A 68,541-nucleotide genomic window follows, 5' to 3' on the forward strand; every position below is an offset into this window, starting at 1 on the left:
TAAAGTAGGTAAAATAAAACAGAACAAATCAAATCACACAGCGGTTTAAATGTATTGTATAATTATGTGCTACAACATGATAAAAGTTAATCCAGGAAAATGACAAACAAAAAGTTCATTTACTGAAATGTTTTCAGTGGATTTTATTTTAAGTCTTTTATTTTGAAATCCACCACCGGAAGTTTAATACGACAATGTCAACATTCCTGTCCATTGAGAGGCGGAGGCAGCATCTGGACGGGCCTCGCTCTTTCTGTCAGCTGTGTGTACACATCACTCTACATTCACTTACTTTACTAAACTAATGCGTGGAGCTTAAACAGACTGAACTATCACAGTATCTGCTGACAGCTTTATTACATTCACTCATGATGAAGTGATGGATGACTTCAGGTAAGAGTAATACAAAAAAACAATGTGCTCAACTCGTTGTAGGTTTTATTTCTGTATGCATTTTTGTTATTATCATGTCTGTGAGCGCTTCGAGATCCGTGTAAATTTAAAAGTAACTTATTTGTTTATTTTATCGATAGACCCTCATTAACAATTGTTTGGCGCTGTTTATAACATTAACGATCGTTTGTGTGCGTTTAACTTTACTTTCTGTTCTGTTGGTCACCAGTGAAGGTGACACGATCATTGTATGAGAGAATGACAACTCAGCTTCATTTGCCTCCATGACTTTTGTACAGCCATGACCAACAGTATTATAGTCATTGTTTTCACAATAATAAAATCTGTCATTTCAATAGTTTTCATAGGGAAGTGGGTTTTATGCCACGCGAGATACCAATGGCTCTAGTGTTCTAAGAACTACGACAGCTTTAAGCACAGTAAAATACATTTAAATAATTGATGTCCTTCAAACTCTGTTCAAAGCTTTTATAATCTTTTTGTCTCTTGTCATTGTGTAGTGTAAATGGCCGTTCACATTATAATGATAACTATTAAAAATATAGTTTTAAAAATCGTTTTACATTAAAGCGAATAACGGAGTTCAATCTATTCTTCAAGTGCACGCGCATTTATACAACGGTATACTTTTGAGAGACATTGTATAAAATAACCCAAACTTTTTGTTTTCAACAATTTAAACATTTTATTTGAAAAACTTTCATTTTAAAAATTCTAATGCATTCTGAGTCCCTTTTTTAGGGCCCCTTGATTGAGAAGCAGTGTTTTCGTGCAGTGCTTCCCAATACTGGTCCTAGAGTCCCCCCTGACAGAGGGTTTTGGATTTCTCCTTATTTAAAAAAACAGATTAGACTTATCAGCCTACTTCAAAAATGGTAAACGTGTCTACCAAAAAAGCTGATGAGTTAAATCAGGTGTGTTAAATAAGGAGACATCTAAAACTTTCTGGGAGGGGGCCTCGAGGATCAGGATTGGGAAGCACTGTTTTAGTGCATGGGTTTTCAAACTCCATGATGGCAGGGACCCCCACATATGATAAACCTTTAGCCTTAACCTTAACCCTTTCCTAAAATATATATACATTTATCCATGTTATGTAGAAAGAAACATTTAAACTGTGTTAGATAAATAGTTATAAGGGTGGTTTTCCAGGCAGGGTTTAGATTTAGCCAGGACTAGGCTTTAGTTAAAGGGTATTTAAAGGGACAGTAAGTAGGGTTTTAAGTGTTTTATTAATCAAAATCAATGTCTTTATTTATAAATTTGTCCTCGTTTGTGTCAAATCAGATCCGACTTTTCTTTGTAAGCTTAGAATTTCTTCTCTTTACTTACATTAAACGGGTAAATCCAAGGAGGCTTCCATGTCGTTCCGCCATACCGATAAACTATAATAGCAGAGAGGGACAAAAAGCACTAGCCCACCAACGCGTTATCATTCCGAACACGCGAACTAGCTGAAACGGACAAGGAGATCAGTGAGTACATAACGGCTACTGTAGTTGCAACACGCATTTGGAAAAGCGAGGCGCTAGAGAGCACTATTCGTTTGAATGCAAAATACAATTTCAGCATTTTAGATGGGGGGAAAATCCTACTTATTGTCCCTTTGAAGCGTAACTAACCCCTAAACCAACTTTTTTTAGTTAATGATCTGTAAGAATGGGGCTTTTATAGTGCTGTTCATTGATTTTAGTAACTTTTTTGACATTTGGATATAAAGTGTTTTAATACTACAATATATGGTGTAATAAATGGAGTGCTGCCCTCTTTAAGTTGAATGGTGGCTACTGCAATTGAATTTTCCTATTGGATGTTGGGTCCAAAAAATACCTTGTGACGTAAGCAGGTTCAAGCGCACCACGCTCCTTGTTACGATCTCACCACACACTTTGTACGAGCGAAGTTGTCCCCTCTATCTCCGTTGGGATCTGCCCACTTTTCTTGCATTTTTCAAATATTAATAAAGAATATTTTGAATGATTTTTATTTAACGAGTGTTGCTTTTTTAATGCAATTTATAATTGACTCCGACTAATGATTTTAGATTGATAAGGACTTCCTACTGACCAAATGCCGTAGTACACGCACAAGCTGTGCACGAAACAAAGAACCGCAGCCTTGCGATTCAAAATCGAATTCAGACACCATTTTTAATGGGACACGCGATTTAATCGTTACACCCCTAGTTAAGACACCAATACTAGTCTGGTACTAGGTTTAAGCCATGTCGGGGAAACCTCATAGTGATATATATAAATACAGCAAATTTTTTATAAACTTTAATAATTGGCTGCACAGTTGCCTTTAACTGTTTTTGCTTTGTCTTTTTTATTTTAGAACCTTCCTAGATCCCAGTTTGAAAACCCTTGTTTTAGTGGATATACACTATGGACAAAAGTATCATGATGCACCAACAGGGACTTTAATGACATTTTCTACAAGATTTTGCAGCATTTCTGTTGAAATCTGTGCCTATTTATTCTCTAACACATTTATACACACCAACACCCTCCACCAAACTTCACAGTTGGCACAGTGCAGTCAGGTAATGTTCCCCTGGCATCCGCCAGACCCAGACTCTTCCATCTAACTGCCAGAGAGAGAAGCGTGATTTGTCACTTTACAGTCTAGTGATGGTGTGCTTTACACCGCTCCATCCGACACTTGGCATTAGACTTGGGGATGTTTGGCTTGTATGCAGCTGCTCTGCCATAGAAACCCATTCTATTAAGCTCCCGCCGCACAACTCTTGTGCTTACATTAATGCCAGTGGAAGTCTTTAACTGAGGAATTTTTATGATTTTTACCCACCATGTGCCTTAGCAGTCTTTGACCCCATTTAGTCACTTAACGTGGTCTTCTGCTTCATGGCTGTTGTCCCTAAATGCTTCCACTTTCCAAAAATACCTCTTATAGTTTAGCAGTAAATATACAGCTGGGATGAAATTTTACGAACTTATTGCAAAAGTGGCACCCTATTACAGTAACTGATTGACCTTTTATTACAGTTTAACCTTTTAAGAGAAAAAAAACAGCTTATTCAATAATGGAAACATACATAACCAAGAGAGCACTATTCAGGGTTCCCACGGGTCCTTGAAATCCTTGAACGTTTGTGCATCTGTGGAAAAAAATTTAAGGCCCTAAGAAGTTTTTGAAAATATACATAGAAACAGGTCATCCAAAGTGCTTGAATCTATTTTATGCAAGAAGTTTTCTGGAAAAAAATCCATATCATTCCCTGTGTAGTTTAGGATAATATCATAAAAATTCTAGACTCTTTAAGCACACATGCTAAACTGTTCGCTTTAAATGCTTATATCTTCTGTATGCGAATGTTGATTCATACCAAAATGCTTTTTTGCATAGTTGTGTTTGACACATGAAAACTTCTCGGGTTACGTATGTAACTGTTCTTCCCTTAGAAAGGAATGAAACGCTGCGTCTCCCCTGCCATACTTCCTGCGTCCCTAAAACGCCGTCTTTGGCAATATTTCAGATAGCAATATACTTCCTGGCTCTAGCGTCACCCTGTCTTTGTCGTTAAGCCTCACCATTGGTTGAATTTGATATTCACAATCACATTCAGACACACTTACGCCTGGAGCCGTCCCCAAAGTGTCACCGCAGTGACGCAGCGCGAGTTTCCTCGAAAGAGAACTGTAACAATGTATCTTAAAAGGTAACACGATGTAACCTTGCTCTCACTTGAAGTGTGTCTCCACATTTAGTCCTTGATATTGAGGGTATTGGACCTGGAAAGTCCTTGAAAGGTCCTTCAATTTTAAGTTAACTAAGGTGTGGGAACCCTGACCATTGTTTTTGTTACATTATATCTGTTTTTTTTCTTTATTCATTACTTAGAAATGGACACTCCCCTTGAATCTCCAGTGTCCCAAGCATCTTCTGTTCCTGCGGCTTTCTCTGCATCCGGGCACGCGGTTCATCCCTCTACTTCTTCAGGGGTTAGTCCCGCCCCTTCAGTAATGACTCCGCCCCCACACCTTGCTTCTCAAACGGGTCGATCCCAGCTGAATGCAGCCAGCAATTCCCATAATGTCTTCTCAGGACAGTCATCTTTTACCCCTCAAGGTAAATATAAAATCAACTAATGCTGATCCTGAGGGTATGAGACACAAAATATTAAACTCAGTGATTCTTTCACCTGGTTATGGAAAGCTAGACACTGGTATTCCCTCAGTTCTGATGAGTCATTGTTTTGACTTAGTTCAGATCTCCTATTACACCGGCACAAACACATGGCTTTGTAGTAAATAATTAAATACAAAAACTATCAGAGATCTTACTATCAGAGAGTATTTATATGTGACCCTGTCTTTGAAATCCTGGCTAAAGTCTCAATCTATATTTTTTAAGATTAGGAGCCTCATAGTTTGATTATAATCTTTGACATGATGACCTTAATAATCAATTTTTAAAGATTTCAGGGTTATATTTTCACAGAATGGTCTTTACATTATGTAGGGTGATTATTAGGGGTGACCCCGAATGGTCGAAGATTCGATGCATCGATAGGAGAAGCCTGATTCGACTACCAATATCACAGTCGAATCGTCGCAGATGTGTTATGAAATGAGGATCATTCAATTTTGTTCGTATATGGGTGCACACATTATCTGATTTCACATATAACAGCTTTCAACCAGAATATTAATATACAGCATATTATTATAATGCTGCAAATAATATGTAAAGTAGCAGCTTTTAATAAATATTTTTAAAATCAGTTATCCAACAACCCCTGTGACGGGGCTACACGTCCATAAGAGGTTCCTATGTTAATAAACCATTGCCTCTTTGTTTCTACATTTAAAAGACAAAGCTGGCAATTCTGGCTATACTTTCATTCTTTTAAAAATTTCTTTATTTTATTTTATTTATAAATCACTCAGGGTTATCTGATTTATCTATTTGGCTTGTGTTTTGTTTCCGTGCTCTTCATGCATTTTGCACATATTTGTTCTGCACTTTGTTACTTCTGACCTTATTTTAGTAAAAAAAGTATTTATTACAAACGTAAATTCTGATCTAATTTAAGTCTGTACATTTTGGATTATTTTTCGTTGTATCGATGTTGCGTTATTGCGTGCTGGTCATGCTTCCGCATGCAATTTAGCCGAACGGACTAGGTGTTCTGCGTCTCATATTTAGGAGTTCATCAAACTAAACATTAAAAAACTGATGTTTTTCGACGGGTATAAGTTTTAAAATTTATTTAAAGCAGAGTGTTTATCTTGTCAAAAGTGAAACTACAAAACAAGTATAAGCCGTTTCTTTAAGTTTCGGTGATGACACGTCTGTCTTTCTTGTGATTTAATATTATGGTCGCTGTTCACTTTAAAATGATAGCAAAGAGATTCCTGAAATAAATAATATAAGAATCATCCGGTCTTTCTGTATCTAAAATGAATACAGAGAGGATCGAAGTCAAAGCAAGCAAGCAGGTGTTTTTGTGCTAAATAAGAACGCGTAGTGTCTATAAAATCATTAATTTCACTGTTTTTCTTGTTATAAATTAACGTTTAATGAATTGTATATAAAGCTTAGTTTTTATCATTTACAGAAACAATCACAAATTATTTGTCATTTCTCATTTGTCGTTTTTTTTGTCATGACGGCTTTGACGCGCTAAATCTCCAAATTAAATAAAAACACTGAATTGTAGCCGAGGTTTCCAAGGCAGGATCACCTTTGTTGTTTTTTTTAGGTTTAGTTTTCAAAATGTTTTTGTGTGTGATGTTCTGTAGATCGTGGCTTTAAAATGTTATGAGGAAAAATTAAACAAATGTTGCCATACATTTAACCTTAAAATATATATATATATATAAATGCATCGTCAGTTTTGTCTTTGGTCATCACTTGAAAGACAGTTTTGGTCACTTTATCAGAAAGTTGTTTGAGTGTGCTGCTTGTGAAAGAAAATTAAAGTTACTCATTTGTACCTGGTCTGACCCCCTCCCAACCCATGCAGACAAACGATTCGACTATCGGTCGACTATGGAAAGATTCGACAATTCTGATTCGAATATGTAAATCCTTAGTCGAGGACACCCCTAGTGATTATAATGTAATGGGTTTTCACTGGCAGTGTCACATTTTTCAATGATTTTTTGTTTTTCATTTAGGTATCAGTATCTGATTAAAATCCAGTTTAGATTACTGGTGCTTGCTAATAGGGTGCCGCATGGATGACGTATTTTTATAGGCCAACCCGGAAGTTAGTGGGAAAGACCAAAAATATACCAAAAATATAATAAATTTTCCAATAGACTTTTGGATTATTACAAAAAATCAGCTCTGTGTTTAACAAAAGTTTATGACACTGTCTTAAAAGATAATCTTGACAGATGAACACAACTTTTATGAATTTTAAAGTCTAAAAATGCGTTTACCAGTAATGAGAGGCTAACCTTAGGCTACAAGCAAACTACACCACAGTCTCTCGACATCAACGTCATCAACGCCAAGCTTCCGACAGCTCTTTCAAGCTTTATTAAACACATTTAAAAACATGTTTCTTTATAAGGAAATGGATGAATGTGGATGAATGTTTGTTGAAAATTGTGCCCATATTGCATTGTTTTTGAGATCTTCATGCGTGATGATGATTAAAGTCCCTGGCAAAGTTTAACCAAAACCCCATTTAAAAAAACTATTTTGCTTCCAGTTTGGGCCTACAAAAATGCATCATCCCTGTGGCACTCTATGAAGCTTTACTATAGCTTATACTTCGGTTAAAGGTGCAGTGTGTAAATTTTATGGGCATCTAGTGGTGAGGTTATAAATTGCACCCCTCCCTTTAGAAGCACATAGAGAAGCTACGGTGAGATATATCCAGCTGCAGCCCCGCAGCGTCACGATTCAGTGCACACGATCCAGGGCGCTCGTTTCAAGGCGGAAGTTTTAAAATTTTTAATGTAGATAATTAAGTAATGTCACTACATACTTTTTCATATGATATAAAGAAATTACATTTACTTCATGTTCATCATCAGTATCTACTTAAGTATTTGCCACAAAATAAATAAATATTTGCTACTGACAATAAATTGACACAGATTTAAAATTTCCTAAGTAAATGTTTCTGCACCACAAAAAAAAAGAACAGAACGCCATGCCGTTATGTTTTTGCAACTGTCCCTCACTTCCGCGTTTGTCCTTTTTTAATTATTATTATTATTAATGCAATATTCTGAACAGTGAACAGAGTATCAAATTCATATAACAAATATAATGATAGACAAACCACGTTTGTCCTGAAGCGCGTGCTTCGGTGCCGCATCCACTTCCACCTTGAAACGAGCGCAATGGATCATGTGCCCTGAATCGTGCCGCTGCGGGGCTGCAGCTGGATAATATTGGCTACTGAGCCGTCACAGGACAAACATGTCATCTTCTGAGACAACGTAGTGACAAACGTGCTCTATAGAGCAGTATATCCCTTTATACCTTCTGTAGAAATATGATGGCTCAAAATGGCGACTTTCATGTAAGGAGACCTGCAGTGTATGTAGATTAAAACAGCTTATTCTAAGGTAATAAAACAATACCGTTCATTTTGTAAGGTCTTTATACACCACTGATAATATAGTTATGTATATTATATTGCATTGGTGTTAAAATATCCTTCTAAAATTTACACACTGCACCTTTAAGTGATTTGAATAAACCCCTATTCCTAAATTTTAAACTTTGATGGCTCACTGTGGTTACTATAGGCATGCATCATATTTTAAGCTGAAAAGAGGTGTGCTATTAGTTTTTTAAGTGATTACACTTTGTCCCTGTGGTGAAAGAGTAGAAACAAAAACCAAATGATCTTTGGAAATTGGCTGAAATTGGTCTGATTTGGATCAGATACTTACCATCTATCCAGAACATCCTAGTAACTGCAAACATTTTCATTACAATCCCCTGAAAACTACATTATTATTATTTAAATGTGTTTGTTGTCTAAACAGCAAGTACAATTAATTTATCCTTATTAATTTGATTCGTATGTTGTTTGCATGTTCGCAGGCGAGTTAACTTTGTCCAGTAGTTAAAGAGGATATGCCCGAACTTAAGAACATGCAAATAAGGTGGTTCTGGAGATCTGATTTGAAAAACAAATTTTTGTGCAAAGCTTGCAGTGTGACCTACAAACAGGCCCGCTTTGCTTTACCATGATTTATTGTTGTGATAACATACAATGTACAGTAATATGTATTTGTGTGACTGTTTATCTGTTTGATTATTTCATTTCGCCAGGGGAAATCCCGGAGGAGCTGAGCATTGATGAGCTTAAACAGAGAGCTAAAAATGGAGATGCCCGAGCACAGACAGAGGTCTGAATGACACAAATGAAAAGATGTGATTGCTTCGCTCTTTACACCCATTTAAACACTCAAACTCTATTGTTGTTTAGATTGGTAGGTATTACCTGAGACTAGCAGAACATGAAGACGAGGAGATAAACTGTGTCAATGCGGTAACATGGCTGATTCATGCGGCCAAAAACGGCCGAAGAGATGCAGTGAAGCTTTTACAGCGCTGCCTGCATGATAAGAGGGGTAATGCAGATACAAATGCTTATTATATGCTTCTATATACTTGCATTAAGACTGATTGATCTAATAGATTGTGTTGTGAACAGGTATCACCGCTGAGAACAGAGAGGAAGTGCGTTCGCTGGCGTGTGAATCTCGCTTTGAGCGCAGTGTCAGGAAAGCAGCTCTGTTGATGTACTGGAAACTTAATCCAGAGCGCAAGAAAACAATCACTGCTTCTGAACTGCTGGAAAACTTGAGCCAACTCAACAATGAGACTGGTAAAACAACACAAGTTTATTTTTGTCATCTTCTGGTATCAGTAATGTTGATGGACACCGTAGTTCACTCCAAATTGAAAATTATACTCAAAGTTATCCTATAGGTGTATATGACTTCCTTCTTTAAGCTGAACACAATCAATTATATTAAATAATATTGTGGCTTTTCCTATTTGTTTATGGCATTGAATAGTGGCCTGGTTTTATTTTTAAGTCCATCCATAATCAAAGAAAGGAAACCATACAACTCTGGTGGGTTTATATATGTATTTTGAAGCAGAACGAAACAAAAAAAGATTAATAGTTTGACTTTTTGAGTGTATTTAGCGATCAATACATCATGTTTGAATGTAAACATACATATACATCTATAATAGCGAAACACCTGCTCCGCAAACTTGAGAACTGATGTTAACCGTGCTTGCTGGTATGAAGTATTTGTTAATGATTTGTCAGAAATATGGACATATTCTGTGTGCCATTTCATAAATAATCACTTACTACACTTTTAGACAAATCATTTAAAGGGACACTCTACTTTTTTTTGAAGGTAGGCTCATTTTCCGGCTCCCCTGGAGTTGAACGTTTGATTTTTACCGTTTTGGAATCTATTCAGCTAATCTCTGGGTTTTTTAGCACGATGCTAATGGTCTAATCAGATTCAATGGATTGTGCTAAGCTATGCTAAATGTGGTACCGCCAGACCCGGAGATCAGCTGAATGTATTCAAAAACGTTAAAAATCAAACATTTAACTCTAGAGGAGCTAGAAAATTAGCACATTTTCAAAAAAGGTGGCGTGTCCCTTTAAGAGTTCTAAATATCTCCAGAACATTTATTATTCATATGTGTCTTTGACCTCTAGATGGCGCTCCCATCAGCCCTCTCCCAAGCCCAGTACAAAAACAAAGAAAAGTTTTGGAGAGGCTGGTCTCAAGAGATGGTGAGTGCAAATTTTTTTTTATATGTATTTAAAATGTTTCTGAATTTATCATCAACTGAAACTGTGTGTTTATGCTTTGACAGGAACAGATTATGTAGGTGTAGAAGAGTTTGTTGAGAATACTAAGCAGTATGCTCAGGGTATCTCACCAACACTTGCCATGGATGGGGTGTCAGGGGATGATGATGATGACGATGATGATGAAGAGCCAATAAAGAACCCACATGAACTGCCTTTGCATCAGAAGGTATTAATAATTATAAAGGACCAGTCCACTAATATTAACTTGTTTTGTTTTCTTTCATTCATATTTGTAAAGGTATTATAAAGTTAATAGTAAAAGTTTCTGTCCTTACTACATATGGATGTAAATCAAAAGCTAAAGGCTGTCAACATTTAAGTTAATAAATGACTCATGATGAGGCAATTGTTATCATTATCATCATAGTTTCACATTTACATGCGCATTGCGTGCTTTTCCTCACATGAGAGGGTTGTGGGTTTCAATTTGCGCGAGAGAGCTTGTAACACATCTTGGACTCTTGCTCGGACCTGAAGCATGGACTCCTTCTATAATGCGCATGATTCGGAGTCTACCTCGCACATGAGCTTGTAATATGCGCGGCTCTGACATTTCCTTGTACTAGAGAGGTTGTTAGTGTGCAGAGGGTTAAAACCAGCTAGTGTGTTGTTCCCGCTCCCTGGCACGCAGGAAATTTTAGAGCGCCTGGGCTTTTCTGTGCTCGGATTAATGGCATCAGTTTTAAGAAGGTTGCGGACATGACAGTGTTGCCCTTGCTTCTTTTTTTCCCATCAATCGACTTCGTAAATTAGTAAAAAATTAACAAATAAATAAACAAGTAAACTACTGCCCCGCCCCCCGATATTATCATGTATCGCGATTTCACAGGCTGACGATAGGACGATCTTAAAATGGGGCATACCGCCCAACACTAGTCTGCTCTGGACAGTTTGTGTCTCCATTATTTAACACACCTGATTCAAATCATCAGCTCAGTCAAGATCTCCATGAACTAAACAGAGTCTGTCAGATAAGAGAGACATACAAACGGTGCAAAGCAGCGGCACTCCAGGACTGGATTTGAGAACCACCAGCTTAATGGGACTGCTACAGATACAAGTGTTTTAGGAAGCAATAAAAGACAGCTATCGCATCGAGAGCACAATAATAAAGTTTCTAGTTAAAATAAAACAAACAGACTTTGAAACATAATCTATTATATAGTTAAATAAGTAAATTCTGACTAACTAAATACTTTTCTCTTTGCCTACAGGTGTTGAAGTTTCCTCTTCATGCAGTGCTGGAGATTAAAGAAGTCTTGATCGACTGGGCGTCGCGTGCGGGCATGCAGTGGATTAGCGCCCTCATCCCTACTCATCACGTCAACACCCTGATCTTCTTCTTCATCATCTCCAACCTCACCCTGGAGTTCTTCGTCCTTGTCATCCCTCTCATAGTATTCTACCTCTCCTTTGTCTCGATGGTAATCTGTACGCTCAGAGTCTTTCAAAACAGCAAGGCGTGGGAGAACTTTCGAGCATTAACCTCCATGTTGGCTCATTTCGAACCAGGGATAGACCTGGAGCAGGCCGAGTCCAATTTCACGTGGAACCACTTAGAGCCGTACCTCTACTTCCTCATGTCTGCGCTATTTCTCATCGTGTCATTTCCTCTAGCGGACAAGTCCTGGCTGCCATGTTCTGAACTGGCCACAGTTGCAGTCTTCTTCACAGTAAGCAGCTACTTAAGTCTGCGACCGGCGGCGCAGCAGCATGCCAAACTTGCCCTGCTCTCCCAGGTCGCCTCCGCCATTTGCACCTTCACGAATCTTCTGGTGGGAGGCTGGTCGGGTCGTATAGTTGGTGGTGCTTGGTTAAGCATACGCCTTGGTGACTTCTTTGTACTGCACTTGGGAGTGCCTTGCATTTTATATCTATACCTCCTTTACCTTTGCACTCAAATGGCCACAGCAGGTGGCGTCCGTGGCTTCTACTGCGTCCTGCTGCCCTACCTGGTGTGCTTCATCTGGTGCGAGTTGTCCGTCACACTGTTGCAAGAGTCCACAGCGTTGGGATTGATGCGCACGGCTGTGGGTTACCTCCTTTTCTTCTTCGCTTTGCCAGTGTTGTCATTGGCACTAGCAGCTGTATTATTTGTGCAGCTGGTGCAATGGTTCCTCTCCCTGGAACTGACTAAAATGGTCGTAACCGTGTGCGTTTGCGTGCTGCCCGTCCTGCTGCGCTGGTGGACGCGTTTTAGCGTCTCCCCTCTGGCAGTGTTGCGCTCCTTGCGGCGTAGCAGCGTCGTCAAGTTGATCTTTGTGTGGATTTCGGCTCTGGTGCTCTTCAGCTGGTTTTACGTCTACCGTTCGGAGGGAATGAAGGTTTACAACTCCACTCTTACTTGGCAGCAGTACAGCGACCTGTGCGGCCCTCGTGCCTGGAAGGAGCGCAACATGGCGCACGCCCAGATCCTTTGCAGCCACCTCGAGGGCCATCGGGTCACGTGGGAAGGTCGATTTAAGTACGTTCGCGTCACCGAGATCGAGAACGGAGCGCAAGCCGTCATCAACCTACTGCCGGTCTTTATAGCAGACTGGGTCCGCTGTCTGTACGGCGAGGAGTACCCGGCCTGCGACGCAACCCAGACGGGCCCCGCTGAACCACTGTGTCAGCTCAAGGCATTTGCAAATCACAAGTGCCACGTCAAACATTTCGATCATTACAAGTTTGAAGTGACTTTGGGGATGCCGCAGGAAAAAAAGGGGCGTAATGGGACACATGATTTTGACGATGGAACCAAAGACATTGTGCTGCGGGCCAGTCACGAATTTCGGCGCGTTTTACTGGCACTCAGCTCGGGCAGCGTGGTGGAGTTCAGTACGGTACTCGAAGGCAGACTGGGTAGCAAATGGCCGGTGTTCGAGCTCAAAGCGTTGGATTGCAAGACTTGCGCTTCACCGCTTGTACGAATACAGCGGCAGGTCAAGATAGAGCAAGACTGGAGGGTCAGCGCTAGAAGTGCCATGGCGTTTGCCTTCAATTTTCTGTTTCACCCCCTGCTCTCGATTGAGGTGGAGGTCGCCGAAGCTTCTACAGAAGTGTCTGTATGAAACAAAGTACTTTGGCATACACTGCAGTATTAATCTCAATTTTGAAATGCAGAGAGACGGAGCGAGCACATTTACTTAGTTGCTTGATGAAAGCACCATAAAAAGCCAAAGGCGCTGTCGTTTTGTTTTCTGTGTTTCATCCATAACAGTGAACAAATAACTAAGATGGATGTTCAGTAGCTGCTTGAGGAAGCAAACAAAGAGATATCACTACAATCCCAGAACTTTTTCACAAAACTGATTAAATTGTTAATGAATTATATGTCATTTTATGTATATTTTATTAGCATAAAAATGCAAAATCTGATCAATTAGTCTGACTTAAATGCAGTTTCATACACTGGATTTATCAATGATACAGCTGTTATTCGTTTTTTCAAATTTAGTTTATTTTTTTGGATGATAATGTTGACTAGTGCGTGCGTGTGTGTGTGTGTGTTTTATTTGTGCCTTAGATTAACAGATGCGGTTTTCAAAATACAAAATTTAAAGCGTATAGAACAATTTTGCAAGTGCTTTTTTCTGTGAAAATAGAGGTTTTGCTTAGACAAGTCTATAACTAGAAGTTTATATTAAAAAAAATATTTGGGCTGTCAAACATACTGTAATGGTCTATCTAGGCCTAACTAAGGTCTATCTGGCAATAAGATCTATTTGATGAAACTGTGATCTTTGATTGGAAATGATATAATAACTACATTGCACAATATTAAAGATATACTTTATGTACAGATTGAATTTGTCCTGTGTGAAACCAGCTCTACATAATGGGAATTTACCATCATTACATTAGATAATAGTCAATATTGAAGTACCACTTATATTTGATCAGTCCTGTAATGGCAAAGAGAAGCCACCCACATATGACTGCATTTTCTCCATTTACACACATATACTGCCTGTTTTATACACATTTGTCTTTCTGTCCTGCACCAATTTCAGTCTTTATCCTCCCTTATCAGATTTCACTGTCACAACACAACAATATGCAATATATACAGCAGATTGAATACAAGATTTACACAACATTTAAATGCATTTGTATGTGTTCATCTGTGTTGTTCAATTATTCTACTTTTGTAGTAAGTGAAGCTTGCCTTACGCATATATCACTATTATTGTTGTTGCTCATTTTTAGGAGTTTACAAAAGATTGGCATACCGGATATACAATACTGTTTGCAGTGACTGTGATAAGCTGTGGTTGGGAAGATTTGCACATACAGTAGACAAACTTCAATTCAAGAATTGCTAAATACTTTGTTTAACCTTTTTTTTTTAAATATTGGTTTTAGGTCAGTTTGAAAGCATTCAGATGTCTAATTTCACCTGAAGGAGAATAAAACAGATCCTTAAAAGAAACTACTAATTTAGGGACTAAATATATCAAGAATATTATAGAAACACTTTTAAAACATCTAGCAATTGCACAACAAAAACACTTCGTGATCACATGGTGGCATGTTTTCCACAGAGAAAAGTTAAATGGGAAAGTGGATATTTTATGTCTATGGGTTAAACTGTCTACTGTCCATTAGATGGCAGTATAAGTATAAATGTAAGTACTGTACTTGTACTGGTGCATAAAAAGTACATATTAGTACTTTAAGCAGTGGTTCTCAAACTTTTCTGGCGTGCAGCCCCCCCCTGTGTACGGAGCACCTCTTCGTGACCCCCCCCCCCCAAAAAAAAAATGATGACATAAAACTAAACTGTCTAATGTAAACTGAAACAATGTAGTTCTGTTGGTTAGTAGTCGTATTTTTCTGAGATTTAATTACACTGAATTTATGATAAATGAATGTGTTTAATTGACTGGCACTCAGTTTGATAACTGCCTTAAAGGAACACATTGGTAGCAATTTATACATACATGCGTCTAAATGGTACATGTAAGGACCTTTTTAAAGGGTACTGTCACAGTGACAGCTTGGGACATTTTTTGACAGTGTGCATAACCTGCTCCAAAACAAAATATGACAAATGTTGCTTTAGATGAAAACAATTAAATGCTTAACCAAACTTATAAAAGGTTTGCTACTATTATTAAATTCGACATGAAACAGAAGGATCTGTAATGAAAGAAAAGTAGGGCTGGCATTGATTTTGTCCATTGAGAACTGATTGGATCGTTTGAAATTGGGTCATACTTGCTAATCGCTGCAATCTTTTTGTGGACCTCACCCACCTGCCATTCCAGATCATTTCAAGGAGGGGAGCAGATTTGTGTTTTTGAAGCTTTGATTGTGTTTACAGTGCACATATATAACATGTGTTTCACGTGTAAAAAACGCGGTATTTTTCCACACAATTTACTTATCTGTATAGCGCTGTTTTCACTGACCTAAAAACGGGCTGATGTCTTCCTTGTTCTATGAAGTTCCTCCTTCAGAAATACATATTGAGTTCTGATTGTGTAGCTTGTTTAGGGTGGTGTGATTTGATAGGAGCTTAGCTTGCCGTTAGCTTAGCTGGCGACTGAAGTATTCCTGTGGGCGGAGTTTAGTCCAAAAACTGTTCTAGTGACGTCATTAAAGCAGTAAGTAGAGGGCTGTAGTCCAAACCGGCCATTCGCTGTAGGCTTTAAAAGGAGACTTCTGTTAAAGAAAATATATCGCCCGGCAGTGAACTTTGAGCTTTATCATTTTACAGCTATTATTTATGCTCTAACAGCAACATTACACAATAACTCCAGTTTGAAACATGGGATCAGGAAGAACGTGACCTTTAAAGGGCCGATGAACCGGTTGTTTATATTGTTATATACTGTTGTCTAAGGTCTACTTATGATGTTCATGTGGTTTTTACATTCAAAAACATCAAAAGCAATAAGTAATAAGTTATTTTGTTCCCTGGTTTTAAGGCTGGCTCGAGAAATGCTCGGTTTTGATGGGCGGGCCGCATTGAAGACCTGGAAGTAAACGCCCCCCCTGCTATGATTGGATAGCTTTTTTTGAAAACCTTAATGTGTAAAAATAGCAGCCGAACACATACTATATGCTCGAGCCACAAAAGATTCTGGGTGCTAAAGATGATACACATAAATGACAAGGCGTATGGTAAAGTAGAAACAAAACTTTCAACTCGAGATGACTAAATTACCGTAAACAACACAGTAAGTGGGCAACAGAATCTAAATCGCAGCTGGTAAGTCCTTATCACAAAAGGTACATTCACATTATAAGTGACTCTGTCGCTGTGTGTCGCTCGTCTCTTTCAAAAGAGGCGTTTCTATGTCTGATTGTCATGAGTAACGATTACTCCTGTAACTGACGAGAGACGGATGATGTGAACTTCCCTGCTTCGTTCTCGCGGTAGTCGCTCACGAATGACGCTCATAATTTGCATAAACTTAAACATTTCTCAACTTTGTCACGCTACTGGACACACCCATCCAGCCGTCAACGGTCATTGACGCTCTGATAAAAAATGTCTACCATGCAATGGACTGTAAGTTGCTTTGGATAAAATCATCTGCCAAATGCATGAATGTAAATGTAATTTAAATGACATCTCATACGCTTCTCTCTAAACTGTGTAAGTGTCTGATTTTCCGAGATTTAATGAGTCAAGTAATGATTCAGAATAGAGTTCCCTTTCAGTCGGTCACCACGTAGTCACATTGTGACCGAATTGTGAACCCTTCCGCGGTAACCTATCTACTTTGAGAAGCTAACAAAATGGCAATGAACTTGGCATGCAACCTCGGACGCCGATCCGGACCTGCTCCCTCCTTCGTGTAGGGTTGGGGAGCCCGCGTTCGACCCTGAGATGGCAGCCATGCTTGCTCGGGTGGTGGTCGGCTTGGAGTGGACTCAACCTCCCCCAACTGAACTGTCGCGCCTAGATGATTGGTACTTCGTGGGGGCTTCGGCTTCTTAGTCCTCACCCCCATGCCCTTCTTCCCCGAGGTGCATGAAGAGCTGACGTGGTCGTGAAAAACCCTGTTTTCTGCCAGGAACCGGCCATTACAGCCTTCACCCCTCGCCTCTCTCAATGGTGGGTTTGCCAGGGGGTATACTGGTATCCCGTCGGTGGAGCGGCCGGTCACAAAGCAACTGTGTCTTCCTCCTGGCGGGACAAGCCTACTCTCCCCTCGCGGGCCTGGAAGCTGTCTTCTGGTTTGACCGGTGCTACTTACCGAGCTTGTGGGTTGAGGAGTTTGCAAAGCAGTTCTCTGCGGCCCAAAAACAGACTGAGGCCATCGCTCACATCCTGCCGCATCGGAAGCAATAAGTTCCTGCCGCATCGGCGTTGGTCGCCCCGCCCGCTTCCAAGGGTTGAAAACTAAAGTTGAAGTGGCCCTGAGACGGGCCCCCAGAAGAGGGCCGGGTGGGGAATCCTTGGTTTCATTTTGTTTCCTTTCTGCTGGCTTTTCAACCGGCACCCACTCAGTCACAAAAAGAGCGAATTCCTCCTTCCTCCCCAGGTCTTCAAAAGATTTCTGGAGTTTCGAGGAGTTCTCGAGACGCACACAGGCTCATAACCCATCCTCCGTCTCCAGCTCTCCACAGGAGTTGCAGAGCTACAAACGGGCTCATAACCCTTCGTCCTCCCACTCAACCATTGCCAGCAAGTGCTTCGATCAGCTTGAGACCCTCAAAAAGTCTTCCCTTTCAGCGGACTCTGGTGAGTGTTACTTTACACAACACTATTGTTGATGTGGCCAAAATGCAAACACCTCCGCTCCGCTCGCTGTAGGTATACCAATCATGCTCTTAGACCCTCTCGCACAGTATCTGGGGACTTAAAAACAGCTTCCCAGCCCATCGCGTTGGCTTTAACACACGATTCGTCTCGTCTATGCGATGCAATTTTTCCGGCATCCCCAAAATTCTCTGGCGTTCGTTTCACTGCAGTGAGAGCTGCCGATGCGCATGTACTATGTGCGGAGATTGCCGTCCTACTGGCGAAGGATGCAATCGAACCCTTCCCTCCAGCCGAGATGAGGTCAGAGTTTTACAGCCCTTACTTTACTGTACCCAAGAAAAGCGGCGGCTTGCGACCAATCTTGGACCTGCATACGCTGAACCGTGCACTTCACAGATGCTGACACCCAAACGCATTTTCCATGCATTCGTCCAAACGATTGGTTCGCATCCATCGACCTGGAGGACACGTACTTTCACCTATCGATTCTCCCCCAACACAGGTCATTTCTCCGGTTTGCGTTCAAGGGGCGAGCATACCAGTACAAAGTCCTCCCATTCAGGCTCTCTCTCTCGCCTCGTGTATTCACCAAAGTAGTTGAGGGGGCTTTAAAACCTCAGAGAGAGAAAAGTGTGCGCATTCTCATGTATCTAGACAATTGGCTCATAATAGTTCAATCATGTCAGACGCTGTGCGATCACAGAGACTTAACTCTCAAACACTTCGCTCGTTTGGGTCTTCAGTTCAACCGGGAAAAGAGCAAACTTTGCCCTGTGCAGAGGATCTCTTTTCTCGGGATGGAACTGGACTCGGTCGATTTGACAGAACGTCCAACAGATACGCATGTACAGTCAATACTGACCTGCCTGAATACATTCAAGAGCAAGAGCGCGGTCTCGCTGAAACAATTTCAGAAGCTCCTTGGGCATATAGCTGCAGCATCGGCTGTTATACCGCTCGGGCTGCTCCATATGAGACCGCTTCAGCATTGACTTCATGACCAAGTCCCGATGAGAGTGTGGCTTTGTGGCGTTCACTGTGTTATCATTACACCTGCGTGCCGTCACACTTTCAATCTGTGGTTAGACCGTTCATTTCTCCGGGCCGATGTGCCTCTGAGACAGGTCTCCAGGCATGCAATAGTATGCACAGAGGCCTCCAACACGTGGTGGGGGGCCACGTACCACAGGCTTGTGGCTTTAGGGGTCTGGACGACACCCCAGCTCCATTGGCACATAAACTGCCGAGAAATGTAGGCTGTATATCTTGCGCTCATCTGTTTCAGCAACGAGTTACGAGGCAAAGACGTATTAGTTTGCACAAACAACACTGCGACACTTGCATATATCAATCGCCAAGGTGGTTTACGCACTCGTCACCTGTCGCATCTCGCCCGTCATCTCCTCTTATGGAGTCAGAAGCATCTGAGGTCCCTTTGTGTGATTTACATTCCGGGCTCGCTCAACAGAACAGCAGACGCGCTCTCTCGAGCTGCGTGCCCCAGCGAATGAAGACTTCATCCCCAGTCGGTGCAGATAGATCGGTTTGCATATCCAGAGACTTCCCATTGTCGCCTGTTTTATTCATTAACCGAAGGCACACTCAGTGTGGATGCACTGGCACACACCTGTTTGTCGACTAGTGTTCTACCAAATGTGAAAACCTCAGAGAATGCCTGATCAGTGTCGTGCTTTCATATCTCCAGCACCGTTTGGAGAATAGGCTGTCACCATCCACTATTAAAGTCAGTATCGCTGGTATATCCGCTCACCATTCACCCGTGAAAGACAGAACTGTGGGTCGGCACGATCTGGTCATTAGATTTCTCATAGGGCGCACAAAGGCTAAATCCTTCACGCCCTCCCTCTATTTCTCCTTGGGATCTGTCGTTGGTGCTGAAGTCACTCGAGGACGCTCCCTTTGAGTCTCTGAATACTGTGAGTTTTAAATTTCTCACAATGAAAACTCTAACTCTCCTCGCATTGGCTTCTGTTAAGAGGATAGGGGATCTTCATGCATTTTCGGTCGATGATTCGTGCCTTCAGTTCGGGCCCGCTGTATCCAGTGTAAAACTGAGACCCAGGCCTGACAACGTGCCCAAAGTTCCCACCACTCCTTTTAGAGATCAGGTGGTGAACTTGCAAGCACTGCCTTTGGAGGAGGCAGACCCATCCATGGCTTTGTTGTGCTCTGTTCGTGCACTACATGTGTATATGACAGAAGGCAAACCTTAAGGCCCTCAGATCACCTCTTTGTCTGTTACGGTGGTCAGCAAAAAGGGAAAGCTGTTACCAAGCAGAGGATGTCCCATTGGATTGTGGATACTATAGCTCTTGCATACCAAAAGCAAGAAGTGCCTTGCCCATTTGATTTATGTGCTCACTCTACAAGTAGTGTGGCATCATCTTGGGCATTTGGCAAGTGGTTCCTCGCTAACAGACATTTTTAGAGCTGCTGGCTGGGCGACACCTAATACTTTCACCAGATTCTACCATGTTCGTAACGAGCCGGTATCCTCTCAGGTTCTTTCTTCAAACCAGTGAGAACACTGTAGGTCAGCTCATATGTCGGCTTGCAGGCTCTAGTTTGGTGCTGCAAATTTGCACCATTATGGATGGCCTTTAGTGCAAAAACATCGCAAAAACTGTTTTTGTTCTCCTCCACCGCCCTGATGGCTGATGTTGCAGAGCATTGGCGGTCAGCCTCTCACTAGATGTATTCTCTGTAAACCTGTGTTAGGCTAGGCATCCACATTTGGTCCCCTATGTGGGGTTCCTAAATATGTGTGTTTATTCCGTGGGGTTAAATTCCTCCACGTTTTCCCTTAGCAGAGCTCTGTCATACCATGTACTGTTCAGAGACCTCTATACTGTATGAGCAACCTGTCGTTGTTCCATATTCCTATGTCATCCTGTTAACCGTATTAGGGGATGGCTTCCGCAGTGTTCGTAGATCCGCCAGTCTAGGTCGCTTTCCCAGTTCGCTGGTTCACTATTCTGGGTAAAGGAACAGGTAGGGACCGGCCTTATGCACTAGACCTTAGGATCCGCCCCCTAGGTGGAGGGCGGAGGGCTTTTGCAGACACTATAAGGGTCCAGCTTCAGTGGCGCTTTGGTAGGGATTCCCAATTTGTCGGTCACGATGTGACGTCGTAGTGACTGACTGAAAGGGAACGTCTCGGTTATGTATGTAACCCTCGTTTCCTGAAGAAAGGAAACGGAGACTTCACGTCCCGTCCCCACAGTTTGATGTTCCATTGCTGTTACCAGGCCGGGCACTGATGCTCGGCTTCCTCAACAATAATATAGCCGATTTGATATTGTGCACCTGCTGCTTATATATGCAACTGGCGAGGTGGCGCCAACATTATGCAAATACCTGCATGCCAAGTATGCGTATTGTTAGTTTCTTCAAGTAGATAGGTCGCTGTGGAGCGGTTCCCAATTTGTCGTTCACGGCGTGACATCTCCGTTCCTTTCCTTTAGGGAATGAGGGTTACATACGTAACCGAGACATTTTCAAAGTCATGATGATTTTTATCTTTACAAAGCAATCAAAGATAAGAAGACGTCGAGGGTTAAAGAAAACATAAACATCTCAATATTAACAGGCATCTGTTTTAATATTCCTCTAAGAAGAGGCTGCTGTCTAGAGAGGAAATAGGACTGAACAAGAAATAATAAAATAAACCAGAAATAATGTCTGGAAACCTGTGGCTTTGTAATTAAATATCATCAATGTATGTAAAAAGTCCAGGATCTGCTGAAACAGTTCTGGATGCTTGGGTTTGTCAGTCATGCCTAAAGCCAAACTCTTTACAGACTTCCTTTTTTCCAAGTAACTAACAGAGCTACAGCGGCTGGGAGGCATGTGGCTTACTTCAGTTGAAGCCAGTGAAATCAGATCAGTTTCTGAGTTTAGCAGAAACACATTGACATCTAGAAATCAAAACAAAGCGATGGCACCAGCTCAAGCAAAGGATTACCTGCTTCAACCACAAACGTGTCTACGCTCACCCCCATTTCATACTGAGCTGCTAATATAGTTTTAATGAATATGTATGGTGATATTGAATTCATTATTGGTATGAAATAATATACAGAGAATCAAACAAGGTGCCAGAATGGAAAATATCATTTTTATTCAGAGAAAATGTAAATGAATAAGCCATACGGCACAGCGCCAGACAAACAATGATTTCATTTTCATTCCCCGGGAAAGCAGTGGTCTGTTTAAACATCTGAGATCAACTAGTGGGTCCGAAAAAAAAGTTTTGAATTGTTAAAAAATAATTACAGCTACTGATGTTTATCAACACAAAAACTTATACTAAAGATGGAGAAAACTGAAAAGGGCTTTTTGTTTAGCAAAACATGTTTTGGACAGAAGCACTGTTCGGCTTAGCAAACGTAATTCTTACTTCATGTGAGCTCATTTCGAATGACTTTTCCCTGACCCATATCTCACAAGTTTTTGCGATCCACCTGTGGATATAACAAACTATTTAGAACCACTACATGAGAAAATGATCATTTTATGTGTACATCACAGACTTATCTTATAAAAAGTATATGTACTAGTCAACATTTTGAAAATGTGTTTGGATTTCTTTCAACTCTCTTGACCCAGTTTAACTTTTCAAAATCTCCACCACGTGTTTGTAAGATCACACGTGAGAAAGAAGTGACCCTGGCTTGAATGTTTTTGGTTATTCAGGACTTAAAGTAAACAGTCACAATTTGGCACTGACCAACTGGGTGCTTTTGGAAACAGCGCTACACGTGAGGTGTTGTAATCGTATGATTTAGCACTGAATTGATTTTGTTTTTGTTCAACCAGAGCAAAAAGTTACTTTAAATCAGATGGTTTTTACAGATGGTACTCTAATGACGAACTCTTGTCCATTGTGGATATGCTATGATAAATATATTCCAGTTACTGATGAATTCTTAATATCTCTCGATCCAAATTATGCTCATTTGTCTCCTAAGCAAAAGACAGCTTAATGGTTTATGGGGCGGTTTCCGGACAGGGATTAGACTAGTCCTTGACTAAAATAAATTTAACTGAAAACAACTTGCATAGACATATCTTAAAAAACATCAGTGCCCTTTGTTTTGCCTCAACATGCACACAAGTAATTTTTTTGGTAAGGCATGATGTTTGTTAAAACTAGATATATTTCCTAATTAAACTAAGGCCTAGTCCTAGCTTTTGGTCATTTTGGGGAGGTTTCCCGGACCGGGTTTAGGTTAATCCAGGACTAGGCCTTATTAATATTAGTTCATTTAAAAAGTCTTTACAAACATACCTTCAAAAAACACTACAGGTGTACACCTTAAGACAAAACAATTTCAACAAAATATGTTAAAATTAAACAGGGCAAGGTGTTTTTAAAATACAAGCACCTCAAACATGCATTTTAGTCTGGGACTCCCTGTCCGAGAAACCACCCCATAATGTAATAATGACTTTTATAAATCTTGAAATTTATAACTATTTAACTGATGACTGTCAAAAAGTGTGCCAAATTTACTCTATATGGAATATTAAATCTTCTGTAAGTTTGAATGTTAAAAATATCCACTGAATTGCTTTTATTTGATACGCTGGCATAATTTCTACTAAAACAGGAAGTTAGGGCATGGCATATTTAGGGGCTCCTCCTCCTTTTAAAATAACCAATAGGTTAAGTTTTCACAAAGTCCCTTTAGGAAATACGAGAAAAATTAGCGTATGGTTCCCAGACCATGAAACTGGTCTGGTGTTAGCCAGGCAAATGCAACATGGCAAAAAAAATTGAATTTACTGTTACTTTCAATGTTGTACAATGTTGTACATACAGTTACTGTTTATAAAAATATACTTAATGTACATGTAAAAAAGTCAAATGTATTTGTAAATCTTTTCAAATCTTGAGTTATAAGTGTTCAACAATATGTAACATTTCTTAATTTGGCATATGTTTCTCTTAAAATATGTAAAAAAAATTATATGTATTTGTATTATATGTATAAATACAAAAAGGCATAAAATAAGGCTTAGAGTAGGAAATGCTTTGAAGTCTACACTGTAAAAAATGTCTGTAGAAATTACGGTATTAATGGGTATTACTGGCAACTAGCTGCCAGTAACTTACTGTAGATTTTACATTTATGTTATTTACTGGCAACATTTTGTTCAAAGTTAAATGAACATGAAACATTTTTTTGATTTTATCTTCTACAATAAGTTACTGACAACCAGCTGCAAAATTACAGCAATTTTTTTAGAGTGTAACATTTTTAAAAAGATAAATGTGGCGGATAAACAATTTAATCCTAATTTAATGTTAGGTTAACATGTGGGCCATAACAACTATATTGATACTACTGAAGGGTGAAAGTCTGTTCTCCTTTGCTTTTATTAAATAAGATTTATTTGGTTCCTATAAGGGATTTTTTTTTGGATACAGTATGTTACTTGTGGCTGCATAAAATGTGATAATTTGTTGCCAATAGTGTGCGGCCTGAACTTTGTGGAGTGTTTATGTCTTGGTAGAGCCGTGTGTTAGCACTACAAAAGGTTGTGGGTTTGATTTCCAGAGAGCAAACATACTGATACAATGTATAATTTGAAACCACTGTAATTTGCTTTGGGGTCACGTTTCTGCTAATGGAGAGAATGGATAGATTTGAAGGATTTCCCAAATTTGGGACAACATCCATGATGGCATCCTAGTGGGATGAGTATACAAAACTTTTCTATTGTCTGTCATACATTTCTAGCCAGATAAGAAAGAAATACATCAAAACAAAAACAATAGGGCCTTCCACCTTTGGTCACTTGTGTTAGCAATATGTAATCCATTTGCAAGGGTGTAATCTAAACATGTTTTTATCCACAATCCTTACAAACACAAAGGCTATTTTAAAAACAGGCCAAACATTTGTAAAAGGAAAATCTTTATCCTTCCACGAATAATAACAACATCTGGAATGCACAATTGTTTAAGTGCCTATAAAGCAAAAACAAAGAGATGAATTCACATGGTATCATTCTTGGATCCATCAGACAATGTTCCCCTACTGACTTTCCAGAAATTCTTGGCACAAATATAAACATTTGCACATGAGTTTCTACATGTTTTCAACAGTCATTTTATTTGCGATAATTAGATCCTGAAATCATGCTGGCCGGTAACTCTTAAACAGTTTGTCCTCGACTCGTGACTGAAGGTCTGTCACTTCCATAACTCTATTCTGGGATTTTATTTCTCATGACATTTTTATGAGCTTATCGACACACTGTGTGAAATTTAAAAACAACACTAACCTCACGAATATTTATCATTGAGAGGTGAGATGAAAACAGCATTGTCCTTTAAAACCAGTATAGTTATAGATGTTCATATGCATAATATTCTTATCACAAAAAAATGGCCTGCAGCCTTGGCTTATAGGTCTTAACCTTTACATCTTGCTCAAATCTAAAGTAATCTGTTGGATTTAAAGTGACAAGGCCTGAAAAATTGTAAACCCTGCTGAAAAAACAGCATACCAGCAAGACCTGCACCAAACCAGCACCAGCTAAACCAGCACCAAACCAGCACTAGCATCAGCATCCCATGCTCGTCATACCAGCAAGACCAGCATATGTTGTGTTTTGGTGCTGGTATGCTGGTGGCCACCAGCTAAACCAACATCAAACCAGCATAGACCAGCATAATTCCCATGCTGGTTTGATGTTGTTTTTTTTCAGCAGGGAAGTAGTGTCTAAAGCAGTTCTGCCTGTGTCACACAAATATATATTGCCTGCTGTCCAATTGAACACAACAGAGATAACCCAGGCATAACCCAATGTGATGGGATGACATAGTAACAAAGTTTACATCAGGTAGCCAAGCATTTAATGATGTCCCATGAGAGTATTTATTCTTTCAGACGCGTTCGAGAATGGCCAACGACGAGGGAACAAATAAAAATGTGTGATTACTTCACCACCTGTAAAGTTTAGCAGTCCAAACTGAATTTTGGACAATTATATAATACAATATGCTGAAATCATGATCTATCAGAAACATTACCTTCAAAATTACCTCCAGTGGTAGTCAGGTTCCAAAAGCTAGGGACTCATATGACAAAGGAAAAATCGCACTCTGCAAGTAACCAAAACATGAACAATTATACATCAACCTCAATCAGGATGGTAAATATTTTACAAACACTTAAGTGCAAAGTATCCTGTTCTTTCCAGAACAAACAAGGAACTCCATTAAATGGGTTAGTTGGAAAGAAGGACTTTACTTTGGGGACCTTCAGCTATAGTCCAGACTTTAGTAAATTGGTAAGGGATTTTATAAACACTGAGGGCTCATAAAATCACACAGACATTGATGGAATTTGTGGCACAGAAAATCCGAAGCCTGCGTGAGTGATAGAGAAAAATACATAACACTTATTTAATGCTGCTTAATGTCTTTAAATTGTAATGATCTTTTGATAGACTTTATGGCACCGTTCCTGGCATCTGAGAAACCAACAATGGTGCTTTCAAAAGTACTGTATGCCAGTGGAAAGAGCCAGAAGACATAAGCTGCACTTTCTTCCATGTCTCCAAAATGTGATGAAACAGAAAACTAACAGCATTTCTGCGGTCTGGACTGACAGGGCGAGAGTTGGAAGAGTGTTTGAGCACATGAGTGAAGAAGCAGATTTAGATGATTCTGAATCATTCGCCATTCATGCATTTGACAGATGATTTTATTCGAAGTGGCTTACAGTGCATTCGAGGTACATTTTAGCAGAAAAAATATAAACAGTAAACAGTTCCTAAAACAGTGCAGGTAAAGAGACTAAACGGATGTAAACATGTTAAATTATTAGAAGTGCAAATGCAGAAAGTCTCTTGAGTTTTTTCAGACTTTTTCCTTCTTCATGGTGTGTTTATTTAGGATGCACAGTAGAGAGACCAAACCATTTGGTTAAGTCCTATCTGAATATAAAATCTGATGGATGTTTATGGAGAGGCTCGACTTGCCACAGCACTAACATCCTGCAAAGATGCAACATTGAGTAGAGTCCTTAAAGGAGGCCACACTCAGAGTCAAATGGGCCATATAACCTAGAAGCGAAGCAAAAGTATATCGCATTAGTGAACCAATATGATATATTCTGTTTTGTGACCGTGCTACAACCACTGAAGCAGACTGTGACCGCTTGAATGATCAAAGAGAATTTTGCAATGTAGCCCAATTGATTGTCCATACTTGCTTTGACTGAAATAGTGGCCATGTAGACTCGGAGAGTAGCAGGCGTCAGTTCCTACAGACATTCTTGTAGGAACTGCAGCACTGAACCAATCAGGCCGTGGACTAGGTTCAAGTGGTGCACTTGTACCACAATGGCAAGAGACACCACTTCAGGGCATATAAATTCCTAGCATTATGGATGATCTCAGCCAACTTGGTTGAGAGGCAAGAACTTAAGAGTCTGTCACCCTAAGGGGTTTCCATAGCTGGGGCCAAGGGTAAAATAAAGAGCTCCTTGCCTGAAACAGATGGTCTCTCTTAATGTGAATCTTCCAAGGAGAGAACCACACTCAGACTGGCCAACAAAATCTTCTCGCTAGCACTTCTGGGAGCATGGTTATCGAGGGAAAGGTGTACAGATGCAGCCTCAGACACATCTACATCAAGGCATTCAGCTTAAGTGGGTTGACTCTATAGAGAGATAAACAGGCCAATGACTCTCTGCTGAATTTTTGCCATATTGTCTCCACCACTTGGAGCATCCATTCCTTCACCTTGATACTGTAGAATATCTGCACTCAAGTTTGCACGCCTTGAAATGTACCCTGCCCCTACCAAGAGCAGTCTGCCATCTGCCTAAAGCAGGATCTGCTGCACCAAGAAAGAAGAGGTAGAGGTAGAGTCTGTCCTGATGATTGATATGTGGGATTACTGTTGTGCTTTCTATATGGATCAGAACACAGTAGCCTCTAAGGTCCAGGAGAAAGTACTTCAGGGTCAGAAGTACACCCACAGGCTATTTATTAGATGTGAAATGATGGCCTTCCTTGAGTTTGACTGCCACCCAGAGCCTGAAAGGGAGGTTTCGCAATTTGTTTCTGAGATGGGGAGATGGACCCAACTAGGACTCAAGGTTATGTTCTGGGGTCTTTCCTCAAAGAAAGAGTACAGTGGCATTGCTGTATAAATTGCTCATTTTAGTTCTGTGTAAGTTTTATGGCCTAGCCTCGATAACGTAGGTTTTCATTCATACTTCTGCATCATCGTACACGTTGACGTGCACTTACACATGCAGAATGCTAGTAGGCAGTATCCACGTGTGTAACTCACAATAGCAGTAAAAGAGCCGAAGAAGAAGACGCTTGGCCAGTAAACCCTACAAAGAAGAAGCAACAGCAGTTTGTTTGTGTATGATTTGACAAGATTAGCTGTGGACTATTCGACTATTAAATCACTCCTCAACTTGACCCATCTTTGTTTTTACTGTCTATAGCGGAAATGTGTATGATGACCTGATGGGAGGGGTTCTAGCTGATCAATGACAACACTTGCAGTCCGTGTAGAATGGACATGTTGTTACAATTTTGCTGGTGTGCACATTGTGCTACGGAGACATGGCCTACGGTGTAGAAACTACGCACGACTATAAATCCCACTTAACCCTTGTTGATTTATGGAGACTTAGCAGCCTCTAAATCTGGACTCTAGACTTGTCCTAGCTTGACACCGACCACAGGAGTGAGGATCGACTAAATACAAGAGATAGACATGCTCGTATTGTGGTCGAGTCCCATATTACCCCCAATAAGGCAGTTCTCTGATACGTCGAAGGTGCAAGGACAAGCCGAAAGGAAGAGTCCAATCTCCCTGCATGTGTTTGGGCAGAATCTTAATGTGAAAATATGCGCCCTTCAGATTTATTGTGACAAACCAATCTCCTGCTTTTGATTTAAGGCACGATAAGTTCACATTACCATATTACATTAATATTCTGAGTCATTTTTTCCTGAGTATGAATCAGGCAACATGATTCAAGATCCACAACTGGACACCCCTAGTCCCTCTTGGGGACCATAAACAATGACTTTAAAAGCCTGGCCCAATTTGCCAAACATTTTGCCAAATTTGACAATGGGTGGGGTCATTGTTTTTACATTAACAGTTTTTTTCCACACAATTTACAACAAATATGATTGATTTGGTTATGATTTTCTTTTATATTAAAGCAATAGGAACCACATGTTATGTTTTTACATTGTTTTGGTGAATGGTTTTTGGTTCAGGTTTTTGCTGTCAACTCTGAATGGCCTATGATTATTTTCACATACTGTTTTATATACACATGACTGTATGTGATCAGAAACAGAAAAATCTCTGTTAAAGGAGTTCCTTAATTATTAGGTCTGTCACGGGTGTTTGCACCACAGCACACTGCCAAATACTTTTACATAAGACGGCTCTCCAGTAGTCCTTTCAGCCCTGCTAAAAAATCACATCAACATGATTAGATAGGATATGTGCGGTTGAAACTCCCATTGCGAGAATTATTGCATTGACCCTAAACTTGACACCTTTTGCCTCCGAAGGGAACTGGAAAAGTAAAGATGTAATTGTCTGTGAACATATTAACTTGAAGTTGTGTTGTTTGATTGTATTGAGTTTAGTCACTTTAAATTCAAAGAACACCAATTAGAAAACTCATTGCCAATATGATAGCCAACAATATCATTATTGCTAATAATATATTTTATAACATGAGTTGTTTAATTAACCAACATCTTATGGAATGATCATAGAGTAAAAATGGATACTATGCTCATTTTGCTTATCCTTGAATAACCCGGAAAAGAGATATTGCAACATTTAAAATCAAATAAGTCATGGCTAAGACTAAATATCAAGACAGGCTTTCACTGTTAAATGCCTCTAAGCTGGAAAGTAAATCTGTCTTTAGGAAGGACTCAGTAAGTCATACTCTTTATACCTCCGGTCTTTAAGTAGACAGTCACATTGGGAGATGTGAATGGGAATAACAGGAAAGTTTCACTTTTCAGTCAGTCAACCTTGCTTTTCAGTATTAAATTTTAAAATTTTAGTATGAATTTATATTCACATCATATAACTGGCTATAAGTCGTATTACCTTCACAGAATTTTTACAGTAGTAAAATGTCTTTTTGCTGTTGTCACTTGCAGTCGCTTGCTGTGTAAAGATCAGAGTTAAATTGTTTTTCTTTAAATTCATTTTACCACACTGTCAGAAAAATGGTCCCAAGATGTCACTAAGGTAGTTCCCTTTAAAAGGTCCTAATATGGACTATTTAGGTACGGTTAGGCCTATAATTGGTAACAATATGTAGGCTACCTCTAAAGTATTAATATGAACTTTTTAGGTGCAAAGGTGTACTTTTTTAAAGGGACAGTAAGTAGGGTTTTTAGTTTTTTATTAAAGGTAGGGTAACAGATTTGATCCTGAAACATTTTTTGTTATGCTGGTTAAAAGTCTCCTTACATCCTGATAGCAATCACTGTGTTAAGTTGTTTAAATGTATGTGTAGAAATTTATGTTATCTGTGAAAGGCGTAGGACCAAAAAATGTTCAACAAATCATAGATTTCGGTCCGAACGGACGTTTCCATTTTTGTCCCTCATACGTAAGCATAATTTGAATGCCCACCGCGCAGCGAGTCCACGCAGACACCATACGTCATCGGCGCGTTCACGTGCGCTCACCTCCTGCCTGTAAACAGTGAGAACAGCAAACTTTTCTGCTAAATTGACAACCTACACAGGAGGCACAAAACTAAAGGCATCTTTTATCACAACAACAGCAAAAACTGCTTGGATCAGCAAGAGCAAAAACCGAAATGAACATCGGTAACTTTACTGCTTTACCACGAGATGAAACAGCTGCAGGAGCTGCAAAGGGTCTGAAAGAGTCGTTGGACTGTTTATTTTGGTAAGGTAGGTACGCGATATACGTTTGTATTGAGATGGATTCAGATATTCTACTTTGATGAAACAGTGTGTTGCTTATGAAATTTGAGTTCGTTTACGGATTAGCGTAACGATATAGTTACTACGTCTACACAACCGAACGTGTGCTTAAACTAATTCAGATGTAAACCAGTTGTTTGGTTATTTTGGAAGTGTTATTCGACTTTGTACTGCAAAGTTTTCTCACTGCTGAATGAGACATGAGATGTGACCGTCTGATCTGTGCGTGTTCATGTGTTGTGAAAGAGGCGTGACTTTGGATGGCGATTTGACTTGAGGGTGGGATCGGGATTTCATTGCTAGGCGCTACCGTTAGCATTTTTCAAAATGTGTTACCCTACCTTTAATTAAAATCAATGTCTTTATTCATAAATATGTCCTCGTTGGTGTCAAATGACCTCTGCCAGTGATCTGACTTTTCTTTGATCCTATCGACAGTGAAGGTGAAAACTACAATCTTTCACAACGTCAATCTACACCAGGGATAGGCAAAGTCGGTACTGGAGTGCCGATGTCCTGCAGAGTTTAGCTCCAGCTCTAATCAAGCACACCCAAATAAGCTAATCAAGGTCTAAAGTGTCACCTGAAAACTAGAGGTAACCTGTACAGTATATTGTGCCTTTTAAGGAGAAACATGCAAATAGCTGTAGGCATCTAGCTGGATCAACATGTTTTATAGGCCTTATTCAGTCCGCCGCCATGTTGATTCCAAACCGAGGCTGTGAGGGATGGACGTCCAAAGCGTGTGCTTTAAGTAAGGAATAAATGAAGATGGGCCATTGAATTATAAGAAAATAATGCACACCCAAGGTGCAATGGGGCACGACGCGAAGCGGATGTGCATTATTTTTAAATAATTTAAAGGACCAGAGTCAATTATTCCGGTTACCACAAACAATCCTCTGGTGCCTATTTTTAAGACATTTGACAAGTTAGGTGTGCGGTTATCAGAAATTAATGCATACCCATGAAACATTTCTCAGCCAATTAGAATACAGTATTGCGACTACAGCTTTTCTTGTATAATGGAAGCGTTTTGTGCAGCATTTGTTACAAATATGTTTATCTTCAACAGCGCCGAAGGGACAGGATTTTGGGTGCACTAGCAAGGCGTGTGGACCAACTCCGTTTCACCTCTGTTGCCGCCCCGGTTTTGCAGCTTTTTGCACATCTCCTATTAAAAAGAACTAAAGACTTGCGGTTGCTGCGTATTGTGTGAAACACCAATAAGTCCCATGTTTTTCCTTCGTTATGTTTTTTCAAGACATGAACATTGACTTAATAACGTGCTATTGACTTGTTAACAAGCTGTTTACATGACAGTTCGTTGTGTATTAGAGGTAGAGAAGTATTAGAGGTAAAACCCCAAATGCCTTGAGTTTTTTGTAATCTGTACGAATTGGAGATATGTACTTAGTTATAGGCCTATATTAGTGTTTTAAATAGCCTACATTCTAATAACAAGGCAGATTTTACACACATTTTGCACACATTGCACTGCTCTTATCTCAAAATTAGGTCATATGTCTCTTCCCATTTTAACAATCTATGATTTCTTTGTTCAGTGGAAATTTGTAATTTCTATATTTAAATGGCTGAATGACCAGCACAAACTAAGAAGTCTAACCCTCACAGCCTTGCTTTGGAATCAACATGGCCGCAGGCTGATGGAATGACGATTCTCTAAAAGAAACATTCAAGTAAATTTTTATTTTATTTATATAGCACTTTTCACAATTGTTAATTGTTTCAAAGCAGCTTTGCATGCATAGATGTAGGTAACGTATACAGTAAAGTTCTAAGTTAAGCCAATGTTGGCTGACTCTCCAGGGGATGAAAAAAACCCTAGGAGAAAAAACCCTGTGGGAAAACTCCTAGGAGAAGAAAAACCCGTGAGAGAGATACAGTACAGATACAGTTATATATAAACATGATAGGGATATGAAACGGGCTAACCTTAACATACAATACTGTACTGCATAACTTTAACCCTAAAATCCGATTGGGTGATAGGAGTATGAATTAGGATCAAGATCAAAGAACATGTAGAAATCACATTGATCAGCTAACAAATAAATGCTCAACTGTCTGTAGGATATAAGCTTTAAGTCTTAAAGCTGTAAACCTGTAGATGTTATCTATAGGCTATCGTTTATCTGAATCGGTAAGGACATTATGGCTGAGTAACAATTTTTTTTTAAATAATTCTCACAGTTGATGATCTCAGTTTTGGCCCTCAAGGATCCAAAGATCCCCATGAGTATTTATTTCTTCATTAATATTACTGTTGTGCAATCATTCATGCTCATTACAACAGCCTCGACTCTTTCTTCTATTCATATTTTAGTTAGTCCATTGTGACCACTAGCGGTGACACTCGGGACAGATCGAATGAATGATGAGGGATAACTGACCTCAAATTGAGACAGACATAAACCATATGTCAAACACATTAAATGTTGCAATCCAGTTGGGCTGAAAAGGCCAATTTACAACAGAAGAATATTAAAAACGATTAAAGCAATCTTTCAGAAATGAAACCGGTTTCTAGAAAGCCACATCCAAACGGCTCTCAGCAAAAATTAAGTGTCAAGAAGCAGGAGAGAATTTGAGAAGGGTGAGGGGTAAAACGTGAGCATGTGGAAACAATTACTGGCTGCAGGCGGGATCGCTCAGCTCTCGGCTTGCCGGGCGCTACCAGCCAAATCTGTTTCCACAATCAACCAACCTCCTCAATACACCATCAGACTGTGCCGTGGAAACCTCAGGAGCTTCACTCCGGGCGATCTCTCCATGGAATTCTGCTCGGGAGAGGGAAAAAATGCATCTCCGATTCAAACTATGACTCGTTCTCCGACACCAAACGGGAAATCCCACATTGGATTGTAATGGGGAGTGTGGATTGCTCTGAAGTACATCTGGGAGGGGTCAGGAGGTTATTGATATTGTTAGACTGCTGGGACCGGTGGAAACGCATAAATAGCAGCAAGAACCTCGGCTATCTCGCAGTCTTTCTCTGAATGCCCGGGGACAGGTGACCTCAACTCCAGTCTACTGCAGAAAACCCATCCGTCTCTGCAAACCCGGTAAGACTTATTCACACTATCATGATTAACTAGTTTAAAATTCATTTGAATTCATGGTCAATTCAAATCATTTTTATTTAAAGCATGTGCAAAGTTTGCACATGCATCATCAAATTTGTATAAATTATATTTTAATGTAGGGTTTATGTATTCAGGTTGCATGTAAATAGGTGATTTCCTGTGTTGCTTCTTTTTAACCAATTTCAACCAATTGTACAAATGCTAAAATGTTTTATGCTGAATATGCCATATTCCAGATAACACTATGAGGGAATTTGGTATTCCAGACTCACATTCTTTCCACATTATTCAGTGTATTACACAATTATATCAAATCACACCAGACAGTGATCGCTAATGTAAAATCTTGGAATAAGTTTTCCCATGCTAATGAACCATTGACACTTATTAAAAAGCGTTCAGATCAAGTTGTGGCAGGTACCCACATGTCTCCAATAATAACAAATCATTGTTCCCTTAGAAAAACCAGCATGGAAAAGATCACATTTGCAAACTGCTGGCTACAGTGTCTTACCCTGATGCTGGCTATGCTGTGTGGAGTCCCTGCGATGCCGGTAGATGTGGAACGGGTGTGCATGGCGCCGACCACAGCCAAGTACAGACTGACGTTTACCGGCAAATGGAGTCAGACTGCCTTCCCCAAACATTACCCCCTGTACAGACCACCTGCACAGTGGTCCCCCATTTTTGGAGTAATCAATATTGTTTAAGAAATTGCACCAACTTTTGGGTCGAATTTAAAGGGATGGTTCCCCAACAAATGAAAATTCTGTCATCATTTACTCTATTTAGTAAATTTCTTTATACGGCTTGATGTAATGTTTGTAACTAAGCAGATCTGGGGCACCACTGACTTCCGCAGTAGGAAAAATAATACTATGGAAGTAAATGGTGCTCAATTACAATTAGAATTTTTGCAGAATTGGGCATGCCTCAATTTTAAAAAGTAATCTACCCACATAATTTGGATTATGTCTTATTTTACCATATGTTCCACAATTTACAGTTTTTTTTATTTTTGATTATGTTTTGGACCCGCTGGCGGGTTCGCAGAGTTAAAGGGTTAATGTTTATTATAAGGGTGCAAATTTGGTCTGAACAACTTTTAGAAGGAAGGTGGCATTTACATTTTATGTGAATGTTTCAGACACAATAGACAGGAGACAGTAATCTGCTAAAGCACTTTTAATTAAGAATATTACCAAATAAACAACATAGCTTTATACAAATGTATATATCACAAATATAGCACAGAAACTTTATGGTTTGTTAATGATTCTGTGTAATCATGCTAAAGGTGCCAAAAACAATTTGCAATGTGCAACATACACATTCAATTCCTTATAAAAACTCCAATAAAAAAGTTAACCCACCTGAAAGACATTTAATAATGAGCATGCCGTTACTAAGCCCCCGAGCAATTCAACGATGGTGGTACTTTATTTCCTAAGACAGAAGAAGCACATATGCAACACTATTCATGATATTGTTTTCTCATTACAGGAGTAACGCACAGCTCAGATTATCACATCTGGCAGAGGAGCGAATACGCCAGTAATGGGGTGAGAGAGTTCTCAGAAAGAGGAGAGGCTTGGACTCTTATAAAGGAGGTGGAGGCAGCCGGGGAGAGGATCCAGAGCGTCTATGGCCTGTTCTCAACACCGCCTGTTATTGGAGGGACCAGCCAAGCATCCACAGAATTTGAGGTTTATGCAAGACACTCTTTGGTAAGTACACTGTGGTGTGCATTAGGTTGACACAAGGACACTACGAATCAATATAGTTAGCACATGGAAATCAATCTAAAAACCGCAGTCTTTTAATAAGAACACATGGAGACTTTAAAACTGAAATTCTGGAACAGATAGACTACATTGCAAACACTTTATTTGCCATCCAGGCATTCCTTATAAAATATTATGAAGCATTGTAAATAATAATGAAACTTTCCAAATATGGTGAGCCAATGACAACTCATGCAGAGTTTTGGCACATCACAGACACTTCTAATAGTCTTCACTCTTTGCTGTCGTTCATTGTGCGCATTGTGCCAAGTCCCGACTGGTTTGTTGGAGTAGACAGTCTGAACTTGTGCGAGGGTGATCATTGGAAAGAAAACATAAGCTTAGATCTCTATCCCTATGATGCCGGCACAGACAGCGGTTTCACCTTCTCCTCGCCCAATTTTGAGACCCTTCCTCAGGACAAAGTCACACAGGTAAATTGTAAAAGCAGGCAACAGTCAATGACATTACGAATATTCAACTTCAATCCAACAATTTCTTGAAAAATCAAAACACCTTGGAGATGTGGTTTGCTGGTTTTAGCTTTTCTCTCAGCTAGTCGCATCTGGTCTTTAGCTAGTTCTGCTGGACTCAGTTTTATGTAGTTTCTACTTACTTGCCAATCTGACAAATGCCTCAAACCCTTTAACTTTTTCCCCGCCATTGACGAGTTATCTTGTCAATTAAGAGAAAACATTTGCATAAGAAAATTTAAATAAAATAAAAATCAATTAACGTTATTTACTCATTTTAATTAATGTTTTGATAATCGTTCTGAATCTGATCTCTAACAAAATTCCTTCACAAAAATGCTATTATTTTTTGCTACAAAATTTGTATTTTTAAAGAAAAATACCCATATTTAAGAGTTTATAAGCAGAGAAAAAATATAGATAGTATGAAACTTTTTTCCTGTTTTTTTTGTTTGTTTGTTTGAAAGCAGAGGGTCTGTTCTTTCATTTGTTATATTTGTATGTTTATAAATTTGATATATCTTATAAAAATGATATATCTTAACTATGTATATATTTGAGCTGGGCATAGATCAATCCAGATTAATCTCACACAAAACAAAAGCATCTTCCGCATAACATATGAGTCTGTGCTGTGTGTAACCACTATGTATATATAAATAAATACACACACATTCATGTATGTATATAAAAGAAACATTTACATGTGTGTATATATATATTTATTTATATTTTTTATATTCTAAATTATATATATATATATATATATATATATATATATATATATATATATATATATATATATATGTGTGTGTGTGTGTGTGTGTGTTTAAATATACATAATATTTACACACATCACAAACTCATATATTACGCAAAAAATACTTTTATTTTGTATGAGATTAATCTAGATTGATCTATGCCAAGCCCTAAAATACATATATAATAATTACACAAAATACACACAAATATATTATGCAAGCACAAACATTTATTTTTAATTGCGATTAATCTTTTGACAGCCCTAAAAATAATAGAAAAAAATAATGATGCACCCCTTAACGTCACAGGGGCGAAGCAAATCGTTCAAAAATCGCACAAATTTGGTTGTATGAATGGTTGTATGAATTCATCCAAATTAGCCACCTTGCAAAACAGCCATGAGACTGTGTTTAAACATCTGTCTTTTTCTCAACAGATAACATCATCTTTCCCACGCCATCCTGCAAACTCCTTCTACTATCCCAGACTGAAGCATCTGCCCCCAATAGCCAAAGTCGTCCTGACCAAGATCAAGAACAACCAGATCTTCAGTTTACCCATTCACCCAACCCAATCCAATCAGATTCCAAATGGGAATGAAATAGACGACTCTCTCATAAGTAAGCTTTGGAAATATGAATCAAAATACAGTTTGAATGCTGTAATGTTTGGGCGTAGGCTCAATGAAAGGAAAAGCCTGCAGATAATAGATAATATTAATACACTAAAACAGATAATACACTTGCTGTTGAATCGTACTTGTATTCAATCCTTAAGGAAACAAGACAAATCCATAGAGAGAAGTCGTGCTGATTCATTCAGCGGCTTGCAGGGAGGTTTATACCTTCCCATGGTAACCACAATAACAAACTGCAAACAAGATAATGTTGGCCAAAGCGCTTAAAGGGTTTTCAGCACTCAGCACTCAGGAAGTGTTTGTCATGGAAGTGAAACATATACTTGATTCCATCTTTCTGTTTTCCTACTTGTTACAGTCTGTGATACATATCAAGCTTTTACAAGGTCAGGACGTCTGGATGCCTGTAATGTATGAGGAGATCTGTAGTCAGGGAACACCAAATATGATAGTCCTGCAACACAGGAGATGTTCCAGAAGAGAGATTTATGATTCAAGTCACCACTTGTCTTGCTGATCTCATCTGTAATTAATTACAGGAAAACGGTTACCATGGACTTGCAATGAAAAGGCTTTCGTGACAGCTAACATTAGAAAATACAGCAGCACTTTGCTTTTACGTTTTATTACTAGCATCGTTCTGCCTTATTAGCATTCATTTAAAGAAAAACTTCACCCCGATGTTGTCATTATTTGTTCCCATGTTATTACTATAGACTGAAAAAATATGGATAATTTGTGAAGAGCTTTTTTGAAGTCAATAGTTGTGGAGCCTGCCGTCGCCACCAGTGGCGGCTCGTGACTGCTCATCCGAAGGGCGCAAATTCAAAATAAGTGTTCGGAGTGTGTTGCTTGTGTTTTCAAAGGATGTGTTTATTGCGTCATGTGAACCATGTGCATCAGGTGATTTGTCAAAATAAGTGCCTGCTGCACAAGTGTCAAAACCGTTAAGATAAAACAGACGCTTACGTTCACAAAATACACGCAAGACACTCCCTTAACAGTAAACTCTGATTACGCATGAGATCATGCGAGTATCCAGCCCAGTCTCACGAGATTTCATTATATAGTCACGTAACTTTTTGATTCTTTTTTCGTAATATTATCACGATTTTCTTGATCGTATAACGGATTCCTGTTTTCGTGTGATTTTCACGTATTGGTTGCTGAACTGTTTTGTCCTATTTTCTTACCATTGTCGCTTCGGTTTAGGGTTAGATTTACATAAAATGACATCCCTACCCAACTCTAACCCTAACGCCAGGGACATATAAAAAAAATAAATCAGAAAAAATTGTATAAACCAATAAATACATAAAGTGACATTCTAATGCAAGCACCAAATCTAACCCTAAACTGAAGCGACAATGGTTTAGAAATGGGAAGAGGCAGTTGAGTGGCCAGTGCGTGACAATCACACGAAAACAGGAATTCGTTATACGATCACAGAAAAACATGGAAATGTATTATCACGAAAATCATTTAAATATTTATAATTTATATAGACGGTTTCAGCAGTAACAACATAAACAAGCAGCTGTCGCGGTACGCACGTAACTTCCAGTAAACTCCGCTAATAATAAATAATAACAAAGTACTTTAAACGTAGTTTATTTATATAACAAGCAAAACAACAACACATAGATTAAAAAGGAAACCAAAACATTTGTTATTTTCGACGAGGCATTTGTTCAAAAGATCAGTTTAGCAACTAGTCAGACCATTAAAAAAAGAAACCGGAAGTAAGGTTCGGATCCAGACGTGTATCACGTGCGTCCGATGAAACCGTCTATACTTAAAAATAATTATTTAATATCACGAAAAAAGAATAAAAAAATTATGTGACTATATGACGAAACCTCGTAGGAGTATCTGGCAAACGCGAGTGTCTCCTTTATCATAAACCCTTTAGACCCGTCTGCAGCAGGCATTTATTTTGACAAGACACGTAATGCACATAGGATCCCTCGATGCGCAGAACACATATTTTGAAATTACGAACCACACACATGATGGGCTACATAGATGTTGTGACGAACTTCGCATCGTGCGCCCTCGAAAAACAAGTCACCGGCCGCCATTGGTCGCCACCTTTGTAGGTTCACTAGCAGATTACCGAAAATGGGTAAAGAGGCGGGACGTGGGTGAAGCAGAGGTGGCTGGTTGCTGAAACCACACCCACCTAGCACGACGGCAGTGACAGCAGTGAAAGTTCACCTGTCACTTAAGTGACCACGCCCTTAATTATGCAGAACTTTAAAGTTTATATAATTTAAACGGACGAGTTACAAAAAAATTCACCCCCCTCACAGTTGTCATGAAGGGCAAAACTAGCTATATAGACCAAAATCAGGCTGTAAACATATTATTTTCTACTGTAAAGCATTTTTACATCGGTGTCTATAGGAATCGACTCCCTTTTGGACTCAGCCTCTAGTGGCCAGTCAATGAATTGCAGTTTAAGTCACATTTTGGCATCATCAGAGAGAACAGAAGGTTGCCCCCCTGTCATAACAAACCCGTGGGATAGTTTTGATGAACACTAAAGATGTTTAAGAAAATGTTTCCTGTCTGTACAATGAAAGTGAATAGGGACTAAATGGGTTCTTTATGCTTTCAAATCTGACAAAGACGTGTTGTGCCAGGTTCGACATTATTGACATCAAGTTCTTTCTTGTCTCATCATTGACATTAAACAAAGCTATTTTACTGTATGGCTATTTAGAAGTTATGGATATAGTGCCTGTATAGACTACAGTATAGTACTCCCATGGAGTTTGTTATTAACCTCAGTCCCCATTCACTCTCAATGTATGAACTACCATTTGTATAAAACTACCGTCCACATCCTTATACATTTCTCCTCCGAAGATAATACAGGTTTGAAAAGAGATACTCTGATGTTGTTCACCGTGATTTTGTTGCATTCATTTAATTATATTAAACCTCCCTGCGTTGTTTTTACAGATACCCCTCTGGACTGTGAGGTGTCTGTCTGGTCACCTTGGGGTCTTTGTAAGGGTCAGTGTGGTGAGAAGGGTGTGAAACACAGAACGCGCTATATTCACATGCATCCTGCAAACAACGGTGCTCCCTGTCCTCCTCTAGAGGAAGACAAACCCTGTGTTCCTGACAACTGTGTGTAAGGAGGACATCAACCAAAACCAAAACCACACTGCTCCTCATCAGTGTCACTCATCACAGGGCAGAATCCACTGGATAACAGACTCAATATGAGACTTTTTAAGAGGAAGTACAGTATCTGTAAGGGTCATGATGGGATGTTAGTGGGTTAACAAGCTCAACATTACTAATATGACATCTTAGACCACATTGTAAAGGGGTCATGAACTGAAAATTCAAGTTCTTTTGACAGTTCAGAGGTCATTATACTATAAAAACATCCTGTAAGTTTCAAAACTGAACACTTCTTTATTTTAACAACAGCTTTTATTTAAACCAAGGTCAAAATACGACTCGCTTTGAAAAGTGTGTGACTATGATGTCACAGTAATGTAAAAGATCACCTCTGCAGGAGAATATCCACACCTTTTTAAATAATTGCAATAAGCAATTGCACACATGCACAAATGGGGCTATTTTTTAGGTTAGGTTAGGCTTCTAACGTTATTAGTGGATCAGAGATCAGTACAAAATAATAAAATAAGCCAGTACATGATCCCTTTAAAATGAAATTGAAATATCCAAAGCAATACAGACATTTCCAGTAATTTCAATACAAATGAGAATTAAAGTGCATCTCAATACAGCAACATTTGCTCCAGCAGCAGGAACTTGGGTTGAATTTGCTGTAACTTTCACAGACTGACCTCATGTACTTGATGCTTGATAATGTCACACCAGTTACATTATCAAGCTAAACAGATGAGATAAATCACCGTTTGTAAATAAATACTCTTTTGTTGTCCAAGTATGTTGTATCAGTGGATGTTATCTGTATATTAAATGGAAAACTGTATATACAATTGTAAATAAAAGATAATCTGAAATCATCTTGTTTATGTGAAAAAAAGATTTAACAACAATAAATCATGTATTTGGACACATATACGGTTTAAATGTGTTTTTCACACTTGAGTCCTCTTTAAGAGAAACAAACTCATATCCCTTAAAGTTGACCAAGAGGCAGTGTTCGAATTGATTAGGGGCTGCGGTGGTCCCGGACCTCCTATAAGCATTGAGGGACTACCTATAAAGCACAAAAATATAAATTAGGGGTGTCCCCTGGTTTTTATTCAAATTAAAATACTCCATACAATTAAAATTCTCCCACAAAGTGACACTGTCCATTATTTGTCCCAATTTCACAATAAACTAATCCAAAAGATGTCTGTCTGAAATAAATGTAAAGTCTCAAGTGCGCCTCACGCTGTTTTCTGAAGGAATTGACAGATATTAATATGAGGGGTAAAAATGGTTAGGTTTCTTTGATTACATCATTGATCCAGGACCAACAAAAATGCTGATCAAGGATGACATCTTTGTGAAATCACAATGACCCTATAATAACGATGGGGGGGATATGCTAGGGGACCCCCCATAATCTTTAACATATAATTTGAACACTACCAAGAGGTGAACCAAGTCAAAAAGGACCAAGTTTTCTATAGTCAGATCCAATTTTGGCCCACTTAAGTGGTAATATAGGGTCTCAGACAGACCTCTTTATGTTCGCACTTATTTTTGAGACCAACCCCTAAAAACATTTACTGTGGTTTTATTATAGTAAAAGTGTCATAACCATGTTTTTGGCACATTGATTATGTTTTGTATTACTACACTGTAAAAAAAATTCTGTAGAAATTACAGTATTACTGGGTATTACTGGCAACTAGCTGCCAGTAACTTACTGTAGATTTTACATTCATGTTATTTACAGGCAACATTTTGTTCAAAGTTAAATGAACATGAAAAATTTTCAGACTTTATCTTCTACAGTAAGTTACTGGCAACCAGCTGCAAAATTACAGCAAATTTTTTACAGTGTTTACTACAAATGCCATGATGAAACTATGGTTATTGTGGTGAAACAATAGTCATTTTTTGGTTACTATGGTTTTACTACAAATAAAGCCAAAGAATTATTGGCACTATAGTTAAACTTTGATTTAGTCTGGTAAGGATAATTCTTTTGCAGTGCTTTGTGCATTGTGGGTACAGTAATATCATGTAGAGCTCTATGTTTAATGTGTTTGTATTACACATGAGCATCAATCTACATCACTCCAGCAGCACACGCTTCAATGATTTCAAATTGTGTTGATACTGTATGGCATCATTGTGTAAAGCAGTAAAAAGCTATTCGATAAAGCGGTCCTAGTTCAAATAAATACAGTATATATATAAAGGATCATTAGGAACAACTGTTCAATTTCTCATTACTGCAATTATCTAATCAATCAATCACATGGCAGTTGCTTCAATGCATTTATGGGTGTGGTCCTGTTTAAGACAATCTCCTGAACTCCAAACTGAATGTCAGAATGGGAAAGAAAGGTGATTTAAGCTATTTTGAGTGTGGCAAGGTTGTTGGTGCCAGACGGGTTGGTCTGAGTATTTCACAATCTGTTCAGTTACTGGGATTTTCACGCACAAATATTTCTAGGTTTTACAACAAATGGTGTAAAAGGGATAAACATCCAGTATGCGTTAGTCCTGTGGGTGAAAATGTATTGTTGATGCTAGAGGTCAGAGGAGAATGAGCTGACTGATTCAAGCTGATAGAAGAGCAACTTTTACTTAAATAACCACTCAACCGAGGTATGCAGCAAAGCATTTGTGAAGCCACAACACGCACAACCTTGAGGCGGATGGGCTACAACAGCAGAAGACCCCACCAGGTACCACTCATCTCCACTACAAATAGGAAAAAGAGGATATAGTTTGCACGAGCTCACCAAAATTGGACAGTTCAAGACTGGAAAAATGTTGCCTGGTCTGATGAGTCTTGATTTCTGTTGAGACATTCAGATGGTAGAGTCAGAATTTGGCGTAAACAGAATGAGAACATGGATCCATCATGCCTTGTTACCACTGTGCAGGCTGGTGGTGGTGTTGTAATTGTTTGGTGGGTGTTTTCTTGGCACACTTTAGTCCTCTTAGTGCCAATTGGGCATCGTTTAAATGCCACGGCCTACCTGAGCATTGTTTCTGACCATGTCCATCCCTTTATGACCACCATGTACTCATCCTCTGATGGCTACTTCCAGCAGGATAAAGCACCATGTCACAAAGCTCGAATCATTTCAAATTGGTCTCTTGAACATGACAATGAGTTCACTGTACTAATATGGCCCCCACAGTCACCAGATCTCAACCCAATAGAGCATCTTTTGGGATGTGGTGGAACGGGAGCTTCGTGTCCTGGATGTGTATCCCACAAATCTCCATCAACTGCAAGATGCTATCCTGTCAATATGGGCCAACATTTCTAAAGAATGCTTTCAGCACCTTGTTGAATCAGAAGTAAGCAGACCACCTCCCTAGAAGGTCTCGGTTCGGATCCCTATAAAGGGGTCTGAAACTGTTTGACATGTTCACATATGGGCCAAAAAAAAACAAAAAAAAAAACTGGGGTGGTACCCTTTCAAAAGTACACATTTGCACCTACAGAAAAGAGTTCATAATAGTACCTCAGAGCTACATACTGATAACAAAAATGCATAAAAGTACCTGAAATTATCATATTGGTACCTCAAAAGTACATACCAAATGCATACATTAGGTAATGGTACATTATTAGGACCTTTACTGCCCAAGTGACAGCTACAGTAAAGTACAGTATTCTTTCTAACAGTTCTATCTGAACATCTTTGATATTTCAATTTCATGCAAAGTCATTTTAGTGGATGTATGGAATAATTCATTGCATAAACTATGGACATGTTTTTCTCACACGTTAGCTTGACAGCTTAAACAAATCTAATTTCAAATATATATTTATTTTGAACAAAAGGCTTAGATTTTTAGTTAGCTTTCCAAACAAACCTCCATCTGTGAAATCTTTAAAAAATCTTTATCTTTAAAATAAATATTTTTTTTGTTTGAAAATCTGCAATGAAATTTATATTTACGGTAGACTCGAGTGTCCTCTAAACATCTCTCTTCACCCTATTTCACTTTTGTTATTCACTAAACTGGTTATTTTAATAAAGCAAGGCTGTTAATAAGTTAACTATTTCATTATCTTTTTCAACATATTTAGATTCCTGCCTGGTCTTATCATCACTTTCATTTTACCTTGTTTAAACACAGCAACAGCAGGTGTGGATTTCTCACACTAAACCTCCTGTTCACACAAAGCTTTACATTTTCTTTTGCTAACTTATTTGTAACGTATCAACCTGTTGAATGAACTGGGTAACTGCAATGAACGCGAGGCTCGTAGGACTGCTGCTAACTTATTTTTTTATTTTGGCTCCGGCGATGTATTTTGATTTAGGAGAGCAGGAGGAGAAGTGTATTATTGAAGAGATTCCAGATGACACACTTGTGACAGGTCTGTTGTACTATAGACTGAAGCTATTAATGTTATATAATACACTGCATGCTTTATACATTACAAAAAATGAACTGTTTGACAGTGGACCTCAGCTCTCTGTCCGTTCAATTAAACCCTGAATAGTATAAGAAAATATCCATCTGTCAACATGGAGCTTGGATTTAAATTGTTCTTGAACTTCAGTTCTTTGACCAAAACAATGATCTGGTATTTTTGTACAATACCTTACTGTTTCATAAACTCTTTATGCATGTTGCAGCGGTCATTTGCTTTTTTACATTTTACGGTTTAAAAGCATGTTCAATTGTGACAACTTACCCCACATACCATCCAGGGCATATTTTGCTCAGAATTCTGAATTATAGTAGCAATGTGGTAGGTCATAATATGTGTTATACACTTTTATAGATTTCGAATAAATAATGAATGTTCAATAAGGAATCTCTCTGCGTGAGCAGCAACTGTAAGAAGTACATTGCTGTACTACAAAAAGCAACATTACCCATACAGTGTACTGTAAAAAATGTTTATTAAGAGTTGTATTACATCTGTCTGTTGGTTTCTATCCATAGGCTCATTTCTATTAGAGTATTGGGATGAAAACAAGGGCAAAAACCAACATCTTGGTTTGACTCTGAGTGTGAGAGACCCACAGCATGAGGTCTGAAGAATTCATTTCTTACCATATACTCTCACATACAGTACACATTAAATTGTAAACTATCACCACCTGGGTCCATTCCTCTTAAAAGTTTGGTTATATGCAGGTAATCTTGTTAAAGCGCTTCTCGAGGTATGGAAAATTCAGCTTTACCTCCCATGCTCCAGGACAGCATTTCTTATGCATGCGGTCAAACTCCACCAGGTTTTCTGTGTTTGCTGGTGACCGTCTGGTGAGTTGAAAGATGCTTGCATAAAGTAGGTGCATATTGCATGGATTTCTTTTATAAAAGTATAGATCGAGTGCAGACAGCAGACGACTCTGGGCCGGATCCGCACCGGATCAGCGCCAGAGCTGTTGACTTCGGCACAGATCCGGAGCGGATCTGGCTCAGAGTCATCTGCTGTCTGGTGATTCACTTTAAGTAGGCAGTAAATTTATCAGCATTTTAACATTGGCCTTTCACAAAACTTTGGCAAACCATTAGGGTAAATAAATAATGACAGAAGTGTTATTGTTGGCATTTCTTTACCCTAACATGCTTAAAATGTGTGAATTGTCTTCATGTACAGAAAGTCCATTTAGATGTCCGGATGGGTGAGCATACCCTCGATCCAAATGCTGCCAAAGCAAAAGACACAATGACTGCAATGGAGGATAACCTGCAACATCTCATTGACCAGATGCGGTACATTAGCAGACAGCAAGATTTCCAGAGGGTAAGCAAACACAGGCGGTAGGAAGAGCCTGACAACAATATCTTACCGTATAAATTGCTGGCCAAAATCGAAACAAGAACCAGACCAAGTGTCATCTGTCCATGTTTTCCTACTCTACGCCAATTATGTGTAATTTGTATCTGTTTATTTTGGTGCAACAAGGAACGTGAGGAGACGTTTCGCCAAATGAGCGAAGGAACGAATGGAAACGTTTTGTGGTGGGCCATTATTCAGACATCAATACTTCTCTCTGTTGGATTCTGGCAAATGAAAAGCCTCAAAGACTTTCTCATTGAAAAGAAGTTAGTTTAGCTTTATAAAATTTAAGATGTGGGTTTAAATAAACACGACCCTTTGTGAAACATTTGGAGAAATGTAAGAGTGTATCGCATTTGATGTGTATTTACTAAAAAATGTGCTGGTTTCAATAAATTCTTGTTAAATACTCAATAAATACCTAAAATATCACATTAATTTTCTTTTTATTGTCTTAAAATATTATGTGCTTTCAACAACAACAAAAGCTCTTTTTTATTGCCATAACAAATACATGATATAATGACAAATAAACAAATGACAAAACAAAGTATGGTTCAATATTTTACATAAAATATTATATATAAGAAACCATCAGATAAAAATGGCATGGAATTCAAATGTAAATCACATCCTAAGAAAAAAAGAAAAAAATAATGAAAAAAAAGATTGAGGAGGGGCATAAAATAATTAATCAGCCACTACTTATCATCGGAAAATTAAATTAAACAAAATTACCGAAAAATTGTGAGTTTATTTTACTGTTGGCGTTTTTAAGTGGGTTACGTGATTACGTCATTCTGACGTCACTTCTCCGGTGAACGTCAGTCAGCACATCGGCTAATTCTTCATTAAATATATGCTAACTAGCAAAATGTAATATTTAATGTTTAACTACTGATCAGTCTACACGGGTGGTTGAATAATTCATACGGGTATGAATATAAGTTTTTATATTTAGTGACAACGTATTATCGTATACCTTTTATCTTAGTAAATCTTAGTCACTTTTATTTACTTTTCAAACTTAATGTTTATCATGCGAGTTAAGTAAATTCTTCTGACTGAATTAACGTTACAAATATTATTAAAGCATTATTTCCGTTTCTCCCAATTGTTAGTATTATAAAAATTCACATACTGTGTCTCAAATCCAAATGAGCTTGCCAACCGAGTTGCTATTTTGGAAACCCAGGCACACACCGCTGTTTATGCCATCATACACGAGGCTGTGTGTGCAGAACCCCTAAATTTGTCTAGGTAGGGAGCTTACGAGGTTTAAGACATAGCCATAATGTCATGTTGTCCTCAAACAGACGGAATAATGTCTCACTGGATCTGCTGTAACTCCTGCTTCATGTCATCTGGACCTGAACGTCAACTGGCTGTCACAAACTGCGGTCACATCATATGTAATGTTTGCTTTGAGAGAGGTAACGTTAGTACACTTTATTCACAATATATACTGAGATTTTATTAGTTTACAGCCCTAAATGTAATATTTAACATGATTCTATTACAGTTTACAGGCCATTTAGCTTTGAAGTACAATAATAAAAGTATCAAACCGTTAAATGTTTCATGAATTAAATGTGTGTGGAAACAGTTCCCCCTGCTGGACATAATACAGCACTACATTGGATTTGTGTTTCCACCAGGAAAGCAGGGTTTTTGTCTTATTTGCAAAGCAAAGTGTCAGATCTCCCCACTGTCTGATAAAGTAAGATACAACACTTTTCTTTATTATACACATTTCATCAATGGCTCAGTATTTATAAGGCTGTATATTATAATATAATAATGCAACTAATCTGTGCATGTTAAAACAGAGCAGCACAGAGGTTCAGGCACTTTTCTCAGATATCAACACAGTTGTAGTCAAGTATATCTCAGATATTGGCAAGGTAATCCTTTACAGTCTTAAAAAAATTGATTGCACAGCTATGTGATTCAAACATGTATCATCAGATATAGACATATTTTTTCCTGGCTAGGTTTTGCAATTCCAGGCAAGGCATCAGAAAAGATTACTGTCTTATTATCAGCAGAAGGTGACAGCTTTACATCTCACCCATAATTTAAAAATTAAATGATTAGTTCAAATGATAAGTTTGTGTTTCAAGTTTTTTACTTTAGAAAAAATAATAAAAGCATAAGGAAACCTTACTGAGTGAAGTGCACGTCTAAGCGCATCATGACTAATATATCTACTACAGTGGGTAAGTTTGCAATTTACTGATAAACAAATGACTTTGTCCAAACGCCACGAGTACAGATAGAGAGAATGAAGGAGGCTGGACTGAAAATGCAGCAAGAGATGCAGCAAGAAATGCAGAAAATGTCTAAGTAAGATAAATATTAAGTGGAATGGACAATACTTATATTACAATATGTGTTATTGTATGTCTCAATTACAGTATTCAATGTAATCTTATGCTTTTTTCTATTTTGCAGGAAAATTACAGAGCAGAATGCTTACATTTCAAAATTAGAGATGACTCTTCAACATCAAAGGTATTATTGTACATATCTAAGTAGAGTTTTAAATATGAGTTAATAGATAACTATAGGCAGGTAGGTACTTTATTAATGCAACATTGTCAATAAATCATTTTCTTAGTTCAAGGCTGACATCACAGTCCAACCGAGATTTGCATTCAGCAAGTCATCTGACAACGAGAGGTATGTTTAATACAAAATTTTAATACATTTTAATGTACTGTATAATTTTCTTTATAGATCTGTAGGATGAAGAATTCAATGGTTATATTAATGCATTCATGCATAATCTCACAGATAATGTTTTTTTTTTTTTTTTTTTTGCTGTTGCTGCTATATTTTGATGAGGTTATTTCTGTTTATTCAGAATCGTCGATTACAAAAATCCCATATTCCTCTCCACTCCCAATGTCAAGGAAGTTATCCACCCCAAGCTTGTGAGTATGAAAGGTTTTAAATAAAGATCTATGACAATGCTATAATATTTTGACATATATGCAAAAGTATTTTCAATAGTCTGTTGTTAAAACATTGTAATAGTTTGTCTGTACTTACTCAGAGCTGAAGGAATAGAAATGAACACCAGGGGGCTCTCTAACAAAGTAAAAGTCTTTTGTTTTTCTATATACTTCATTTTGTGTGACTGACAATGTTGACCTGGTTGAGTTTGTGTTATATAAGGTACTGTACTTTGTCCTATGTTGCTGAACTCTAAAAATGTTTATCTCCATCTAGCCGGACGTCTCGAGTAGAATTACTCTCATGAGATCACCGCAGAATGGACGTATAGGTTTGTCAATACTACACATTCAGTATTGCGTTGTTTTCAGATTGTTTTATTGCACTTTTTGGTTTGCACATACAATTTTTAGTCCAGCTGTCTAACACAAAGCATTATCAATTAGTTTAAAGGGGCCATTTCACAAGACTTTTTTAAGATGTAAATAAAAAAAAGAGTACGTATGTAAAGTTTTAGCTCAAAATACAATATAGATAATTGATTGTAACATGTTAAAATGCTGTTTTGGCTATGTCCTTTTAAATGCAAATGAGTTGATCTCTGCAGTAAATGGCAGTGCCAGATCTCCTTCTGACATCACAAGGGGAGCCACATTTCAGTTATGAGAATGATTTACCAAAACTAAGTTACTGGGTTAATCTTTTTCACATTTTCTAGGTTAATAGAAGCACTGGGGACCCAATTATAGAACTTAAACATGGAAAAAGTCAGATTTTCGTGATACGTCCCCTTTAAATTTATGACTAGTATATGTACATGGATTTAATGTAGGTTTATTAAAGTTCCTGTATAGCTCAGTGGTAGTGCATTGCGTAAGCAGTGCAAAAGGCCATGATTTTGAACTCACATAGGAATAAAACATGTATTAAACTATCTGCCAAATGCATACATGTAAATGTAATGTAATCACCAATATCAATTTCACAATAAGCCAACAATCAATGCTTTCCATGCATTCATAAACACATCACTATTGTACTCGCCTAAAGCTTACACAGAGCATGACCCCAAAATGCATTTACAATAATACAGATATAATAGCTTTTTCAGACCAAACAGCGGTCAGAGTTGGCTTTTTATTGTTGGTCTGATTGAAAATGAACAGTACATTACATTACCAGCGCAGATGTTACAGAGACACGTACCATTACTTCATTGGGTCACTCCTACACATACCTACAGTAGTATTTCGCAATTCTTCTCAATTCCTCTCATAAGAGTAAATAGATACACGCTCGTTTTACAATGATTTCAAAGATCCATTTATACAGTCTGGCTGTGTCATACACTTTGTTCTGTAATGAATGGTCTTCTCCATTTAGGTTCGGTACCTCTCCGAGCATCCAGTCAAAGCACTATGGGCAGCCATTCAGCAGCATTCACTGGCACTGTCAGGTATTTCTTGCACTGAAGAATGACTCCAGTGTCTTGTATCTTAGAGAAGCGTCCTTTCTTACGGTACAGTATGTGGACGATTGGAGTAACGTGAGACGTATCTCTTGCAGTAGGGAATTCTCCAGTGGTCTACGGGAACCTGTGATGAGTCCGTCCCATAATGTGGCCTACCGCAGAGAGTCACACTGGGAGACGCCTGTGTTCAAACTGCCCTCAGTTTACAAATACCCCTCTGTGTCCTCTCTCAGACCCCCGCCATGATGTAGCATCCAGCCTGTTGCACATAACAGGCACTGCCCTGTAATGAAAATAGACATCTGCACTCGTTTCCATAAATGTGCCGTAGTAATTAATTACAGATCTTTGTTGATGAGTTTGTGAGTGTGAATTTCAATATGACATTTTGTGCATGACGTACACGTTGTCAGCAGCATGTGCTATTAATCAAATCCAATATGTTCTCTGCCGTGTGCTTTCCTCTTAACACGCTGATGCCATTTTATTTTAGTGTTCATACCTTGTTCATGTTGATTAAAATGGTGGACACAATAGTTTTGAGTTCAGTTTTTTAAAGTATTATTGTTGTGTTGCTTTTTTAAACGGTTATGAAATGAAGCTAGATTTTTTGACTTTTTGGAAATTATAATGCTTTCGTGTGAAAAAACAGTGATATGAGAGTTGTCAGTTTATCACTATATGCAGTCTTATGGCTCACCGCAGTTTTTGTTGTGCATGTGTGTACATCCGCTTGATTATCCTCACAAAGAATTTTTAGGCAACAGAAAAAATGGGGTAAACATAGTGATGTTATTTAGACATGGTAGTGGAAAGTAGACAGAAAAGTGTTGGATGGAGATGAAGGATTGGGTTCGGCAATCTTTGTCGTGAGCACACTGGTGCCATACAGGTATGTCGGCCCACTAACCATAGGGGTATTGTCGGCAACAAGAGTTATATTTTTAGTAAATAATGTTTTGAAATGACATTCAGAGTAGATGCACTTATACTTTAATCACTGTGTAGCATGGCCACAGGGTCCAAAACTTCTGTCTAGAGGTGCTGCAGGGTTCCTAATCTAAAATGTAAAACAATGCCTGTCCATGCAAAGATCAAAAATCAGCAAATGTAAATATGTCTGTGTGTGTCTGTGAATGGTGAAAAAGAGTTGTGGTAAATACAGTATTATACAAAAAATACAGTAAATCACTTTATATGGTGTTTAACGTCAAAGACAATTCCCATAATTGCTGTATTGTACAGGGCGATATATAGTAAATAACTTAAAAAATATCCTGACCGTGTAGGGATTTTAATGTGGTTTCTTTAATGTGAAGTCTATGCTTTTTTGATTTTATTGACCGGGGTATTGAAGAGTTATTTTTAATGCGCACAGCACAAATAATGTAGAATAAGTTGCATGCCGAAGTCAAATACTTAATGTGTTAAGGTCCTGAACCCCAATATGAAAAAAAAATGCTGCTTTCATTTTTATATTCACTTTTACACTGCAAAAAATTATTTTCAAGAAAAATATTTCTTCGTATTTATGTCTTGTTTTCAGTAAAAATATTTTTAAGAAAATTTAAGAAATCTGCCAATGGGATAAGCAAAAAATCTTGAACATTTTTCTTAAACACTAAATTCAAGAAAAAATTTGCTTACCCCATTGGCAGATATTTTTGCTTGTTTTATGCACAAAATCACTTAAATTTGATATTTTGGTCTAAAAACTAGACTTATTTTCTTGGGTCATTTTGCTCATAAAGAAAAAGCATCTTAATATAAGAATTTTTAGATATTTTTACTGAAAACAAGACAAAAATACTAAGATTTTTTTTCTTGAAAATCATTTTTTGCAGTGGGTCAATGACGTAAAAGGATTTTTTACAGGCCAATTTTAAAGCACAAAAAATAATATCTATTGCAATGGTTTAAACATTAGGAATGTTGTGTACACATAAAATTATATAAAAAAATTAAATGAAGTGTTTGTTTCTCGTCTAAATGATTTGGGTATAGCCTTAAAGGCGACATATCTGACTTTTTCATGTTTAAGTGCTATAATTGGGTCTCCAGTGCTTCTATCAAGCTAGAAAATGTGATAAAGATCAACCCAGTAACTTAGTTTTGGTAAACCATTCACTGCAAACATGTGAAAAAATAGTTCATTGAAATTTGTCTCCCCTTGTGACAGAAGAGGATAATACCGCCCCCTTAATCTGCACTATCCAACCACAACATTGCTGTTTAGTGCAGAGATCAGCTCATTTGCATTTTAAAGGACACACCCAAAAACGGCACATTTTTGCTCACACCTACAAAGTGGCCATTTTAATCTAATCTATATGGTATTTTGATCTTAAACTTCACATATGTACTCTGGGGACACCAAATTTTACATCTTAAAAAAGTCTTGTGAAATGTCCCCTTTAAAAAAATGTATGTGGTGTGACCGTGATTTATCTTATTTCCTTTCCTTAACATGCTTAATATTTTTTTAACAAATTCTTAGTAGTTAAAGTTTTTAACAAAACATTGGCATTTCTTTTGAGGTTTTTAAGTAGTGATTTCAGATTTTTGTTCAAAGTCGGTTTCTTAAATGCAGTCAACATTTAATTTAATACTTACTTATAAAAAGGAGGAAAATGTTTTTAAAATACCATTCACTTAGGCATACGGTATCACTGATTCATATTTCTGCCACAAAATGTTTTCATTTAAATACAGTTATTGCTATTATTGGTCACACCACAAGATGAGTGGTTGCTCCAAATGACACAAAGACATGTATATCATTAAAAATCTATTAAAAAAAATAAAATAAGTTATACATTTCATACAAAAATTTATTTAAAACAGATTTTATCCTCAGATTTGAACATTCAGAAAACTACTCCACAATGTTTCTTTGTGAACAAGAGCAGAATATTTACAGTCTCCATCCTGTTGAAATCTCAGAGCTCCTATTACAGTACAAGAGCTAAATGACTTCCAGCACCTTCAAATGTCAAAAGCCTCCAGGTACTCAAGTATTTTATATTGTCTACAAAACAATCCTCATAAATCTGATAGCTGCGTACAGTGGATTAGACGAACCCTTGCCATAACAGCCGGTAAATCTTGTGAGAGCGTAAAGTGTGCAGTGAAAGAAGAGATGTTTATAGCTTGAGGGCCTGGGGTGATCAAAAGACAGCAGAGATTGTTCCAGTGTCATATCTGCCATGTTACACAAGTACTTAAGAGCGATGACACAATAACACCTGAATACAACTTAAACATGTTTTTATTTGATCTGTGTAGTAATGAGTCAGCGGGACAGAATGGGCTGTAAAGGTATGCAAAGTATAATTACATACTTTGTTGTTTACACTGTTTGTTCCCATAATGCGATTGCTAAATTTCCGCTGTTTACAGATTTGTACTTCACTCGCTCAAATATCACAAATATCTGCACAAACAAATACATGCAGTGACCAGCTGCACTTTACTCACACACATGATAATATATCTGTACATGGTTAAAATGTTTGAATTGGCTGTACAAGTCATTTAATATTTTAAATCTTGAGTAGTGATACTCTACGTATCTGAAACTACAAAGTTAAAATTGCTAAACTTATTCTGATGAGTTACTGTAACGTAAAAACATGTTGTTATGACTTATTGAGAACATGCTTTTTTACAACGTTTTAAAGCGATGTCCAACAATTGAAATCTTTTCTCTTTATTCAAATATTTTATCAAAGATGCAACAAAATATTTCTATGCATGTTGCATTGGTGTGTTTGGAATATAAACTGAAGCTCATCTTTGAGAATTTAAGGAGGCTTGGCAAAAAATGACACACAACACATGCAAAATTTATAAAGATACATTTCAGAACAAAGACTACAAAATATTACCACAAAAGAGGATCAACAAATATTACCAAAAGATAAAACTGTTATCAATGTATGCTTTATTACATATGAGCTTTTTGTTTTTACATTTTTGTATATTTGAATAAACCCAGATTCTTTTTTGCAAAATTATTTTGTCCGATACCTTAAAAGTTGTTTTGTCCATTTGTACCACACACTCCATATTTTGATGATTTAATCGAAACTGAGGGGGCATTAAAAGCAAATATTGTACAAAAACAAATACAGACATCATTTGTGGTTTCTTTTATGAATGAAAACATTTCCAACAATTATAAAACGTATCAACAAGTAAAATAAAATAAAATCAACAAGTAAAACAAAAAAGTTTGGAGTAGACTATATCAAAAAAGTAGTCCTCCAGATTGTTTTATCCATTGTGGTAGCCCTTATCACAAAAAAGGTTGGGGACCCCTGGACTATGTAAATATTATTTTAAATTACAGTTTTTATAACTTAATTACTGTTTTACTTCACTCTCTTCTTTATTTAGTACTGCTATAAACCAATCACATCAAGCATTTCAATACCCAACCCAGACAGCAGACAACTCCAGGCCGGAGCTGCACCGGATCCACTGACTTTGACTCGGCTCTGGTGCAGATCCAGCCCGGAGTCGACCCTGACTCGGAAATCTCATGCATGTGACAAATAACCTTGAATCTTCAAACAACACATCTACAGTAAACTGCACAGTAGTTGATATAATGTTGCATTTTAATCGTTTGTAAGGAAACAGTGTGACATTTGGTTTTCGTAAAGAAGGAATGCATCACTATTAACCTACCAATTTACCCAAAAATCAGTGATGGGCTGCATGAACATAGCCACAAAGTTAAGACTGTGTAAGTACTAATCTAACCAACTAACAATTAGTTGGGGTTAATTAGCCTTACTTTTCAGATTCAAATCAGACTAATCTGCCTTTAAATGCAAATGACTAAAAAACTTAATGACCAATCCTGAAGAAAAAATGATGACTAACTTGTAAGACTAATCCAAGCGGTATGCAACCAGCCAGAGATGATCAGACTTGAAAAGAGGATCAAATATACCTAGTAATCACATTCAACAACCATTTCAAAAGGACAGTTCACCCAAATTTTTTTTTAATTCTGTCATCATTTACTCCCTATCATATGTTACAAACCTGTATAAATATCTTTGTTTTGATGAACATGAAGGAATATATTTTGAGGAATGTTTGTAACTGTTCATGAGCCCCATTCACTTCCATAGTAGTAGAAAAGAAAAAAGTGACTCATGAAAGTTTAGGTTACTATGGAAGCCGAGAGAGGACATGTACTATTATTATTTTTGCTTGCTTGTTTTCTCGTGATCACAACTTAATTTCACGTGATTTTCAGATAACAAAAGTTGTTTTCTCGTGATCACGACTTAATTTTCTCATGATCTCGAGAAAACAAAAGTTGTTTTCTTGTTATCCTGACATGATAATCCATAATGTAATTTCCTGTCCATAATATTTAGTGTATTTTTAAGTGGACTGCTAATGCATATGAGTTGGGGTCTTAGCCGTTACCACACATAGCCGATAGACTTAATAAATAAATAAAGTTGGACGGTTCATGTTCGTGAATTTAGGGACCATCTCTAAAGTAATACTGTAATAAAATAGTATTTAACAGTTTTTTTAAATAAATATCAAAAATCTTATAAAGCTATAAGTGTGCATTATAGCTGACAACCACATAAACACGTTGGTTTTGTGACTGTTTATTGACTTTAAGTCATTCCATTTATTGAGTAACTTAAAGATGGTCACTACTGTAAAATTGTAAATCTATTTCAGCTTGAGCGAATCTCTGATCCAAGTAAAATCTCATTTGTTCATCCATGCTTATTTAGCAAATTATGCTTTTGCTGTTTACAAACAAAACAACACGTTCTATCGAGTACACGTAAGCTTTAATCACATATCAAGAATACAACTTTTTGTTATGTCGAAATAACAAGAAATTAAGTCGTGATCACCAGAAAACAAGCAAGCAAAAATAATAATAGTGCATGTCCTCTCTGGGCTTCTGTAGGTTACAAACATTTCTCAAAATATCTTCCTATGTGTTCATTAAAACAAAGACATTTATAAAGGTTTGTAACAACATGAGAGTGAGTAAATTATGACAGAATTTTCATTTTTGGGTGAACTATCCCTTTATTAAGCACACAGCAATGTCCCTGCAACCATCCTCAATGCATGAGCGTCACGACGTCGAGCAAGCAGCTTTCTTCAGGAAATGTATAAATCCATTTAATGACTTTGATTCAGAATAAAAGAGGCCAACTGACCCAGGAAGTGGATCATTTCTCCTAACTCACTAAAGATGTTGCATATCACGAACGTAATCTCGCGCAATTTGCCGTGCACTTACGCATCACTTCACATTACGCATCTTCTCACTCTACCTTTAATAGTCTGTGTTTCCTCTGCGCATTTAGCGTCCGCTGTTGTAATGGCACATCTGGTTGCCGTTTTCTCCTGATGTGGTGCTGTACTCTCGTATGGGGCGCTGTTAGTGAGTGAGCGTGCGTGTGTTTACAATAATCACTTCCCACAATTACTACAACAGAAGGAAAAAAAGTTGTTGGAGGCAGTTAAGTTTCCAGGCTGTTCACCTCTTTGGAATGCAAAAGGAAATTCACAAAAAAATCTTGACAAAACCGCACCGGTGAGCACAGATCCATCGACAGTTTCAAGCCTTCAACAGTTTGTAAAGCTCTAAAATAATGTCGGTATTGAATTTGATTTTTTTCTTGCTTTCTCAAGCTTTGGGTTCGAATCCAGAAACAGGGGGTTGTGCGTGAGGTATGAATGTTATAATGGGTACATCTGAGATATTTCGGCACACACCTGGAACTCATTAGGCGTACATGTGCAGAGAAACAGACAATCATGTTGGCAAAGGTTCACCTCTCTCTAACTCAGTCTTACAAGCTGATTCCTACAACTACAATCTAACAGAGTTAATGCAACACGAACTGTGAATCTTTACCTCTATACCTGGATTGCCAATCTTAACACAATTACGTCCAACGAAATGTTGGTGGTACGGCGTGTTTCGTTACATCATCGCAAATGAAGTGGTTGGGTTTCATATGGCAACTTCAGTTTGATGAAACCCTGAAACGGCCGTAATTGAATGCATGGCTACATATGTTCGGCTTATGAAGTTTGTTAAAGCCGTGGAAAGATGGAACGGCATCTTGATTGTGTTTTACAGATGTTGAGGACATATTATGCGCTTCATTTAAAGACATGGAGTTGTGTAATTCTGACATTAGGATAAAGTTATAGTTGACAGTGAATGCGAGTCAGATTGAATGGCAGGGTCAATATGCAGATGCTTAACCAATTGAGCCACATTTGCAAACTGAAGTAAAGTGGGAATACCACAATGCTGTGATTATATCAGATACAGTAATATCATGGTGAATTGATGTATACCATGATACTGAATTGAAGAGTTTCGTTGCAAAACGAGATAACTCAGTTTTTTGTTTTTTTTTAGAAATCTCGTTTTTTGGTTGTGCATTCCAATTAATATCAATTCAACTGCAGTTGGTTTGTTTTGATTTAAACCTTCATAACTTATAAAAAATACAGCTAAGTAACACCATAAAACAAAATAATAACATGATAACATAATAATAAACATGTTTTGACAAAAAATTTTAAAAACAGATTTATCTCGTTTTGCAACAAAACTCTTCAATTGTTACACCGAAACAATGAATGATTTATTAAATATATTTCATCTAATATACTTAAAGTCACAATGAAATTGAAATGATAAACAGGATTCGTCATATAGTCACGTAAATTTTTGATTCTTTTTTCGTGATATTATCACAAATTTCCGCGTTTTTCGTGATCGTACAACGAATTCTTGTTTTCGTGTGATTATCACGTATTGGTTACTCAACTGCTTTTTCCCATTTTTAAACCATTGTCGCTTCGGTTTAGGGTTAGAATTGATGTTTGCATTAGAATGTCACTTTATGTATTGGTTTATACTATTTTTTCGGATTTATTTTTTTTATGTCGCCTGGCGTTAGGGTTAGAGTTGGGATTGGGGTGGGGATGTCATTTTATGTAAATCTAACCCTAAACCTAAGCAACAATTAAGAAAAAAGGACAAAACAGTTTAATAACCAATACGTGATCACACGAAAACAGGAATTCGTTATACAATCACGAAAAAACGTGGAAATTCGTGATAATATCACGAAAAAAGAATCAAAAATTTACGTGACTATATCACGAAATTTTGTGAGACTGGGCTGAATTTATTTTGCAATATATTGTGTTTTTTTTTTTACAAATGAAGTATCTGTGAGCTTCGTTATTTATTAAAAAGTCACGTGGCCTCATAATCTTTAATCAAAAATACAAATCTCCTTTCCTCCTAGAAACAATCTCTCTTTAATTCCGGTCATATGGTATGGCAGGTACACTGTCAGAAAAAGGACACATTTAGGTATAGATATGTATCTTTGAGGTATGCAATATACATCTTTAAAGTACTAATATGGACTCTTTAGGTACAAATGTATACTTTTTGAAAATGGACTGCCCCAGTTACAGCTTTTGTACCTTTATTTCTGACGGTGTAGCCTACTTGAGGGACCCAAAATCATTTTTAGTATTTATTAGTTGCTAAGACAGGCGTTACATTTAGACTTGAGATTCAGACCATGACCCATCTCGTATAATCTGGTTATGGACATGCCCAACCCAACCCCTGGGATTAAATTAACATATGCTGGGTTCAGCTCATGCTTGGGTCAAATATGGACATGTTCTCGTTTAATTGAACCCAGTGGTTGTCTTTGGCTAGATTTTACACAACCATGGGTTGAAACAACCCAACGTTTAGAGCGCAAGAATGACATCTTAAATTTTGCATATTTTATTTTTTCTCCTTATTGACAATTATACAGAAAAAACCCACAATGACCTGATCCATAACCAGAATATCCACTATAGCATTTAACATTTTGTATGGCCAAGCACCATTTATTTACATTTTATTGAGAAAATAACATTTAGTTAGTTAGCGAATAACATAAAAGAAAGAAAATGACGCTTGACATCATGCAATCTTGACATATCGGTAGAAGGTTGGCGTATTACAAATGTGTTAATACAATGACGACAGTGTCAAATTTCAAAACCATGCCACACGTAAAAGCGACGAGTGAAAACCAAATGAAAGTGTCACTCAGCGGCCCACAGAAGAAATAACATCATCTGGGTAGTATGTTAGCAAACACGACGCTCGACTACCACATCAAAGAGTTCAACACATGCAATGAATCATTAAACTGACACACAACATGGCATCCGCCAGCCAGAATAAAAGCGGTGACATCAGGCTGTAATTACAGTGTTATTCTAGCTGAAACACAGGAACGCTCTAATAAATATGAATTTTGTGTTTTACATTGCCGAACTGCAATATGAATGGAAATGACATGTTGATTTATTTGTGCTGAGCCAGAGTAAACTAAAGGGAATGTTTCGATGTAATGCCTGTCAAGAGACAAATACATTACCAACACAAACATTAGGAAACTGTGTGTCAGACACCACTGAATCACATCGTCTAATCCCCTAAAGCTTGACACAAACTCGTAAAACCGCATGCTTATTTTTTTTTATATTTCATGCTACATCACATAAATCAAACAACTCAGCAGTCATAATAAAACTGGGTACCAAACCAGCCCATGAAATGCCACTTTTTGAGATTTATGTCCTCTTAAATGATACTGCAGTGACCACAGCATTATTTGGAAATGTGTTTAAAGCCTGAAAAATAAAGGTTTACTGTGTAATTATGAATCTGCATGTGTTACACTTTAAACTATTTCTGTATAAATTACAGTATTACTGACAGCTGTTTGCCAGTAACTTACTGTAGATTTTACATTTATGTTATCTACTGCCAACAATTTCTTCAAAGTTAAATGAACATTAAATATTGGATAAAACTAAAATAACAGCCTCATGCAAAGCATTCTGGGAACCAATATCTGATAAAAAAAATACAAAAAAGTTGATGAGGATTTCTGGTTCCCAGAATGCTTTGCATGAGGCTGTTATTTTATAGTGTTATTCTGTAAAGACCAGTGTTGGGCAAGTTACTCAAAAAAAGTAATTAATTACTAGTTACTAATTACATCTTCAATCATGTAATAAGATTACTTTACAAATTACTCTCTCCAAAAAGTATTTAATTACTTATTACTAATTACTTTCTTAATCCTATTTAGTACATGATACAAGGATAGGCTTGAAATGGCTTGAATAAATAATATATAAAAGTACATCAATTATTCTGGTCCCACTTTAGGGTCCAATTCTCTCTATTAACTAACTATTAACTACTTTTGCCTCAATATACTCCAACTACTAATACTAAAGAGGTTATAAATTTTAAGTATTGGTAGAAATGGGGAGGGTTAAGGATGTAGAATAAGGTTTTGCAGAATCAGGCATTAATATGTCTATTAAGTATTAAAGGAACACGCCCACATTTTGGGAATTTAGCTTATTCACCGTATCCCCCAGAGTTAGATAAGTCCATACATACCTCTCTCATCTCCGTGCGTGCTGTAACTCTGTCTGACGCAGCCCCCGCTAGCTTAGCTTAGCACAAAGACTGGAAATGCATGGCTCCAGCTAGTATACTGCTCCCAATAAGTGACAAAATAACGCGATCATTTTCCTATTTATGTGTTGTGATTTGTATAGTCAAACCGTGTACAAATAACAAGGTGATATGAGACACAGCGATCTTTTAACAGTATACATACTGAGAACTATATTCTCTGAAGACGAAGCACTGCCGCATGGGCGGAGTGATTTGCACAACTCTGACCGAATTCTCTGCTCCTCACCAGGGGCTTCTCGTGTGCTGCGAGCAGATCACTCCGCCCATGCGGCAGTGCTTCGTCTTCAGAGAATATAGTTCTCAGTATGTATACTGTTAAAAGATCGCTGTGTCTCATATCACCTTGTTATTTGTACACGGTTTGACTATACAAATCACAACACATAAATAGGAAAATGATCGCGTTATTTTGTCACTTATTGGGAGCAGTATACTAGCTGGAGCCATGCATTTCCAGTCTTTGTGCTAAGCTAAGCTAGCGGGGGCTGCGTCAGACAGAGTTACAGCACGCACGGAGATGAGAGAGGTATGTATGGACTTATCTAACTCGGGGGGATACGGTGAATAAGCTAAATTCCCAAAATGTGGGCGTGTTCCTTTAATAAACAGCCAGCATCTCATTAATATTAATGCTAATAATCAACCAGTTAATAGTGAGAATTGTAAACTTAAACCATGTTAAATCCACTATTGTATTATAGTATATATAATTGTTTAGAGTCCATACACAGTATTTAGTTACATCAGAAGTAACTGTAATTAGATTACAAGAAAAATAAGAGTAATCCCTTACTTTACTTTTTCAAAGGAAAAGTAATTTAATTACAGTAACTAATTACTTAGTAACTAGTTACACCCAACACTGGTAAAGACAAATACTTATTAATGTTTATTTAACTGTGAACAAGCTGTTGTCAGTTAATAACATAAATTTACATTTACAGTAAGTTACTGGCAAACAGCTGCGTAACTACAGGAAATAAAAAGCTTTTTACAGTGTATTACTGTAATATACATGCACCATTCTCAGAAAACTGACCATTTGTACCTCAGAAATATTTTTTATTAATTTATACACTTACAAGAGTAACTTTAAAATATTATATTATTTGTGGATCATTGTAGATGGACTATTTTTTATTTGATAATTTAAAGTCTGAATAGTGAATCATTTATAAATGTGTAAATGAGTACATCATTATTTATGAGGAAAAGTAGCCTAAAAATAACACATTTAATTTTATAAATGTAGTTATTTTGTCTTTATTCCAATAGTTAATTTGTACATAATTTATAAATAGGACTACACAAAAAAAATATTTTCAACCCAGATTTGGGTCAAAAGGGGCAAACAGCGGCAACACTTTTTGAGAAAATAACCCAGCATTTTTAGAGTGAAAACAACTAATCTCTCTCTCTCTATCTCTCTCTCTCTCTCTCTCTCTCTCTCTCTCTGGCAGGTGATGTACGCATGTGAATGGGGAGCGATTATCATCACTTTACCTGTCAAGATCTGCCCCGACTGGTAAAGTCGTCGTCTCGTGTGTTTCTCGAGTTGCCCAGTGCGACCGCTTCCAACAGTGTGTCTGTTTTTGTCAAGACATTCAGCTCTAGAGGGGCGAGGTGTGAACAGACAGTATTGTACATTCAAAATGTGCCTGAGGCTTCAGAGGGATTTAGGGTAATTTCCTTTACCGCGTCCAGCGAGAGTGAAATTCAGCCCTCGGGTAAGCTGTCATTGTGTCACGCAGCCTGAGAAAAATATAAATCAGACTTCCTTTGTACAGCCCCAGGGCGTACAAATGAGTTGTACTGCTTGAGTGAGATAAAGAAAACAGTTTGAGAGTTGGCATGTAAGTGATTGTCTAACATTTGGGCCATTTTCTTTAAAAACAGAGAGTCTTTGTGTTTGAATGAACTGATTTATCCTCGATGGTTCTGACCCCAACATCTTGAATCACTTTAACAAAAGCAGGTATAATTTATTGACTTTTATTACGCTTTGGGTTTTAAAATAAAGTTACTGTTATTCTGTTCTGGACATGGAAAAGTAAGGGCAACATTATTTCAGTCAGTGTAAACGTGGTCAATCTTTTCATAAGTAACCTGTCTGTGACCCTGGACCACAAAACATGGCATAAGTATCAAGGGTATATTTGTACACTCTCAGAAAAAAGTACATGAAGGTACAAAAACTGTCACTGGGGGGGGGGGGGGGGGTACCTTTTCAAAAAGTACACTTTTGTACCTAAAAGGTACATACTGGTGCCTCAATCTGTACTACAGTAAATGTTACATATTAGGAACTTTTTTAAAGGTACTGCATGTCTCGAGGTAAAACAATTTTTTTACATGTTTTTTTACGTGTAGCAATAGCCAACAATATTAATTATACATTTTTCGATGCCAAAAATCATTAGGATATTAAGTTAAGATCATCTATGTAGATTTTTTTAAATTACCTACGGTTAATATATCAAAACTTTATTTTTGTTAGTGGATGCAGTTGCTAAGGACTTTATTTAGACAACTTAAAAAAAATCTTCTTCAGATTCCACAATTTTCGAATCTAACTAACCACACATCAACAAAAAGCCTATTTATTTAGCTTTCAGATGATGTATGATTCTTAATTTAAAAAAATGTACCCCCCTAGGCTGGTTTTGTGGTGCAGGGTCGCATTTGTGACTCTTTTAAAAAGCAAAAAAAAAAAAAAACTTCAAAAGCCTTACCTCTGTCTTTGTAACAATATGATGTTTTATAACATTTTGTGAAATTAATACCATTTGTTTTTAATTTTATTTCTTTTATCAATCACTAAGACCGACAAAAAATTAAAAGTTGCGATTTGCTATTGAAAGTAACCAATGGGACTATTTTCGGGCAGTGCGTAATATCACTACGCCTGCTGCAGCCATGTTACATCAGCAAAGTCCTTGATTATTACACCAGAATGAGAGTATAGTTCCTAGCCATATCTGACTAGAAAATCTAATTTCCGTTGATCTTAGTACACAATGTAACTACAGAAGAGTCAAGTTTTAAATAAATAAAATATCGAAACTCTTTGCTTATTTTTTAGTGCGATGCTAATGGTCTAATCAGAATCAATGGATTATGCTAAGCTATGCTAAAAGTGGTAGCGCCAGACCCAGAGATCAGCTGAATGGATTTCAAAACTGTAAAAATCAAATGTTTAACTGCTCTAGGGGGGCTGGAAAATTAGACTTTTTCAAAAAAGTGGAATGTCCCTTTAAGTTTTATCTTTGTGCCTTTCATTAAGTTTCATTTTTAACTCTTCACAGTTTGGTGTAGGGAGAACTAGGATAAGTCACTGGCCGGCGCACTGAATCACAAGAGGCCCCCGACCAGTAGGCTTTACTGGCACCATCTCGCACCCCCCAGTTTGGGAACCATTGAACTAAGGACCTTTGTGTACCTTAAGAAACAATTTTATACCAGTTCAATTTTAGGGATCAGTTAAAGATCTTTTAAGGTACCTGTAAAGGTATAAAATGGGACATTAGGATACCATCCCAGCGACAGAAAAGGTACAGTTTGGTACTTTTTTGACAGTGTTGTTCCATAAAAAACCTTTAACAATTCGGTTTCACAAAAGGTTCTTCAGATTATAAAATTTTCTTCTATGGCATCATTTTGAAAAACCTTTAAGCACCTCGAGTGATGTCCAAAAACCAATCAAACTTCAGCGACCGTTTCGAACATAGTCATTAATTGGTCCCATCATTTCTTCATCTTCTCATACCTGACGCAGCTGTGATTAATGATAATGTAATTCTACAAGTGAGGACAATGCATGCGGTCATGACCTGTAGTCCTGTGAGTAATTACAGGAAATAAGTTAAACGATGAGTATGCCCTTGGACGGTCGCATTTAATGCAAACAATGTGTTGCAACACCTGCCGAGCACAATGACAACACTTCCTCGGCGCTCCTCTGAAAACCTCTGGTTTCTTTCAAGCCAGTGAAGAGGGTTTATCTGTGTGAATGCTTATATGAAACTTCCTGTCTTTTTGTCTTGCGCTTGTCCTCGCGAGATAAGCATCTGTGTTATAGTTCAGAGGCATTCGAAAGGTCCGCCGTATCTTCGGTGGTGGTCTGAAGGATAAAGGTGCACAGGTAAGGGTCGGAAACGCCCGTACGTTCCAACGCATGCACAGACGTCCCACATGCGAGGGGCTTTGACGACCCCGACTTCATCCCGGGCTTTTATGATGTCAGCAGGGCTGTAGAAAGATTTCTTCCCTCTAAGGCAGCTTGGCAGGATGTGTAAAGAAAGGCCGAAAGACAACACCGAGATTAAGCTGCTTTTGTCATGGTTCTGTGGCAGACTTTAAAGGCCTTGGCTTTGGTCCCATCTCGCAGACGCTTTTTTGTCTTTGCTCTTGCTCTCTGCATCTTTCTCTTTTTCTAAGCAAGGTAAACATTTAAGGAAAACCTCTAGCAACCCGTTTTTAGCGGGAAGGGGGGTATTTTTACTCTTTTCAGACATCCGCTTTGTTGTCGAGCGGGCCATTATGACTGTTTGAAAAAAGGGGAAAAGCAAACAGAGACTTCATTCTTTGAAAAGAACAGACAGGTATTCCCAGGTGTTGGCCTTGCAAACGCTCAGAGTTTCAGAATCTCAAAGACGCTCACTAGTCGGTACATGAAGATTTGTTCAATATAATGAACCCGAGGTGAATGAAGCCATGTTGAGAAACACCGGTAGTGCTTTGGTAGCTTCCTGGTTACGCCATAACCTTTTGTGATCTTTGTGATTCACCAATATCTTATAGCTCAAGAAGTTGAAAACATAATAGTAAGACTTTCAATGAACGCCGTGTGTAAATACAATCCTTTATAAAGGTTATTCACAATATACCTTTCAACATTCATTTTTCAAATAATTCCTGAACAGTTTGGAGAGTGCTTCCAAAATGCTGTGCTGATTTGGATATAGTAAGATGTGCTAAATTAAGCTAATTTTATGTAGTAAATGTTATATAGGAGCCATTGTGAAGTATTATACCACGTGACTGTTGAATGCTTTATTCTGATTGGCTGAGAATGTTCCATGGGTGTTGATTATTTTTCAGTAACCACACACCTAACCTTTAGAATGTCTTAAAAATAGGCACCAGAGAAATATTTTTGGTAACCATGATATAAGCGGAATAATTGACTCCGGTCCTTTGATTTATTCGAAAATAATGCACAACCGCTGTGTAACGGCACTCCGCTTCCTGTCGTGCCGCATAACCACCTTGGGTGTGCATTACTTTCTTATAATTCAACGGCCCGTCAAAAATTATTCCATACTCAACACACATTTATAAGGCATAAGTTCTGGTTTCAAAGTGAAAGTGGTTTCATTTGTGAACTATACGATGCTGTTTAAAAAGTATAAAAGAGCAGTTTGAAATTACATAAGGAATTTGCAATAATACCATGAACAGCAGTGTATAAAGCATAGGAAATTGTCTCGACATCAAGTGCACCCCAGCACCACACACCTACAAAAAGAAAACAGCGATGCCTTAACATTTTTTATGGAATATTGTGTTTTTTTTTATAAATGACTTTTCTGTGTGCTTCATTATTTAAAGTTCCCTTATCATTTGCCCAATTTTCATTAAAAAATGTTAACTTTCTCCCCTCCTTCTGTCACAAGCAATGGCACGAGGACGGGGCTATCAAAGATTTGTTTTTGCCCTGGAAAAGATTGTGGCAATTAGCATTTTGCAACATGGCTCTACTTCCAACGACCCATTCAGTTTTCAATGGACAAAATCAAGTCCCGCCCTACATTTTTTACATCATGATTCGGAAAAAATTGAATTGCTACTTCTGTTTCATGATGACTTTAAGATTGTTGCTGGATCATTACAAGAAAAGCTCTATTAAAGGAAATTACCACTGTTTTTCATTATTCTTACTATTTTACTACGTTCTTACCTCAACTTAGACGAATCAATACATACCTATCTTTTTTCAATGCGTGCACTTCATCTTTGTACAGTGCGTCGTGAATGTGTTAGCATTTAGCCTAGTCCCATTCATTCCTTAGAATCCAAACAGGGATGAATTTAGAAGCCACCAAACACTTCCATGTTTTCCCTATTTAAAGACTCTTACATGATAAAACTAGATTTTTTAAGCGGAAAAAATGAGAACTATATTGTATGGCGGAAGAGCACTTAGTTTGCAGCACTTCGGCCTCGGCGCGCAGTAACATCATCACTCCTCCTCTCGCCACGTTTTATTTTGTGCCACCATACTTAACTCGTGTAACCACTCATGTAACAGTCTTTTAATAGTTAAAACATGGAAGTGTTTGGTGGCTTCTAAATTTATCCCTGTTTGGAACCTAAGGAATGAATGGGGCTAGGCTAAATGCTAACACATTCACGACGCACTGTATAAACACAAAGTGCACGCATGAGAAAAGAGAGGTATGTATTAATTAGTCTAAGTTGAGGTAAGAACATATAAGAACAAATATTGAAAAAGGTGGTGTTTTCCTTTAACATAATTTTAAAAAATGCTAAGCTAAGCTAATGCAGTAGTGTTACTTGTCGATCTATTAGTATCTGCTACAGAAAAGTATGTTGGCTTTCTTTGTAACTTACAGTACGACACAAATGACAATCTAGAAAAAGAAACTAGTAAATTAAATAAGTCTGTACATTTGGTGAAATCTGGATACATACTGTTACAGCCCCAGTTTGTCTGCCTACCTGTTTCTTCATGTTTCCCTAGTATTCATCCCCATCCGGACTTTAATTCCCATCATCCTCCACACTCTCTTAACTGAATTGTGTTTTTAATTA

The 68,541-nt window shown here is 37.9% G+C and overlaps 4 protein-coding genes across 7 annotated transcripts; all 4 read left to right on the forward strand.

Moving 5' to 3' along the window:
* Positions 1-220: 220 nt before the first annotated feature.
* Positions 221-14,053, forward strand: wfs1b (Wolfram syndrome 1b (wolframin)). The gene is made up of 8 exons (XM_055178445.2): positions 221-393; positions 4,279-4,506; positions 8,686-8,762; positions 8,843-8,987; positions 9,071-9,244; positions 10,109-10,186; positions 10,270-10,433; positions 11,482-14,053. Exons 1-8 carry the CDS (start codon positions 384-386, stop codon positions 13,318-13,320), a joined length of 2,715 nt encoding a protein of 904 aa, XP_055034420.2. The 5' UTR covers positions 221-383; the 3' UTR covers positions 13,321-14,053.
* A 19,379-nt stretch (positions 14,054-33,432) lies between these two features.
* Positions 33,433-41,747, forward strand: spon2b (spondin 2b, extracellular matrix protein). Its single transcript, XM_073854083.1, has 6 exons — positions 33,433-34,060; positions 34,542-34,770; positions 35,584-35,799; positions 36,099-36,299; positions 37,537-37,720; positions 40,705-41,747. The coding sequence occupies exons 2-6, from the start codon at positions 34,552-34,554 to the stop codon at positions 40,881-40,883; spliced, it is 999 nt and encodes a 332-aa protein (XP_073710184.1). The 5' UTR covers positions 33,433-34,060; positions 34,542-34,551; the 3' UTR covers positions 40,884-41,747.
* Positions 41,748-45,003: 3,256 nt separating this feature from the next.
* On the forward strand, positions 45,004-47,109 carry LOC129422586 (transmembrane emp24 domain-containing protein 11). The gene is made up of 5 exons (XM_055178601.2): positions 45,004-45,256; positions 45,832-45,920; positions 46,027-46,152; positions 46,493-46,639; positions 46,802-47,109. The coding sequence occupies exons 1-5, from the start codon at positions 45,109-45,111 to the stop codon at positions 46,949-46,951; spliced, it is 660 nt and encodes a 219-aa protein (XP_055034576.2). The 5' UTR covers positions 45,004-45,108; the 3' UTR covers positions 46,952-47,109.
* A 344-nt stretch (positions 47,110-47,453) lies between these two features.
* Positions 47,454-51,640, forward strand: rnf212 (ring finger protein 212). 4 transcript variants are annotated; one of them, XM_055178990.2, is made up of 13 exons: positions 47,454-47,610; positions 47,992-48,108; positions 48,282-48,395; positions 48,505-48,579; positions 48,670-48,726; positions 48,951-49,021; positions 49,130-49,189; positions 49,296-49,357; positions 49,542-49,611; positions 49,734-49,776; positions 49,910-49,964; positions 51,017-51,089; positions 51,200-51,640. In XM_055178990.2, exons 2-13 carry the CDS (start codon positions 48,091-48,093, stop codon positions 51,348-51,350), a joined length of 849 nt encoding a protein of 282 aa, XP_055034965.2. In that variant the 5' UTR covers positions 47,454-47,610; positions 47,992-48,090; the 3' UTR covers positions 51,351-51,640. The 4 variants fall into 4 exon arrangements, with proteins under 4 accessions (XP_055034965.2, XP_055034964.2, XP_055034966.2 ...); XM_055178989.2 differs by having other exon boundaries at positions 48,334-48,395; XM_055178991.2 differs by lacking the exon at positions 48,670-48,726 and having other exon boundaries at positions 48,334-48,395.
* Positions 51,641-68,541: the final 16,901 nt, after the last annotated feature.

The sequence above is a fragment of the Misgurnus anguillicaudatus genome, chromosome 16 (genome assembly GCF_027580225.2).
Source record: "Misgurnus anguillicaudatus chromosome 16, ASM2758022v2, whole genome shotgun sequence".
Taxonomy (NCBI): Eukaryota; Metazoa; Chordata; class Actinopteri; order Cypriniformes; family Cobitidae; genus Misgurnus; species Misgurnus anguillicaudatus.

Bases quoted from the DNA above. Each gene is read 5' to 3' on its own strand.
- LOC129422586 (XM_055178601.2), top strand. From the start codon at position 45,109: ATGAACTGGGTAACTGCAATGAACGCGAGGCTCGTAGGACTGCTGCTA. The intron at 45,921-46,026 runs GTCTGAAGAATT...GGTTATATGCAG, and splicing joins TGAGAGACCCACAGCATGAG to GTAATCTTGTTAAAGCGCTT. The intron at 46,153-46,492 runs GTGAGTTGAAAG...CTTCATGTACAG, and splicing joins TGTTTGCTGGTGACCGTCTG to AAAGTCCATTTAGATGTCCG.
- spon2b (XM_073854083.1), top strand. From the start codon at position 34,552: ATGGAAAAGATCACATTTGCAAACTGCTGGCTACAGTGTCTTACCCTG. The intron at 34,771-35,583 runs GGAGTAATCAAT...TTTCTCATTACA, and splicing joins CACAGTGGTCCCCCATTTTT to GGAGTAACGCACAGCTCAGA. The intron at 37,721-40,704 runs GTAAGCTTTGGA...TTGTTTTTACAG, and splicing joins AATAGACGACTCTCTCATAA to ATACCCCTCTGGACTGTGAG.
- wfs1b (XM_055178445.2), top strand. The intron at 10,187-10,269 runs GTGAGTGCAAAT...ATGCTTTGACAG, and splicing joins GAGGCTGGTCTCAAGAGATG to GAACAGATTATGTAGGTGTA. The intron at 10,434-11,481 runs GTATTAATAATT...CTTTGCCTACAG, and splicing joins AACTGCCTTTGCATCAGAAG to GTGTTGAAGTTTCCTCTTCA.
- rnf212 (XM_055178989.2), top strand. From the start codon at position 48,000: ATGTCTCACTGGATCTGCTGTAACTCCTGCTTCATGTCATCTGGACCT. The intron at 48,580-48,669 runs GTAATCCTTTAC...TTTCCTGGCTAG, and splicing joins ATATCTCAGATATTGGCAAG to GTTTTGCAATTCCAGGCAAG. The intron at 49,965-51,016 runs GTTTGTCAATAC...TTCTCCATTTAG, and splicing joins ACCGCAGAATGGACGTATAG to GTTCGGTACCTCTCCGAGCA.